The sequence below is a fragment of the Chelonoidis abingdonii genome, chromosome 1 (assembly GCF_003597395.2).
Source record: "Chelonoidis abingdonii isolate Lonesome George chromosome 1, CheloAbing_2.0, whole genome shotgun sequence".
Lineage (NCBI taxonomy): Eukaryota > Metazoa > Chordata > Testudines > Testudinidae > Chelonoidis > Chelonoidis abingdonii.
The window spans coordinates 327310383-327379891 of NC_133769.1; the positions used below are offsets into that span (position 1 = coordinate 327310383).

The 69509-nt window shown below is 43.5% G+C and overlaps 2 protein-coding genes across 2 annotated transcripts; one reads left to right on the plus strand and one right to left on the minus strand.

Annotated features, from left to right (window-relative positions):
* The first annotated feature begins 7919 nt into the window (after nt 1–7919).
* On the plus strand, nt 7920–29825 carry SLC46A3 (solute carrier family 46 member 3). The gene is made up of 5 exons (XM_032765307.2): nt 7920–8111; nt 19483–20356; nt 20808–20891; nt 23020–23176; nt 24768–29825. The coding sequence occupies exons 1-5, from the start codon at nt 7920–7922 to the stop codon at nt 24853–24855; spliced, it is 1395 nt and encodes a 464-aa protein (XP_032621198.1). The 3' UTR covers nt 24856–29825.
* Nucleotides 29826–31438: 1613 nt separating this feature from the next.
* Nucleotides 31439–52171, minus strand: POMP (proteasome maturation protein). The gene is made up of 6 exons (XM_032765311.2): nt 47361–52171; nt 43099–43196; nt 39968–40028; nt 38296–38397; nt 36175–36268; nt 31439–32928 (listed from the first exon to the last, which is right to left on the minus strand). Exons 1-6 carry the CDS (start codon nt 47361–47363, stop codon nt 32861–32863), a joined length of 426 nt encoding a protein of 141 aa, XP_032621202.1. The 5' UTR covers nt 47364–52171; the 3' UTR covers nt 31439–32860.
* Nucleotides 52172–69509: the final 17338 nt, after the last annotated feature.

The following is a 69509-nucleotide window of genomic DNA, read 5'->3' on the forward strand; positions in this document are numbered from 1 at the left end:
ACCAACCTAACAGCTTTCTTTGACAGAGTAACAAGCCTTCTGGATAGGGGATAGTTTTCAAGTACATAAAAGGTTGTTAGAAGGAGGAGGGAGAAAAATTTATTCTCCTTAACCTCCGAGGATAGGACAGGAAGCAATGTCTTAAAATGCAACAAGGGCGGTTTAGGTTGGACATTAGGAAAAACTTCCTAACTGTCAGGGTGATTAAGCACTGGAATAAATTGTCTAGGGAGATTGTGGAATCTCCATCAGTGGAGATTTTGAAGAGCAGGCTAGACAAACACCTGCCAAGGATGGTCTAGATAATACTTACTCCTGCCATGAGTGCAGGGGACTGGACTAAATGACCCCTTGAGGTCCCTTTCAGTCCTATGATTCTATAATTCTAATACAGAGCAATCTAGATTACTTGGTAAACTGGGCACAAGCAAACAATAAATGTTTTAATATGGCTACATGTAAATGTATACATTTAGGAACAAAGAATATAGGCCATACTTACAAGATGGGGCACTGTAGTGTAGAAAGCAGTGACCCTGAAAAGGATTTGGGGAGTCATGGTTGGATAATCAGCTGAACATGAGCCCCCAGTGCGATGCTGTGGCCAAAACAGTTAATCCAATCCTAAAATGCATAAACACAGGAATTCTTCAGTAGGAGTAGAAACATTATTTTACCTCTGTATTGGCAATCACTGATGGAATACTGTGTCCTTTTCTGGTGTTTATAATTCAAGAAGGATGTTGAAAAATTTGAGAGGGTTCAGAGAAGAGCCACGAGAATGATTAAAGGATTAGAAAACATGGTGTATAGTGATAGACTCAAGGAGCTCTATTTAACTTAGCAAAGAGAAGATTAGGGGGTGACCTGATTACAATCTATAAATACCTACATGGGGAACAAACATTTAATAATGGGCTTGTAACAGGGTCGGCACCTGCCTCTCACAAGCACCCCCTTCTGGCCTGGTGTGAGCCTTTCGTTTCTCTGTTTGGAATGGGGGTGGCACCCACTTCTCGTGAGAGCCTCCTTGGCTGATTGTTTCTTTGGCAGGTCTTCAGTAACAGCCCTCTAGCTGAGTCACACACACTGTCTGTAGATGGAACAAACAAACCCCTTCTGGGGTATACAGTCTCTAACATCTTTTTCACAGTCCAGGCATAGGGCCGTACTGCCAAGACTTCCTTTCCGGAGACACTGTCTTCTATAACAGTCCAGCTGGGGCCCATCGTGGTACCCTCAGTTGGTGTGTCCTTCTTGGAAGTCCTCCCTGGGCTCAGACTCTAAGCAGACCAACAGGGCCCATCGTGGTACCCTCACTTGGTCTGGTTAGGTTCTGGGCTCAGTTCTTACTTGGTGTCCACAGTCATCCAGGGGCTCCTTCTTAGCTCCCCCAGTCTTTGGCAGCCCTCCCTGGGCTCAGTCCTGCTCGCACTGAACTATTTGTGTTCCTGCAGTGAACATGAGGCAGAAACTTAGGTGATGCGGGAACTTTTAGCATGAAAACTTAGGTACCAATTGAGTTTGAGTTTTATGGATCACAGTGGAGCCTAAAACAGGGACTTAGTTGCCCAAATCTGGGATTTAGGCACCTATGTACCTTTGTAGATCCCAGCCTTGGAGTCTAGGGTATGTAGAAGCTGTTCTGAAGCCCCTTAAAGTCAGTTGGAAGATTCCGATTGATTTCTTTCAATGGGCTTTGGATCAGCCCCAACAGGCTGTGCCATAAACCTGAAAGGAGGTTTATGGGGGGTGGGACGCAGGGGAACTCCCCACCCCAGCTCACCTCTGCTCCGCCTCCTCCCCGAGCATGCCGTAGCTGCTTCACTTCTCCTGCGTCCCAGGCTTGCGGCGCCTAAGCTGATTGGTGCCGCAAGCCTGGGAGCCGGGAGAAGTGAAGCAGCGATGGTGTGCTCCAGGTGAAGGCAGAGCAGGGGTGAGCTAGGGCGGGGGGGGGAGCTGCCACAGAGGGGCGCTGGCTCGGGGACGGGGAGGGCGAAAGGTCGAAGTTTCACCTAGGGCACGAAACATCCTTGCATCGGCCCTGCTGACTGGAGCCACTAGACACTACCACAGTAAACATCATAAACATCAGATTAAGGCATAGGCACCATAGACATAGGCTTAGGGACCCAACTCCCAGAGCCATGTGACTAGATCAGAATTTCAGGTTTATTATGTTTCTGGACTCATAGATGCAAAGAAAAACTCCACCCAGGTGTGATGTTCGCTTGAGTTTGTAGACAGCATACCCCAGACTAGGTGCAGCAGCCAGCAGAGCCATGGAGAAAGTCATTTGACTCCATCCCCAAAGCAGATCCTGCTGCTCTGTGGGAAACCCCAGCTGCCTATCCCACTTTGGAGAAGGGTTTCCTGCATAATACATGCCGCCATTTGGTGATGTGCCTAGGATCCTGGATTGTCTTTTTGACCTGAGCACCAGCTCCACACTCCTATTGACCGGGAACTGCGGCCAATGGGAGCTGTGGGGACAGTGGCTGTGGGCGAGAGTAGCACCCGGTGCCTTCTGTCCCCCCCCACACCTAGGAGCTGGACCTGTTGGCTGCTTCCAGGGTGCAGTGCGGTGCCAGAACAGGCAGGGAGCCTGCCTTAGCCCTGCAGCACCACTGACCAGGAGTCGCCGGAGCTAAGACCGTGCCCCAACCCAGCCCCACCCGCCCCAATCCCCAGCCCCAGTCCTGAGCTCCCCAAACTCAGAGCCCCCTCTTGCACCCCAAACCCCTCATCTCCATTCCCACCCCAGAACCTGCACCCCCAGCCGGAGTCCTCACCCCCCTGCACCCCAACACCCTGCCCCAGCACAGAGCCCCCTCCTGCACTCCAGACCCCTCATGCCTGCCTCATCCCAGAGCCCACACACCCAGACAGAGCCCTCACCCCCTCCCACACTCCAACTCCCTGTCCCAGCCTGGAGCCCCTTCCTGCACTCTGAATCTCTCATTTCTGGCCCCACCCTGGAGCCCGCACTCAGTTAGAGCCCTCACCCCCTCCCACATCCCAACCCCCTGCCCCAGCCCAGTGAAAGTGAGTGAGGGTGGGGGAGAACAAGCCACTGAGAGAGGGGGAACGTAGTGAGCTGGGGGCAGGGCCTCAGGGAAGGGGCAGGGCTAGGGTGTTTTGTTTTGTGGGATTAACGGGTGGGCAAAATACGGCCTGTGGGGCAGATCCAGTCCGTCTAACATTTCTGTCTGGCCTCCTCTGCTCCCTCGCGATCTCCGAGTGCAGCCCGCTAAAAGTCCTGCAGCGCAGCGAGGCACTCAGGCAGGTTGCATGCCTGTCGTGGCCCCATGCTGCTCCCAGAAGCAGCTGATTGCTGCTGGCACGTCTGTGCGCACCCCTGGCAGGGGAGGGGAGACAGCTCTGCGTGCTGCCCTGCCCCCAGCACCATCCTCACAGCTCTCATTGGCCAGAAACTGGCCAATGGGAGCTGTGGGGATGGTGATTCTGGGTGTGGGCAGCGCACGGAGAACTGCTGTCCTCCTTCCCACAAGGGGTGCGCAGAGATCTGCCAGCAGCAGCTGGCTGCTTCTGGGAGCAGTGTGGGGCCATGGCATGCAGGCAGCCTGCCTGGGCCTCTGCTGCACCTCCGGCCAAGAGCCGCATATGGTAAGTGCTTCCCATCCAGAGCCTACACCTCGCACCCCTTCCACATCCCAACACTCTGCACCAGCCCGGAGCTCCCTCCTGCACCCAAACTCCCTCCCAGACCCTGCACCTCCTCCTGCACCCCAATCCCGTGCCCCAGCCCGGAGCTCCCTCCGGCACCAAACTCCCTCCCAGAACCCACACCTCTTACCCTCTCCTGCACCCCAACACTCTGCACCAGCCCAGAGCTCCCTCCTGCACCCAAACTCCCTCCCAGACCCACACCCCCTCCATTAATATAGTAGAAATGTGCGACCCGTGACCACTTACCAGAATTCATGGAGTGGGCCCCCTGCAAAAATTATTGCCCACCCTTGGATTAGAAAGTTGGCAAACCTAGGGGGAGAGTGAGTGAGGAGGGATGGAGCAAGTGGGGGGAGAAGGGGTGGGGCCTTGGGAAAGGGGAAGGGCAAGGATATTCGGTTTTGTGTGATGAGAAAGTTGGCAACCCTATTACTGAGATTAAGAGATGGGTTGGACCCAGTAGAAACACCAAAATCAGCATCAATTTCTATTGTCCCTAATTATTGCTGTTCCGAAGAGTTTAGGGTTTGATCCTGCCTCACTGAAATCAATTGATTTCTAACTCTAGGGATAAAATTGGACCAATAGGTTTTATAGCTGATGTTAACCTAGCCCATATGTTTACCCAGAGATAAGAAAATCCGTATTGCATTTTTAGATGAACCAAAGTCCATTGCTTCAGATGCAGCAACGCCTATACCTTAGAATCATAGAATTGGAAGGGATGTCAAGCGGTCATCTAGTCCAGGCCCCTGCACTCGTGGCAGGACTAAGTATTGTCTTCTAGACCATCCCTGACAGGTGTTTGTTTAACCTGCTCATAAAAATCCCCAATGATGGAGATTGCACAACTTCCCTAAGCAATTTATTCCAGTGTTTAATCACTCTGACAGTTAGGAAGTTTTTCCTAATGTCAAACCTAAACTGCCCTTGTTGCAATTTAAGTCCCTTGCTTCTCATCCTATCCTCTGAGGTTAAGGAGAACGATTTTTCTCCCTCTTCCTTGTAACAACCTTTTATGCACTTGAAAACTGTTATGTCCCCTCTCAGTCTTCTCTTTTGCAGACTAAACAAACCCAATTTTTTCAATCTTCCCTCATAGGTCATGTTTTCTAGAACTTTAATCATTTTTGTTGCTCTTCTCTGGACTTTCTCCAATTTGTCCACATCTCTCCTGAAATGTGGCACCCAGAACTGGATACAATACTCCTGAGGCCTAATCAGCGAAGAATAGAGTGGAAGAATTACTTCTCGTGTCTTGTTTACAATACTCCTGCAAATACATCCCAGAATGATGTTTCCTTTTTTTGCAACAGCGTTACACTGTTGACTCATGTTTAGCTTCCCCACTTCCCCAGATACCTTTCTGCAGTACTGCTACCTAGGCAGTCGTTTCCCATTTTTGTATGTGTGCAACTGATTGCTCCACTTAGGCAGGAACACTTTGTATTTGTCCTTACTGAATTTCATTCCATTTCCTTCAGATCATTTCTCCAGTTTGTCCAAATAATTCTGAATTTTAATCCTATCCTCCAAAGCACTTGCAACCCCTCCCAACTTGGTATCGTCCACAGACTTTATAAGTGTACTCTCAATACCATTATCTAAATCACTGATGAAGATATTGAACAGAACTGGACCCGGAACCAATCCCTGGCCAGCATGACTGTGAACCACCGATAACTACTCTCTGGGAACGATTTTCCAACCAGTTTTGCACCCACCTTATAGTAGCTCCATCTAGGTTGTATTTCCCTATGTGAGACAGTACCAAAAGCCTTACTAAAGTCAAGATATACCACATCTACTGCTTCTCTAGCCACAAGGCTTGTTACCCTGTCAAAGAAAGCTATCAGGTTGGTTTGACACACTTTGTTCTTGACACATCCATGCTATTATTTATCACCTTATTATTTCCCAGGTGTTTGCAAACTCATTGCTTAATTATTTGCTCGATTACCTTGTTATTGACCGGGAAAAGAAGTCACAAAACGGCCAATTCTAGCGATTTGTTTTCACCCCAGCTCCTTCACTGACAAGTTTCCAAACCCCGTGAGCAGGCGTCTAGATTTCATGGGGTTAAGCCGGGCCTGACGCCCAGAGATTGTCCCTTCCAGGCCAGGTCCCAGTGGGATGGAGCTGGCAGAGAGGAACTGCCTGATCGCCACAGCGGAGAGTGGATCCAGCCAGAGCTCCCTTAGCAGCGTGGCTGCAGCAGAGCCGTAAGGCCGGGGCTGCCCTTGTCCGCTGCGGAACCCCCCCGGGGCAGTTCCGCCGCGCCCAGGGGGCTCCCCTTGGGAGCAGGGGAGGGGCCCGGCGAAGGGAACACGCGACCCCCGAGCCCTGGCTGGATCAGGCGGGAGCGGGAGGGAAAGTGCTGTGTGGCCCGGGGCGCGCTGCGGCGCCAGCAGGTGCTGGACAGGGCAGCCGGAGCTGCTGTCTCATGCCCGCCGGGGGACCGAGCCAAGAGGAGGCAGGGCCAGGGCAACTGGCACTGGGGGTGAGCAATCGCCGCGCTCCGTGAGCCGGGACCCAATCAGCGGGTTCCGGGTTTGACGTATCAATGTTTGGGAGCAGCCTGGCGCAGCTGCTACCGGGGCGCGCTAGTACCTGCTGCTGCCTGCGCCGGAGCTCTGCAGGTGCCAGCCGGGGGGGATTCGCGGCGGCCAGCGGGGGGACTGCAGAGGAGGTGAGGGCGCTGCCGGGGCGTGGGGCGGCGGGGACGACATCTCTCCTATTCCCCCAGCCAGCACACTGCACCCAACACTCACAGCGCGGGCAGGCACACGCTGAGCTGCAGAACCCTCCGAGATCCCCGCGCGTGGGGAGAGCCACTGAGCTGCACCACCACCCTCCAGACCTTGCGCGTGGGGAGACCCACTGAGCTGCACCAACCCCTCCAACCCCCCGCGTGGGGAGACCCACTGAGCCTATCCCCCCCCCCGACTCCGCATGGGGAGACGGGCACTGGGCCTGCAGCACCCCGCAGCCTGTGCAGGGGGAGACGCGCACTGGGCCTGCAGCACCCCGCAGCCTGTGCAGGGGGAGACGCGCACTGGGCCTGCAGCACCCCGCAGCCTGTGCAGGGGGAGACGCGCACTGAGCCTGCAGCACCCCGCAGCCTGTGCATGGGGAGACGCGCACTGAGCCTGCAGCACCCCACAGCCCGTGCAGGGGGAGACACACTGGGACTGGAACACCCCTGGAACCTGCACAGGAACAGGCACCTAGAGGCACACACAACACCCACCCTGCCATTCAGGGACACTGGGTTAAAGCCCATAGGGGAGCTTAAGGTTGAACTGGATCTGCTCATCCCAGTTAAAAGCCCATCTGCCTTGTCTTCACTGCTATTTTAACTTGGGTTAGCTAACGGGAGTAAGAACATACTTTTTTTGCCGTGTAGACCAGAGCACACAGCCACTGAGGCATACTAGAGATAACGACACATGCGTTATCAGACCAGGACGTGCTACACAGACATTCAGATGTACTCTGATACCTGAACGCTTAGATACACACAAACATGAATTTTTGCTAACACTGAAAATAGTTTCGTTTTTGGTGGGGGAAGGAGGTGATGTCACATGACAGAAAGTGATCTCGCTACTGCTGCCTGTAACTTCGGTCATTTTGCACATCTGGACTTTGAATAACTAGGCTTTATCTTGGAGCAGCTGAATAAACACCCCCAAAGAGGGTAGCAAGACCTTACATTTTGTTTGGGAAGGGGAAATGTCTGCCTTTGGATTCTCTAAAACGGTATGATACACGACTTTTAAAATCTTTTACTGATTAACTACTTTTAGAATTTTAAAATACATGTTTTTAAGAAACTACTGAAGGTGGCAAAACATAAACAAGGAGAATAACAGTGAGGAGAGAAAGACATCACCAACTTTAAAACATTCAGTTCTTTTTAATTAGTTAAATTGTTGACTGGCTAAAATAGAAACGAATTACACGTGCAACTCATTTGTGACTCTGTATTTTAGCAATATAAATTACACAATAGCAATCTAAAACCAAGCTTGGTTCAAAACAGAGTGTAAGCTCCTCCCTAACTGGCAGAGAATTACCAGCTGACACTTCCTTTCTCTCTGTAGTGTGCAAAGCCCCTCACCTGAATTTTAGACTATATTGAAACACTAGTATGTGCGTTCCTTTCGTATTGGACAGCTAATGCATGCTCTTTCTTTCTGAACAGAGAACTGAAGGGCAATCCAGACATGAGGAAGGTTTTGTTAGTGGAACCTGTCGTCATCATTTACACTTTTGCCTACTTCTTGACCGCACCGCTGATTCAGCAGTATATTTATCGGAGGCTATGGGAAGAAGGAAGCAACTCCAGTTTAATAGAAAATAACAACACTACTTACTGTGAACTAAACAAAAGTAACCCAACCTATATCAAACAGAAGGTAAGGAGGGGGAAGGGGGAAGTAGGAATAAAAACATATTACAAAGGAAAATTTGCAGTGAGTACTAGATAAATATTTAATTAACAGTGGCTTAATTTTTATAAAATTATGATTTCATTAATATTTATATAGTACCATAGGTGTGTATAGTGTTTACAAAGAATCAGCTCAGCAAGATGCTGAGGACGTTCAGTTCCCTCTGAAGTCATTAGGAGTTGAGGGTGCACATTATCTTAGAGCAGTGGTTCTCAATCTATTTACCGTTGTGGGCTGCATATGCAGGGCTGGTGCAAGGATGTTTCGTGCCCTAGACGAAACGTCCACCTTATGCCCTCCCCCGCGCCTCCGCCCTGAGGTGCCCCCCCACCTCGCAGCAGCTCCCCACCCTCCACCCTGAGGCACCCCTTCACCCCTGCTCCACGCATGAGCACCCCGAGCATGCCGTGGCTGCTTCACTTCTCCCGCCTTCCAGGCTTGCGATGCCTAAGCTGATTGGTGCCGCAAGCCTGAGAGGTGGGAGAAGTGAAGCAGCTCACCTCTGCCCCGCCTCCTCCCCAAGCACACCGTGGCTGCTTCACTTCTCCCGCCTCTCAGGCTTGCAAAGTGGCCATGACGTACTCGGGGAGGAGGCGGGGCAGGGGTGACCTGGGGCAGGGAGTTCCCCTGCATGCCCCCGCCCTTACTTGCTGCAGGTGGCCGTCCCTGCGCTCCCCTGCCCCAGCTCGCTCTGCCTAAATGCCGGTGGTGACCGGAGTAGCCAAAGATCTGGCCGCCACGGTTGCTGCCAAAGAAAATGGCACCCCCCAAATGCCAGTGCCCTAGGCGACTGCCTAGGTCGCCTAAATGGTTGCACCGGCCCTGTGCATGTGCAGCTCTCTGTGTTTTGTGGTTTGCATCTGCACAACATATATACTGCCTGTATGGTCCTGAGGATGTGCCACAGCTGTATGCTGATTGGGCTGCAGGTTGAAAACCACTCCCTTACAGGGTTTGGCCCAAAAAGAAGATATTGCCGTTATGCTGAGAAGTATAGAAACTAGGGCCCCGATCCTGTAAAGATGTATGCATGTGTTTAACTTTACACAGTGCGATTAGTACCTTTGACTTCAGTGGGACTACTCCATGTGTCAAGTTAAACATGTATGTCAGTCTTTGCAGGACCACGGTCTTGGTTAGATAAATATAGCATTATACAGGGAGAGATGACATCAGACAAGGATGGGGAACCAGAAGGAGGAAATTAAAGAGAATTTTAAAATGTGTGTTTAACTGAACTGATCTTTCAACAACTTTGAAGATCTCTGATTTCTCATTCATGCCAATGGTGACATTCATTTCTTGTATTGTCAGAATATAAGGATGGGAACTCTTCATTTGATTGTTAATGATCCTTTAAAAAATATTTAAAGCATATTTTAATATTATTATTTGTATGATTTACTCTTTTTAATTAGATACTGATTAGAATCCCCTGTTACGCCACGGCTTCCTTTACATTTAGGGGAAAGTAGTAGTTGACATGGATTTGGGAGTTATAAAAAAGGCATGTGTTAATAAGAGACCATCGGCTGACATCATTCCGAAACCAGACAAAGGGATTGTTGTAAAACTCTACATAGCACTTGAAGTGAGTGATTTTGCTCAATCCTAGATCTGAATCTCTGGGATGCTACCATAAAATTACTAATTAGGTATTCTGCACTGCCCTTTCTCAAGAGTGGAGCATCCAGTCTACCTAGCCCATTTGCTATATATAACAAGGGCATGCTTGTCAATGTCATATGTGGACTCCATTGAACTTGCTCAGAAGAATAGCTCAGACTTTTTACCATGACAATGAGTTCTTCCTCATTTGTCAGGAGAGTAGTCAGCTAAGGGAAAACTTATAAGAAGGTAAAGTGAATTTTTTTTTTTGTTTGGACTGACAGATCAGCCAAGGTAGACCATTTCTGACTCCCATTAATCCCCTTTAATATTGATTACTTGACTTCTACCTCCCAAATACTATCCTATGGGAGTCAGAGTCCAGTAGAAGCATAAACAGCTTTTCCTGGCTGACCCAAGGTACAGAGTTTTATTTAAATAGCAAGAAAGCAGCTGTGCTTGATCCACAGCTGCAACTGGGAAGAGACTACAGCAGCTTTCTGGCGATTAGGAGTAGGAGGCACCTTTTAGCAATCAATGTCGAGATGCTAGTAGGCACTGATCACACTAGCTCTCCAACATATAATTGAACACAAATAAACTCAAAAAATCTGAGGCTGGGCTGCCGAGAACTTACTCACCTCTCTTCCAGCATCATACAGCAGCAGAGCTAGCTATTGAACTGGAATAACTTTTTGAGCACAGGAGGAGGAGACCACATGATTTCTCCACTCCTCAGTGCTTTAAAACTTCTTTTTGGAGAGAAAGAGAAACTTCCATTGCAAGTCAATTTGACCTTTTATTAGCTTGACCTGAAACAGAACTCATGACCTCCTGAGGTTCTTGTGAAGTGGAAGCCTGTGGATTCTTTTATCTAGATCGAGGTTTTTTGGCCCAGATCGAAAAGGGATTTATGTCCTATTGTGATCCACAATTCACCTGCTCAGCTACAGCCTAACACTATAGGCACCTAATTTCACTCAGCACCTAAATGTTCACTGTAAAAGTGCCCTAGCTGTCAAAGTTTGTGTCTCTGGGCATGTACATTGCTCCTGCAGGTAGGTGACCTGACACCTGTCTCATGCCTAAGCCCCACTGTGATACTCAAACCAGGTGAAAGTAGGTGTTCCCCTGCCTAGCTTGCCTGCTGGGCCCAATTCGGCAAGCATGCCTAACTCTTCACAAAATTCCCAAGAGGAGGAGACCTCCCTTTATAATCTTTAGCTCAGTGATTAGGATATTCACCCCAGATACAGGACACCCTGTTTCAGTTCCTCCCTCTGCCTTGTGAGGAGAAGGGATTTGAATAGGGGTTTCTCACTTCTCTGGGGAAAGCTCTAACCCCTGGGCAACAGAATAGACTGAGGTGGGTCTCTCTTGCTGAAGCCATTCCACTTTGTATTAAACAATTAAATATTAATGAGGCTAGGCAAAGAGTGAGAATGTGCTGGCTTTTATGGATCCTATTCTCAGGTGCCTACCACTCCTCATAAATTGTGTAGGGAACCTAGACACTTAGCTCAAGGTTTATGAATTCCAGTGATTTTTCCAAGGCACCTAAAAGTTGGGTTTGTGAATCTAGGCTTTTTCTCTTAATAGTCTTTGTACATCACCCACAACAGGTAATTTCATCCAGTGTTAGCTCTTACTGCATCCTGTCTTATAGATACTTTCTCAGGGTGTCCAGAACCAGAGTTCACCGTGTTACCCCCCCTGCCTCAGTAAGAGACAGATTTGCTGTTTTTCAGTTCTCTGGCACTCATGGTCAGTTAGCCATCCAAACAAACTCCTCATAACTTTTCCAGCCTTTACTTTGCCTGCAAGTTTAAGTCTTGATGTATCCCAGTCCCTGAACCTCCCACAAGCATCCCTCCTCCCCCTGCCCCGCCCCCATAGTGTCCAGCCAGTGTCACTGGACACTCAGTAATTACCAGGTAAGCTGCCCCTAAAGAGTGTACACACAGCTGGGTGGTTACAACTCAGGATCAGGTCCTTTACAGCAACACAGTACTGTAAATGTTTATTAACAAAGAACAGAGAATCATAGATTCAAATGAGTATTGAGAGACTAAGGGAAACAAAAATGGTTACAAATAAAACAAAACTATAACACACTTTCCAGAGATAAAAACTTAACAGGCTACAACCCTTGTCTAAAGCAGTTTCTCACCCTCAGAAGTCTTTCTGCAGAGCTTGCTGGTTTTCAGTCAATCTAGGATCTATTCCTTCACAAATCACCCCCTCACTAAGAGTGTTCCTCAGTGAAATGGATAACAGGAGTTGTTCTTGCATCCCTATTATAGCCCAGTACACCTTTGAAAGCATTCCTGCTGGCTGTTCTCCACTGTGCTGGTGCCATATTGTGTACATATCCCTCCTTCCTCCTGTCAACCTGTCTTTCCCATTGACTTTACGTGCAAATATAGCTTCCGTTGTTTTATGACAGTGATAACTGTCTGTCTTCCTGGAAGAAACTTCTTTCTCCCTTTGTTTGGGTACAGACTTTAAAGCATATTATCAGTACATATACACAGTTCATCGTACAGTATTAATACATACACATCACAATGATATTAATGGCCAGTGTGTCATTAGTATTCATTTCATACCTCACACAACATTCTTATGGATAACTACTGTCACAGCAATGTGTTAGGTGCAGTGAGTTTGTCAGGCCTGATTGGAGTTGCTGACAGAACAGTGAGCCCTTTGCCAGTTGGCATTGAGGGGTTCTTAGTGTCACGCGTAGGCTATGTTTACACTGCAGACCTTACAGTGGCACAGGTGTATGCTGCTGCTGTGCCGCTGTAAAATCTTCCATTTAGCAGCTCTGTGCCAATGGGAGAGAGCTCTCCCATTGGCATAATTAAACCACCCCCAACGAGTGGCAGTATCTGTGTCAGCGGGGGAGCATTTCCTGCTGACACAGTGCTTTCTGCAGTGGCGCTTCTGTTGGTGAAATTTATGTCAGATAGGGGTGTAGTTTTTTTTCACATTCCTGAATGACAAAAGTTTTACCAACAAAAATACTAGTGTAGACATATCCATATGCTGTCATGTTGTTTTCATTATAGCAACTACAAAACCCATAAATGATGAAAAATCTGCCAGCTGCAGATTTCTGTTCTGGAAATTTAGTTAAACTTCATAAAAACTTAGTGGGTTTTTTTGTAGTTGACATTTGCTGGAAAGCCCTGAAATTCAAGCTTTTTTCAAAACATGACAGTACATGCTTAGAAAAATAAAACTTTTCCACTACAAGCAAAGCATTGAAAAAAGCGCTTCTTAGCCATGAGTCAACTGAATTTCAAATGGCTTCTTGCAACAAAATCATTGTGAATTTACTTTTTCACACAGTTGCTCACTGTAATTATTTGACCTAAAGGATGCATAATAAATAACTAGTTTTACATTCAAAGTGTTTGGATAACTCCTTTCAGGGCAATGGGTCTCCAGTAAGCAGGATCTTGTCCTGCAGAACTTTGCTGTTGCCCATGCCAATTTCCAGTTCCCATTATTTCATCACTACAGGCCTCAGGTAGCTGTAAGCTCTGAAATACTCACAAATTTGTCTGTCTGCTTGGGTTTTACACCACACATGTCACCATAGCATATGAGCATGAAATTCTTGCCCCACTCATATAAATGGCAAGATCCCCATTAGCTTCAATGGGGCCAGGATTCCACACTGAGAAAGAATTCTATCTGCAAGTGGGTGAAAACAGTAGGCTGAGAAATTTAAACTCCAGACACTTTGAGATTATATTTGCACCAGGTATTCTGGATTTTCCTGGGAGTCCAAGAAACTCATGACTTTTATACATAGATGCCCTACATTTTGCTGTGGTGTTCCTCAAAATTCTGTTTCTATCAGCCTCTCAGGAAGAGACAAATTATCCTCTCTGTTCATCTTGTATAGTTCCTATGTTTGTAGAGTTGGGAGGGGCTTTTCAATCTCAACAGTGTCAGGGCAAAATGAGAAAATAAATTTAAGACAATAGGAGAACATTTGGGGGTCTAAAATTATATAATATTCAGTCAAAGATAGATAAGGCCTTTGCGGCACTTGGATTCATTATCTCATAGGCTTTGGGGAAATGTATTCATTTTATAATTAATTAAAAAGAGGTTCAGAATTCACTGGAATGAAAGCTGGTGCTTTCTGATTGCTGGATTGAACAAAATCTCTTTTAACTGAGCTCAGAGGAGTTATATTGAAACATTATTTATCATACAGTGCATGCAGTATCCTTTGCTAGTAAGTAACATTCTTTAATTAAAGCAGCCGCTATCAATTTGTCCTGCCTGGTCATTGTTCAGCCTCAGGCACAACATTCCTCACTTAACTTAATCCTTATTTAAATCAAGGGATTCTTCATTTTCATCCATTTAATTTTGTATTCTAGGATGTTTTGTTCTGTATAATCAGAGTGTTGTGGATGCAGATTAAGAAAATAGGGCCAGATTCTCTGCTGCTCTAAATCTGTGTAGCTCCATTGATTTCAATGGAGTTGTGTTGGTTTGAACGAGCAGAAGAGTTGGCCCATAGTTTTTTATGTTCATTTTCATTTACTTTATAAATGCCTGAACTGTTCATTGATAGTGTTCATGCATTCTAAATGTGGCATGTGTCCCCCACCACCCCCTTGAATTAGATCAGATGGTGCAAGCCAGGGTAATTCCAGTGAAATTAATGGAGATGGGTGATTTACAGGAGTTGAGCATCTCGCCTCCTTTTTTGCGTGTGTTGGACTTTCTCCTCCCAACTCTCTCACATATGCCATTTTCTCTTCTTGTTTAATGTTATGAAGGGTGTTGGGTTTTTAGCTATCATATCTGTATGAGTTTTAGACTGTTTTATGATATGGGTTATTCAGCACCCTGAGCATTCCTGTGTGGGATGGGGTGGGACAATATGGTAAAGTAGAGTTTTTTATTACCAATGTATTGGCATTTCTCGGATGCTCATCACTGTAGTGTGCCAGCTATAGTATTGGAGTGCCAGCTTTATTAAAGAAACATTGAATACAACATGGAACATCCTACAGTTCTGTTTGCTTCTTAACTGTACAAAAAGTGCTACCCATGAATCAGGGCCGACTCTAGCAATTTCGCTGCCCCAAGCAAGGTGACACACCACGGGGGGCGCTCTGCCGCTCGCTGGTCCCGTGGCTCCGGTGGACCTCCTGCAAGCGTCCCTGCGGATGCTCCACTGGAGCCGCGGGACCAGCGGACCCTCCGCAGGCATGCCTGCGGGAGGTCCACCGGAGCTGCCTGCCGCCCTCCCGGCAACCGGCAGAGCGCCCTCGTGCCGCCCCAAGCACGCGCTTGGCGCGCTGTGGTCTGGAGCCGGCCCAGCCATGAATCAATTTTTTTGCTGTCTTCCCAACTGCAATTAATCCTTGTCTCACTGCTTTGTTCGTTATGCCTATTTGTCTGCAGGCTATTGCTTCCCTTCATGTTGCTCCTGTTTCTGCAGAGCAAGTAGTTTCCCTTCGCAAGCCCCCCGCCCTCCCCTGGGATAAATTACTTCCTTTCCTGACACTACTCTCCTTTCATGATGCTTGTCTTTCCTTTGCACCGCTGCACTCTGTAGACAGGGCCCTTCCCTCTTTTTGTGTTGATCAGGTTGCTTCCTTTCTCACTCTCTAGGCCAGGGGTTCTCACAAGAAATTTTTTGGTGGCCACTCTGACAGTTTTTCCTAAAATACTTAATTAACTTTAGGAAAAAACAATAAATATGCACACATCCATGTCCAGCTCATTGTAATTTATTTATGTAGGGAGGTTTTCAGACTCAATAATAAAAATAATGTACAGTTCTTTACTGGACCTAAATAGAATACAAACAATATAAGGTGCTCTGCACGTCCTTGTCTTTTTTCGTTGTTGTTTCTTTTGTTTTTTTGGTTGCTGGTTTTGTTTTTTTTTGAGTTTTTTTTGACTTGGTAGCTAGTAAGTCTGCTCCTGTGAACACTGATATTTGTAGGTTTGTCAATATCGCTTTTTATAGCAGACTTACGCAGCCTGGGCAAGCTGGGAGTCAAATTAAGATGTGAATGGAGAGTTGGGTAGGGAAGCAGTGGGGACTGGGGGCGATGGAGGGCTAGGGGAGGCAGTGTGGGCCATGGGCGATGAGGGAGAGTGTGATCGGGGGGCCGAAGCCCCGTGGTCGATGGATGGAGCCCAAAGCCCTGCAGCCAGAACCTGAAGCCCCATGACTGGAGCCTGCAGCCCAATGTCCCAGCACTGAAGCTGGAAACCTGAGCCCCACTGCCCCTGGGAAATGGGGGAACTCAGACTGGCTGCCTGCTTTTCTGGTGTTTGTGGCTCCAGAGGAGGGCGATGCCCAACCCCTACTGGTGGTCCTGGAGAAGGGGTGAATGCTTTCCCCCGCCATTCACTGCCCAGGAGGCTGTGGCTGCAAGAAAAACCCTGGGTGGCCACATGTGCCCACACTGGCCACATCTGAAAAACACTGCTATGCCGTACCTTGTTCCCTGTTCACAAATAGAAACTGGATAAAAGCAGAAGAAAACTCACTTATCTTGTCCAAAACCTATCAGGGGGAGTTGTTAGGGACCAAGGATCATCCTCTATTTTGACTTGATACCAGCTTCAGGCTGTCAGATCCCCAGGGTGGCAGTAGTGCAGGCAGGAAGGCCATGACAATATGACTTCTGAGGCAGCTGTGCTGCCATAAGGGTATGGGATAAGGGAGACAAGAGAATAGTGTAAGGGGACTTGCCCTTCATGTGAACATCTCAGCCTTCCATGGTTGCCTCAAGGTCTATTCAATTTTCTTTAGGATCTTAGAACATCCTGGGTGGGCGTGGAGGGCTATGCCTCCTGCCCACTCTGCAAGTAAATAAAGTCCAGCACCACCACTTCATGATACCTCAAAAGCTCCAAGTGAACTTTGAGAGTGACTTTAGTCTTTTTACCTTAGTTTTGGTTCTGCTTGATAGCATGATATGGGGATTTGTGCACAGAGAACCACTTTCCTTCCTACCACTGCTCTCTAGGCTGATCGAGTTACTTCCTTTTCAGCTGCTGGAGTGGCTGCCCTTTGGTAATGCCCGTGTAACTAAACACAAACCAAGATCTGAATTTGCTAGCAACCAGCGTCAAATGCAAAATAATCATCAAATCAACTTTGATTTATATTGTTACTCTTTTTTCTTTAACTTTTCTTTAATTCTTTTCACTTACTACCATTAGTCGCAAATGTGCCATTAGTTTATGTCCATCAAGTGTGTTTTTATTTTTCAACTTTTTTATTAAATTGAATAAAAAGAACTCAGAAGTTCTTCCTCTATTCTTGCATATATTTCAGGGGTCAGCAACCTTTCAGAAGTGATGTGCCGAATCATCATTTTTTCACTCTAATTTAAGGTTTCGCATGCCAGTAATACATGTTAACGGTTTTAGAAAGTCTCTTTCTATAAATCTATAATACATAACAAAACTATTATTGTATGTAAAGTAAATAATGTTTTTAAAATGTTTAAGAAGCTTCATTTAAAATTAAATTAAAATGCAGAGCCCCCAGAAGTGGTGGCCAGGACCCGGGCAGTGTGAGTGCCACTGAAAATCAGCGCATGTGCCGCCTTAGGCGCTTGTGCCACAGGTTGCCTAGCCCTGATCTATTTACTGCTGTAATGCAGCTACTGTATCTTACCCTATACACGCACAGCCTGATTCCTCTCTTACTAGAGGTTAGTGATTCTGAGATATTCTGAGCCTGAGAACTCCTTTCCAATGATTTTAAATGTATTTGGACCTGTTAGGTAAATTATCCAGGTACTTCACACTGAGGCTCTGCAGGAAGACTTCACAGACCTGTTGACGGTCATAGAATCAGAGAAGTGTAGGACTCTAAGGGATTTCAGTAGGTCATCTAGTCCAGTCCCCTGTACTCAAAGCAAGGCTATTCATAACTAGACCATTCCTGACTGGTGTTTGTCTAACTGTTCTTAAAAACCTCCAATGACTGAGATTTCACAACCTCCCTAGGCTATTTGTTCCAGTGCTTAACCACCATGACAGAAAGTTTTTCCTTATGTCCAAATGTAACCGTCCTTGCTGCAGTTTAAGTCCATTGCTTCATGTCCTATCCTCAGAGATTAAGGAGAACAATTTTTCACCCTCCTCCTTGTAACAATCTTTTATGTACTGGCAGTGGTGCTGGAACACTTTTTGTAGTGGGGTGCTGGAAGCCAGCTAGGGAAACTGTAAAGCAGTGGTCCCCAAACTTTTTACCATATGCCCCCCTTACACCTGTCTGTGCCCACACACACACCTTCCAGAGCTGGGGCTCTGGGAGGGGGGACACGGGTAGGGGTAAGGGGGCCAGGAGCTGGGGCTGGGAGCAAAGTCTCTGAATGTGGGGCTGGCAGCTGGGACCCTGTGTGGGGCCAGGAGCAGAGCCCTGGGCATGAGTTGGGGGTGCTGCAGCACCCCTTGTACTCCTAGTTCCCATACATATGTGTACCAGAAAACTATTATCATGTTCCCCCTCAGTCTTCTCTTCTCCAAACTAAACAAGCCCAGCTTTTTCAGCCTTCCCTCATAGGTCATGTTTTCTAGACCTTTAATCGTTTTTGTTGCTCTCCTCTGGAGTTTCTCCCATTTGTCCACATCTTTCCTGAAATGTGGTGCCCAGACCTGGACTCAATACTTCAACTGAGGCCTTATCAGTGTGGAGTAGAGTGGAATAATTACTTCTTCTGTCTTGCTTCTCATGTCATGGGATACTATGTGGTAATATAAAGTAAAGATGTGTCAGTATGATTAGTTTTTATGCAATACACTAGAACCTCGGAGTTACGAACTGACCAGTCAACCGTACATCTCATTTGGAACTGGAAGTAAGCAATCAGGCAGCAGCAGAAACAAAATAAAATTAAAAAAGAAGCAAATACAGTACAGTACTGTGTTAAATATAAACTACTAAAAAATAAAGGGGAAGTTTAATAAAAAGATTTGACAAGGTAAGGAAACTTTCTGTGCTTGTTTCATTTAAAGTAAAAGGGTTAAAAGTTGCATTTTTTCTTCTGCATACTAAAGTTTCAAACTGTATTAAGTCAGTGTTCAGTTGTCAGCTTTTGAAAGAACCACCATAAATTTTGTTCAGAGTTATGAACATTTCAGAGTTATGAACAACCTCCATTCCTGAGGTGTTGGTAACTCTGAGGTTCTACTGCATTTCCTTTATGTGCATTATTATTTATTGATGTAGCGCTGTCAATATGCAAGACACTTTACAGATAAGTAAAATATCATGGGCTCTGTAATAATCCCATTCAGGACCAGATTCTGATCCCCTTATCTGCATTAAATTGCATGTTTCAGTATGATTATGTGTGGAGTAAGGTGCTACTCCCTGTAAGTGGGAACCAGCATCTGGCCATAAAGTAGTCGTAGTTTTTTTCACCGACTTCAGTGAGAGCAGAAGCAGGCCAATGCCCCTTTGCTGAAGGGCTCACAGGATAGAGGCCTGAACTTACAAATGCGTGCTCACAACAGTAGTCTTGCTGACTCCATTGCGACTACTCATCAAGTAAAGACTGCTTGCCTGAATGAGAGTGTTCAGGATCATGTCCTAAGTTAAAATACAACAAGAAAGAGTGACAATATTGAGGGAAGGGAGAGGAAGGATAAAGGTTACATCAGTAGAATTTTTTGGATATGTAACTGCTTCATGTTTTTTTCCCCCCCTTTGCAGGAAGTCCAAGAAAAGGCCTCTCTTTTTCTCATGCAGTTGGACTTAACTGGCGCAGTTCCCAGCATTTTGGTTGCCATTATCCTTGTAGCTGATGGAGATCGTCATGGACGCAAAAAATCTTTAGTTCTGCCTTCAGTGGGAGCTTTTATATCAAATGTTTTTCTCAGTGCACTGTCATATTTCTCCCTGTCCCTCTCTATTTTATTTCCAGTTGCATTTTTTGGTTCACTGTTTGGAAGCATTGCAACTTTCCTCGGAGGAGCCTTTGCTTTTGTAGCTGACCTCTGTAATGAAGAGAAGCAAAAAACGATACGTATAGCTCTGGTTGATTTGATTTTTGGACTTGTATCTGGATTAGCAGGGCTGACTTCCGGCTACTTCATAAGAGGATTAGGCTTTCCATGGACATTTGTGGTTGCTTCTCTGCTTCACTTTATTAATATTTTCTATATTACATTTTGTCTGGCGGATACAGTACGTGTACCTGAATTCCAGCAGCATGCATCAGTATCTTATACTGAAGACCTTAAAGAAACATTTTCTGGAGTGTACATGCTTTTTAAAACTTCCACTTGTAAAAAACGAACTTTAATCATTGTATTGCTTTTTACGTTCATGACCTATTTTTTTACCTGGATGGGTGGGAGTTCTCTTTTTACGTTGTATGAACTGGATGAACCTCTCTGCTGGAATGAACTCTACATAGGATATGGAGCAGCTGCATTCACTTCTATTTCTCTGACCAGTTTTTTAGGAGTATACGTGTTTTCACATTGTCTCAGGGATATCTATATCGTCTTCATCGGGATATTTTCTTGCATTGGAGGAATGGTCATGGCTGCCTTTGCCAAAACTACACTGCTCATGTTTTTAGGTGAGTTCAAAAGCAGGCCCTTTAGCTTCATGAAATATGTGAAAATTGTTATATTCTATATAATCAAGCCAGCTGATCCCTTAAAAAAACCTAAAGATATGTTAAAAACAACAACAACAAAGTAATGTTCAATCAAGTTCATACTGGATTTTAAATGTAAATTCAAAAATGAAAAGTTTGACAAGTGAATGAAAGCACTTCCTTATGGCTTTCTCTTTTTAATATCATGTATATACACTGCGTTTGTGACTGTTTCTCTGTGCTAAGATAATTTAAGATAATTGTATCCCAATACATTAATAGTTATGGTTTGAATCTTCTATCACTTTTACTATTTGGAGCCTTCAGTACATAAACTGCAGTTAGGTAATTTAAAAAAAATTTCAGTTCACCTTTAAATTCTAAAGTGCTGTGATTTGAGTGACTCATGACTAATTATATTGTTTTGCAGTGAGAGTGCCCTCTCTTCTGTGTTTTATGCCCGTTCCAGTCCTACGGTCCATGTTGTCAAAAGTGGTTCTGGCTAGTGAACAAGGTGAGTTGAATTTATTAAAGTAACAGTCATCAGGCTTCTTAAAATAAATAGGCTTTAAATTATAAAATGTTTAGAACATACTTGTGTGAAGGGTTTCCATTTTTTTGCTTGAACTAGCTTTTTAAAATAATTTCTTTAATTTCAGGTTATATCTATTATTACACTACTTTATTTCAGTAAAATCCTTGTGACTTTTGTTTCCAAGTTAATATAAACAAGATTAGATGTTAACACCTGGCCAAAATCTCTCCTTTGGGGAAAAAAACCCAAAAAGATTGGTTGGCATTTTGGTTAAAAATAGTGATTCCCCTGAAAACTTGAAGTGGCGTTAAAAGTAAAGATCTGTTATACAGTTGTAACTTGATATGTGCTTTTAACATTCAGCAAGTTGTCACATTCAGAGAAAGAAATACATCTCATGTTTAGTTAGCCATTACAAATTATATTTAGAATGGTAAAGGGTGAATGGTCAACCCTTGAAACACCTGAAAGGGTGGAAAAAAAAAAAGAAAAGGACTCTGATAGTGAGTTGTACACCACTGCCTCATGGCTATAGTAAATTTCCCAAAGGACATAACATTAATTCTTGCCTATTTAAAACCACGGATGTTTAGATTTAAAACTAAAAACACTTTGTATAGTGTAGTGCAGAAATGAAGCCTGTTATTCTGCAATCTTTTCACTGATGTTTAATTTAAAGATGGTAAAGAATGGCTTATTGTTTGAAATATGTATGTACCATATTTTGGTACCTCTACCGTCGAATGCTCGCACAGAATTTTGAGTAGCCAAATTGATACTTTGTGAAAGTGCCAACTCATTTATTGCAAAAGAGTTCTCTTGAGCTATTCATATTTATAATATATTTAGCAAAACAAAGATGTTTTTATCTGTACTGGTCTCTAATCATTCACATTGCCAAGAAACTACAAATGTGGAAATATCTTTCTTTAGAATTGCCTATTGTTGAGTGGCTTGATGCAGGAGACAGTTTGCCTTATTGTGATTTACTCAAAGAGCTCATTCTGTTTAACTTGACAAAGAGACGATTAAGAGGTGACTTGATTACTGTCTATTTGGATCTACATGGGGAACAAATATTTAATAATGGGCTCTTCAGTCTAACAGAGAAAGGTATAACAGAATCCAGGGGCTGGAAGTTGAAGCTACACAAATTCAGACCAGAAATAAAGCATAATTTTTTAATGTTATTTGTGATTAACTATTGGAATAATTTACCAAGGGTCATGGTGGCTTCTCCATCATTGGCTATTTTTAAATCAAGATTGGATGTTTTCTAAAAGATCTGCCCTAGGAATTATTTGTGGAAGTTCTATGGCCTTTGTTATACAGGAGGTCAGACTAGTTAATCACAATGGTCCTTTCTGGCCTGGGAAACTATGAATATGTGAATTTGTGTCCTCTTTATGCTTAATTATTATAGTTATTTTATCTGTATAGCACCATGAGCATATATAATGCTGTGCCATGGGCAGGCATGCCAAAAGAAGACATTCTTTCCTAAAGAGTATACAGTCTAAAAGGGTAATCCGGATGGAGTATAATACAAAAAATGCAGATTGAGGTAATGCAGAATTTTTTTATTTCTGTAAATGGAGGAAGATGATAGAGGCACTGATGTCTTGCTGGATTAGACCCTTGTTGAACATTGGCTGGAAGCTGTTCAGCGTATAAGGGATAGCATGAAAGAAACAACAAAGTGTGGAAAAGATGGACATAGAGGAAAAAGCAGAAGAGGAGAGCAGGAAAAGGGAAGATAGTAGGTGGAATTGCCCAGAACTTTGCAAGTGAGAATGAGTCGTTTTGATTTGGAAGAACAGCAGGTGTTACTGAAAAGATTCAAGAAAGGAGATACAAGGGCAGAGTGGTTGTAAAGATAATCTCCACTGGCAACACGCTCTTGTCACTTAACAATAATAATTGTGAAGGCTGTCCGCCGGTAAAGCATTCTAACAGCGATGCTGTACAGAAATCGTACGATGTGGAATTGTAACTGTAGTGGATCTTTTGTATTTTTATTAATCCTCTTCTCTGACCAAAGTGAATGACTTTCATTTCCATACTTGCAGAGCACTGTATTGTTATCCAGATATTTTTATTTTAACAGGTGCTGTGTTTGCTTGCATTGCCTGCTTGGAAGTTGTGACTAGTGCCATTTCAGTCGCAGTTTTTAATAGTCTCTATGCTGCCACTGTAGCTTGGTTTCCAGGCTTTAGTTTCCTCTTATCAGCTGGTCTTTGTATAATTCCCCTGGGCATCATGTGGTAAGTATATATCATAAGGATTTTTTACTAGAGTAGAAATATATTTATGTATGAAATGAAGCCGGGTGGTTTAGTGGATAAATGTTGCCTTTCATCTGTTGGCTCCATATTTAAGTCTAACTTGAGTTTCCTAATGTGGGGCTAAATTCTACCCTGGCTTCCATTGGTGTGAGTGAGAGCCCTGTTTGAGTGTGTGCATCTGAGGGGAAAATTCAGCACAAAATGAGGGTAATCAAGGTGTATGAAAGCAGAGAGCTCAGTTTGGTTGTATATTCTTGCCAATGGGAGTTACGGGCCTGATCCAAAGCCCACTGAAGTCAATGGGAGTGTTTCCATCCAGGCCCCTTCGTCTTGATCCTGCAGCATTAAAATTAATAGAATCTTTGATATTGACATTTACTTCACTGAGCATGGGCTCAAGCCCTGTGTGAATAAATCTCCATGCATATCAGAAAAGCCAGGGAAGGACAAACTTATGTAATATTTACCCACACTGTATTTCGATAATATTCAGGACAAATTACACCTTTCCTTGGTGTTCATGTTATCTAAATTCACTTGCATTCTCTCTAATGTAAACTGTGCATTGAGACTTTGAAACATGAATGGAAATGACCAAAAAAAAGAGCCATTCTCCCAGTTCATGTATACTCTTAGATTTATAGAAAGTTAAATATTTACTAAGAGGGATAGTATTATCCTTCCTGAAGTCTTGTACCTTTTCACCTTTGTGCCTAAACTTCACCTGCCTTTTGTTCTGGACTAGCTGAGTTTTAAGATCAGGGTAGTGAGACATGAAGAACACTTCAGACTTGAGTACCTTTCAACATTTCAAAACTTGGACCTGATTCACTACTGCATCACTCCAACTTTAGGCCACTCTAATTCCATTGAATTATCCTGGCTTTACATTGAAGTAATATAACTGTGATTCTGACCCCGTAGGTTTAATGGAGTTGGAAGATAAAGGATCTCATCCTGGAAGTGGAGAGTATTTTAGAAAACAAAGATATTGAGGTGCTCAGATACTCTGTTAATGGGGGGCATATGAGTACCTTAGATATAGAGAGATATAACTTAATCTATAATTTCTGGCATAACTGGGAAAGCACCTTTCAAAAAGGCAGTGTTTTCTGTACAAAGGGTTATAGACACATACCAATAAATTAATTCATCTTGGATCCAGGACTATAAAATAGCATGATAGTTATTTCTGAAGGTCCTCTCTTCCCTCTCCACTCCAGATTAGTGCCTTATCATCTGTGATATACTGCCCTTAGCATAGCCTCACTCTAACCCTGAGAAACTATCCTTTCTGAGGGTGTCATGCAATAGTATTATCTCAAAGCAGAAATTGCACCTTGTTCCAATTTGTGCTAAATCAGGCATGGTGACTTAGTGCTTTTCACAGAGAACCGAAATGAGATTGTCTAACTCATGTTACATAGGGCAAGTATTATCATTGCTTTATTTATTAAGCCACATGGACCTTTCTGTGCAGAAAGCCACTGGGTGTGTTGTTGGTGCTGATTCAGCATACTGTACATTACTATTTTGCTAAAAATGTTTCTGTCTTATCTCTCTCTTCCAGCTGGCTTATGTGCACCAATTGGCATGAAGAGGACCTGGCATTGCCTGCATATGAAGAAGTATCCAGTGAAGAGAGTATTGACAGTTGAACAAAGAATTTACCTACCTTGGTTTTCTAGTCTGATGTGCCTGGCACCGCCTGTTACATACACACTGATAGGGGAGAGAGTGTGACAGTTGTAGATGAAATCTGGACAGTAGCCCCACAATTACCATAAAACTGCTAGAATTTCCAGTCTTCCTATTTTATACTAGAATGAGTTTAATCCTTATACTTAACTATGCAAATACGGTGAGAGTGGTGGGTCTTTATCAGTTTTTTTAAAGTATAGCAAAAATGATTGATATTATATATTTATGAATAAGAATTTAGAATTACATATTTTTTTTTTCATCCTGTGTGCTTGGATTTACAAATAATACCTCTTTCAGAATTAAGAGAAAATACGTGAGAGCCATATTTTGTTGTCTCTCACGTCTGAAAATGATTTAAATTAGGGCTGTTGATTAGTTACAGTTATCTCACGCGATTAATTAAAAAAATTAATTGCAATTAATCACACTGTTAAACAATAGAATACCAACTGAAAGTTATTAAATATTTTGGATGGTTTTTCTACATTTTCAAAAATACGGATTTCAATTACAACACAAAATACGAAGTGTACAGTGCTAACTTAATATTGTTTATTACAAATATTTGCACCATAAAAATGATAAATAGTATTTTCAGTTCACCTCATACAAGTACTGTAGTGCAACTTACAAATGTAGGGTTTGGGTTTTTTGTTACATAACTGCACTCAAAAACAAAACAATATGAAACTTTAGAGCCTACAAGTCCACTCAGTCCTACTTGTTGTTCAGCCAGTCGCTAAGAGAAACAAGTTTGTTTACATTTACAGGAGATAATGCTTCCCACTTCTTAATTACAATGTCACCTGAAAGTGAGAACAGGCATTCATATGGCACTGTTATAACTGGCGTTGCCAGATATTTATGGGCCAGATGCACTAAAAATTCATGTCCCTTCATGTTTCAACCATCATTCCAGAGGACACGCTTCCATGCTGATGTTGCTCGTTTAAAAAAAAATAATGCATTCATTAAATTTGTGACTGAACTCCATGGGAGAGAAATGCATGTCTGCTGCTCTGTTTTACCTGCATTCTGCCATATAGTTCATGTTATAGCAGTCTTGGATGATGACCCAGCACATGTTGTTCGTTTTAAGAACACTTTCACTGCTAATTTGACAAAATGCAAAGACGCACCGATCTGAGGTTTCTAAAGATAGCTACAGCACTCAACCCAAGATTTAGGGATCTGAAGTGCCTTCCAAAATCTGGGAGGAACGAGGTGTGGAGCATGCTTTCAGAAGTCTTAAAAGAGTGACACTCTGATGTGGAAACTACAGACCCCAAATCACCAAAAAAGAAAAACCAACCTTCTGCTGGCGGCATCTGACTCAGATGATGAAAATGAACATGCGTCAGTCCACAATGCTTTGGATCATTATCGAGCAGGACCCATCATCAGCATGGACGCATGTCTTCTGGAATGGAGGTTGAAGTAGCAAGGAACATATGAATCTTTAGCGCATCTGGCATGTAAATATTTTGCGACACCAGCGACAACAGTGCCATGCAAATGCCTGTTCTCACTTTCAGGTGACATTGTAAGCAAGAAGCAGGCAGCATTACCTTCTGCACATGTAAACAAACTTGTTCGTCTGAGCGATTGGCTGAACAGGAAATAGGACTGAGTGGAATTGTAGGCGCTAAAGTTTTACATTGTTTTGTTTTTGAGTGCAGGTTTTTTGGTACATATTTCTACATTTGTAAGTTCAACTTTCATGATAAAGAGATTGCACTACAGTACTTCTATTACGTGAATTGTAAAATACTAGTTTTTTACAGTGCAAATATTTTTAATCAAAAATAAATATGAAGTGAGCACTGTACACTTTGTATTCTGTGATGTAATTGAAATCAATATATTTGAAAATGTAGAAAACATCCAAAATATTTAAATAAATGGTATTCTTGTATTGTTTAACAGCGTGATTAATTGTGAGTAAATTAGGGCTATCAAGCGATTAAAAAATTAAAGTGAGGCATATGATGCAGCTGTGTCATCTAAACTTGTGTGACAATGATAGTTTGTCTGATCATCAGCTTGTATAAATCTCTGTAGTTCTTTTGAAGCCAATGGAACTATGCCAGTTTGCACCAGCTCAGGATCTGGCCTGTAGAGTGCATCTCAAAGGACTTCTGTGTTACTGTGTGGCCCATAGGACAGTCTAAAATGAGCAAACTATATGTGTTCTCTTCCAAAAGGGAAAAAAACTAGGGAAAATTCTGGCATGTACTGTAAGTTAAACCATTTTTCTGCAGATTGAATTTATATGTGAAACATTTGCAAGTGTGGAACTCACCTGTAACCTTGTTCTCAAGATGAGTTTTCCCTCTAATGTTGTAATGAGAATAACCTGTGGCAATGAGAAGCCAGCATGGACTCTTTCCAATGCATTCCTTCTCATGGCAGGTAGATGTGTTCATTCCATTGGTGGGATCTGTGATATGGACATTTGGTCAGTTGGAACTAGGTTGAGGCAAACTCAGTTCATACACAACGTCAACCAGCTGCAATATTGTGATAACTTCTGCCTATTGCCTTCAATTTACACTCTAATCTCGAGTCGTATTCCTACAGTCTGTTGATGGACATGGACACAGTCTCGCTCATAAGTTATTAATTTTTACATAGAAACTGTTGTGCCAGAACAGACTTACAGTCTATCTACTCCCTGTCCTGCATGTGGCAGTTACCACAGTGAGCAAGGGATATCTGTTCCTGACCCTAGCTAGTGATTGGTCTATGCTGTGTAGTGTAAGGGACTTTTTTGCTAGTTATTTTAACTGCAGATGTATTCTAAGAGGCAGATCCTGGTCCATTTAAGTAACTGGGAGTTTTGCCATTGATTTTCAATGGGCCCAAGTTCTGGCTCTAAATGTTTAAGCCTTTTTAATAATCTGCTAAATCATTTGTTTCAATAATATTATAGGCTAATTATAGAGGCTCCGATTCTGCAAAGACTTAAGCACATGCATTTTATGCACTGAGTAGTCTTACTGACGTCAGATATTACTTGCATTATGTAAACTTAAGTATGTACATAAGCCAGATTGTGTAAAAGTTTTTTTTTAAAATCAGTTCTAAATCTACTGCCTTTTAATTTCATTGTGTCCTTTTTTCTTCCTCTCATGGGGCAAGATATATATATATCATTCATTTACATCATAGTGCCACTTAAATCATTGTAGCCTCTTTTAAGAGCTCCTCTCTTGAAAGGTCATAAGATCTTTCTCTTCTGTGGATCTTTATTTTTTTTAATAACCTTGATGAAGTGACTAAATATGATCCACACATCTAATTGTTTTGCACTGAATGCACTCTAACTGTAATTAGAACTTATAGCACTTTTCATCTTCAAGGCACTTTACCATTATTTAAGTAATTAATTCTCACCCTTTGAGGTAGATATTATCATCTCTGAGATGAGGAAACAGAGAGGTATGTGACTTATCCAGGGTCACGGAGCAAGTTAGCACTAGAACGGGAATTCAGAATAAATTCCTGGCTCCTTGGTCTTGCACTATGATACCTTTTTGCACAAATCAGGCAGGCAATTGTATTATATAATGCAGAACTCTGCCCTTCCTTCCTGTTTTTTTTAAAAAACCATAGATCATTTTTAGAGCTAAGGTTGCCCTAATCCATCAGCAAGCAAAGAGAGGCTCCATAGTGCTGTATTTATTAAGCAGAGATTTGGTGCGGTAATTAGAACAAAGTAAATTGGTTGGAGTTCACTTTAGCCTCTCTATTAGGAAGGATGTTATGTTAGGAAATGAACTGTGAAATGTGAACTAACTGTATATGCACATACGCTTTAAACAGGAAAAGCACAGAATTCTGGTAAGCTAAAAATCTCTTAGCATCTAGGCGAGACAGACCACAAATCTGCACATGCAACTGAAATGACCTTCCTCTCTTCATTCAAATTCACTTTAAGAACACCACCCTACTTAGCTTTAGGAAAGCCTTTCAGAAGTAACCCACCAAAAATATTGGCACCATATCAAGATTGGTGCTATAAAAGGGTGTATATTATGTGTATGATCTAGACTGCAAACTCTTCAGGACAAGGACTTTGTCGTCCTTTACATTTGTACAACACCAGGTACACTGGTGATGCTCACTAAGTAGAAAGCGTACGTTCAAATGCGAGTCTAAGGGCTCTTAAACACAAACTTTGAAAAAAGCTCTTGAGTTATAAATAACTTTTTGCTTCAGGGATGTACATGCTTTTAACAAAAGAAAGGACATTTTTTCATAAGAGTGCTGTGAAGATGTGTTTAGGCCCTTCATCTAGACCACACACAATTCTGATCTGGCTACTCTGCTCACACCGGTTATATAATAGTTAATGCCAGAAACTATGTAGAGTGAAGCAGCCGTGTCCAAGTTAATAACTCCTGGGAAATGTAGTGATTCAGAAAAGAGGATCACTATCTTAATTCATTTCCCATTCTTTATGGAGGTTCTGTCATTGTCCCTGGCACTCCCTGTTGGTAATCTGGAAAACCTAGTTGTGCAATGGGACATTCCATTGGTCCAAATGAGAATTTTCACACATGATCATATTACATGGGTGGGAGAATGGAACATTTTATGTCAGTCTTGCAGCACACAAAATGTATAAAATCATGTTTTGTGGACTTGTCTCTATATGGAGATGCAAAATGTTTCTGGTGAATATAGCATTTAGATTGAAATAAATAGGAAATTATGCCAACATTTATGTAAAATCATTTCTCATATTTATTCAGTGTATAGCATGAGACAGGCTGAGACCTCCAGGCACTACTGTATATACATTAATAAAACTTTAAATTTTGTAGCAATTGAGTGATTTGACAAGTGAAATATTTTTGTATAAATGCAAGTACCTTTTTGCTGTAAGATAATAAAGCAGAGATCTGTCTAGTCTTCTAAACGTTTGGATCTTGTTCCTTTGACAGACAAGCATGCACAAAGCAATACAATTGCTGGAGTAATATTTAGAAGCAGCTCAGGCCACCAACATATCATTTAATTTCTTTTGCAGCTAGTGATACAAAATAGTATGTACTCGACACAAGTTAAATGACTGGAGATCACATATGCAAACACCCTTATCTAAGCAAAACAACATTTTGGAATAACATTTTTATTGTCCATTTAAGGAACTGTGAAAGGCTAACCAATCTTAGAGGATACAGAACTAGTTTAGCTTGTCTGCCAGGCAGAAAGCTTACTCTAGCAAATGTGATTTGATTGTAAGATAAAATATAAAGAGGGAAGTAGTTGAGTCAGCCATACATTCTAGCTCTTTAGCCCACAATACTGCTGTCAGTTTTGATGCCTCTCTCCTCCTAGCTTTGTCACTTCTTTCTCTAGACTGTATTGAAAAATCAAATCCTGTCACTGGGGCCAAAACCTTTGTCCCTATCTGGTCGCCTTCCACATTAAACTCTTCCTTTGACCTCTTTTACCAACTTGACTCCCCCTCTACCCTGTCCAAAACACAGCTGCTAAAATTATGATGTTCCTCAGAGCTAGATCTGACAATGCTGCTCCTCTCTTCAAAACTCTTCCCTGGTTCCCCCTTGCCCAAAGTCACAAGTTTACACTTCTTGTCCTTACCTTCAAGGCTATTCACCTCAACCTACACCTTGAATTTATTAGCTTAACCTGTGCCCTCCCTTTACCTTTTCACTGCTCCCACACCACTGGTCTCACCCCTCCATTTATTTTCTTTTACTCTTCTCTCTATGCCAAGGCCTCACCATGAAATCTAGTCACTTAATAGCTGGGCCAGATATTTGTAGCAAATATCCTAATCATGGCTGCCCACAGTGAAGATCAGAAAACCACCCTAAAGAGCAAGGAAAAAAAAACAGGCCTATTTTTGTTCACTCATTTGTCCAATTTAACTTCACTTAAGTGAAGACAACGTACATGCAAGGCCCTACATACTCTACAGCAAACTTGATGTAAATTTGCTTTTATATCAAGACTCCCTGACTTCCGCAGATCTCCAGTGAAGCAGACTGGAAATTCCACGACCACCTTAGGTAATTTAGAAATTGGAGGGTTTTTTTCTTTTTACTAAGTTAAATATGAAAACAAACAATGCAGTCAGGGAAGTATCCCTTCTTGAGTGTAACATACTGCCTCCACGTTCTTCAATTTGCTGCAAGATTTTGTATTAAAAATGCATAACTGCATTGTAGAACTGGCAGGAAGTGAAGCTGGTTGTTTTGGCCCACAGGAGCAGGGAACAGTTGGGGCTTTTGGCACATGGACAGGCATAGGAGACACTTTGGGGCTGTGAAAAACTTGTACCTGCACTCTTCTGTGGAAGTATTCAGCAGTGCTAGAGTAGAGAACAAAGCTGACGTTTAAGTTCTCAACAGTATGCTTGAGTTAACATGCAAATCTGCTGAATGGATGCAGTTCTCATATCTCAGAATTACTGTTTCAGGCCATTTACAGACTTGGGGAGACTTAATTGCATTAAGCTTATTTTTGGAAGGTTTTCTTTGAATTATTGGGTCTTGAAATGGATGTTTTTTGTTTTTTTTTAAGAAGAAAGTTCAGATTCTGGAGCATAATTCTTGCAGTAGGACCCTGCTTCTAAAAGATGCAGTAATCTGTAACATTTAGGCTGGTTACATTCTCAAAATGTACATTACACACTTTGACTATCGTATGGGAAGAGAATTAACAGGAGAACTGTCCTAAACTTCTTGCAAGGATTTATAATACGTTATGCATACAAGCTATTCAAAGTTAACTATAACATAGCCTGTGTAATTTAAATAAAAATACACCCTTTAAACTTACAGAAAACAGCTTTTATCTGGCTATTCATTTATAAAAGACGCATTTGTGTAGCTTTTAATTTTAGAATCTCCCTTTGGTTATCCCCAGATAAGATTGTTTACTTACAACCAAGTCAGTTCAGTTTTAATTTTATGTTCTGCCATTATGTAAAATAAAAATTCATGTTCTTACTGTAACACTTCTGTGATGCAGTCTGTCAGATGTGCCTTTGTTTCATACAAACATTTTGAACTTTACATTTTTTCTCTCCACAGTGGTATTTTTCCCTTAACTGTTAAATGTTGCTAAGTGGTTATTTTAAGTTTCCTGTAGGCTGGAACACAGTCAGCCCAAAATAGGGCTACAGGAGCTCTAATTCCACAGAGCAATAGTGCCCAGTGAGGCTGTTGTGAAATCCAAAGGAGGGGTTCCCCCCTCAAAAGTAGCTGGGTAAAGCCAAATTCAGCTCCCAACTCTTCCTAGGGAGCACTGTCTAATTCTATCCCAAGGAGCAACTGTGCTCCAGTGAATGAGCATCTCTGACATCTTAGCTGGGGCAGACAAATGTGTGTGGCAGGGTTCTTTTCTACCAGTGAGCTACTGAGGTTCCTTAAAGGGGCTGCAAGTGACGAGAGTAACATTGCTTGGGTTGGAGGTCAGGGACTTGAGTTATTAAATATATTTTGGAAACCACAGCATTTATAGCAATTTTTTATTCGATGTTTAAAAGATTTCAAGAATAAAATGTCATTCAGTGGAAAATGCCTGTTTTATATTCAAAAAGTTCTTCTGCAAGAACACACATTCCCTGCATTTACCTACAGTAATCAATTTTAAAATGCACATGCATTTTTGGACTTCTTGTAGAATATGCATATTTCAAAAACTAAGCGGCTATTGTCCTGAGCAATATATGAAGAGTCATCTTCTTGTACAGTTTTAAAATACCCAGTTGTAGGACATTTATATTGACAATAAGCAGAAAATAAATCATAATAGACTTTAAACATTTAATGTGCCTATTCAGCAAGAGCTCTCCTGTGGGTAAGTTAACAAAAACATTGTGTCAATGTAATATTAATATTGTACACTGAACCTATAGTATAGTATAAAGACACATACAAGAAATGCTTTCATGAACAATAGGTTCGGACTACATTTGTGTTACAATAAACCAAGCTTGTATTCCACCATCACATGTGGTTCTCCCATAACTTCACTCTGCGATGGGTCTAGAAAATAGACAGTAAAATATTTACAAAGTTAGTAACACTTTGAAACAGAAACAATCCTAAGACAAGATGACTATATTTCCTCTAGATGTATTTGTTTATAGCAGAGATTCTCAAACCAGGAGTTGAAATCCCTCAGGTCACAAGGTGGATACATATTGGTCGTGAGGTGTCAGCTCTGTGGGGTTGACAGCTCTGAGCCCCCATTACATTAAATTACCCCCTCCCCCATTTTTAAATTTATAAGGAGGGGGGTCATGCTCAGAAGCTTGCTGTGTGAAAGGAGTCACCGGTACAAAAAGTTTGAAAACGGCTGGTTTATACAAATGTGCACATCTTGATTACTGAGAAAAGTTCTGCAGTTAAATATCTGTTCTAAGCAACAACCGGGGGAAGGAAACCAGGCAAGGGTTTCCTTTCTAGGGAAAAGGAGGAGAGGCAGGGGGAAGCTATGCTATGTTCAAGCACCAGAGAGTTACACATCATACAAGACCTAGGACAATAAATTAAGTACAGACAGACAAGTTTTAAACTTTGTTTTAAGTTGCAATGGCATATCAGCAACGTGTGGCAAAAGAAAGTTTTATAAAGTGATGATCAAAGCCCAGTATTTAGTTTAAAAAAACAACACTAAAAAGCAACAGTGAATATTAGTTTCAAGTGGGTTCATGTGTGTAGAATGAGACAGAGCCCAAGTCTAATAGGTAAGATAGTATTATCGAAAGAATGAGAACTTCAAATGGAATACACTAAAAAAACAGCAATCATACTGAAGTGTAACCCAAACACTACATGTGGTGCTTCATTTCAACAAGGCTTCAAGGAGCAAGATTATGCAAGGGGGGGGCAGACTGACTCCCCCTTCATATCAACCATTGGAATGGGGGCAATGGACATTGGGGAGCAATATACCTTGCCCTAATGTAGGGGTCAGCAACCTTTCAGAAGTGGTGTGCTGAGTCTCCATTTATTCACTCTAATTTAAGGTTTCGCGGGCCAGTAATACATTTTAATGTTTTTTAGAAACTCTCTCTCTGTAAGTCTATATATTATATAACTAAACTATTGTCGTATGTAAAGTAAACAAGATTTTCAAAATGTTTAAGAAGCTTCATTTAAAAATTAAATTAAAATACTGATCTTACGCCACCAGCCCACTGCCGGCCTGGGGTTCCATTCACCTAGGCCAGCAGCGGGCTGAGCGGGGCCTGCGGCCGGGACCCCGGCTGGGAAGGGGCCGGAAGCCAGAACCCCAGACCAGCAGCCGAAACCCCAGACCAGCAGCTCAGCCCACTGCCGGTCTGGGGTTCCATTCACTGGTTCCTGCCAGCCAGGGTCCCGGTTGCTGGCCCCGCTCAGCCTGCTGCTGGTCTGGGGTCCTGGCCCTGCCCACATAGAGTGAGTACCTACCTGTCATAAATAGATAGTAGGAGTTAATAGAACAGAAGTACTTTATATCTCTTTTGACTGTAAAGGGTTAACAAGTTCAGTAAGCCTGGCTGTCACCTGACCAGAGGACCAATTAGGGGACAGGATACTTTCAAATCTTGAGGGAGGGAAGTTACTGTGTGTGATGTTAGAATTTGGTGGTGGTTCTCTCTAGGTTCTGAGAGTGACCAGACGTGCAACCAGGTTTCTCTCCAATCTCTCTGATACAGGCTCTTATAAGTTTAAAATAGTAAGTACTAGGTAGATAAAGAAAACAAACATAAGCCTAACTTGCCTTATTTGCAAATGTGCATTTGGCTGGAAGGAGTTCAAATTTGTATTTTGCTGAAAGGATTTTAATTTGTACTGTATACTTAGGCTGGGAGGGTATTCCCAGTGTCTATAGCTGAAAGATCCTGTAACATATTTCACCTTAAATTTACAAAGATAATTTTTACTGTTTTTTCCTTCTTTAATTAAAAGCTTTTCTTGTTTAGGAACCTGATTGTTTTTTTCATTCTGGTGAGACCCCAGGGGACTGGGTCTGGATCCACCAGGGAATTGGTGGGGAGAAAGGAGGGAAGGAGGAGAGAAAGGTTAATTTTTCTCTCTGTGTTAGGATTACTTTCTCTCTCAGGGAGAGTCTGGGAGCGGGAAAGAGAAGGAGGGAGGAAGGTGAATTGTCTTCTCTGTTTTGTGATTCAAGGAGTTTGAATCAGAGTAATCATCCTGGGTAACCCAGGGAGGGGAAGCCTCGGAGAAGTAACAGTGGGAGAAAGGGTTTACTTTCCTTGTGTTAAGATCCAGAGGATCTGGGTCTTGGGGTTCCCCGGGGCAAGGTTTTGGGGGGACCAGAGTGTACCAGGTACTGGAATTCCTGGTTGGTGGCAGCGCTATAGGTACTAAGCTGGTAATTGAGCTTAGAGGAATTCTTGCTGGCACCCCATCTTTTGGACGCTAAGGTTCAGAGTGGGGAATTATACCATGACACTACCTTCTCCCTGGTTTTAGCCTGTTCTCTTCCTCTCTCTCTGCACTGAGCTGAGGGTGGGAGCGTGCTGAGCACAGGGCTGGGGGTGAAGGAGCAGACTGGGGGTTGGAGTGCAGGGTCTGACCAGGAGCTAGAAGAGGGAGGGAGCTCAGGGTTGGGGCAGGAGGTTTGGGTGCGAAGCGCTTACCTGGGCAGCTCCCATTTGGTGTGAGGGGTGCAGGTGGGAATGTGGGAGGGAGGGTGCAGGAGTTTCCGTTTGGTGCTCAAGGTGGGGGTGGAGATGTGGGGGGTGCAAGAGTCAGGGCATGGAGTGTGGGGAGGGCTGGGTATGTGTGGGGGGTGCAGAAGTCAGGGCAGAGGACTGGGGCGTGCCGTCTTTGGCACGTGTGCCATAGGTTGCCGACCCCTGCCCTAATGGATAGTGCAGACAGTGCTCCTTTTATGCACAGTACAAATTGGGCCCCTCTGAGGCACATTCCCTTCAGCACTCCTTCAGGAATACTAAGGCTCCATAATTTAGCCCCAGATGATAAAATCCACTTCTCCAATAAATTTTTATTGGCATTTATTCTCTTTCACTACTATTAAAACATGGGTTAGGGGATATGTTACACATCCAAATACAAGACACAATTTTGCTTCACATTTCAGGATAACCCCAGGAGAACAAGCAGCTTCACCATATTTATTTTTTTCCTGATATATCCCTTTTCTAACCTCTAAATTTAAATTAATAAAAAAACTTGACAGCTCCCAAATCTCACCTTTCTGATAGCCCTGTGAAAGTTTTAAGAGCTTACAAAATCTTTGAAAGAAAACATATTTACCATTAAGAATATCCTCAAAACCAATGCATTCATCATTTCCTCTCAGTGTATCCAGCGCTATATTTGAGCTATGCAGAAATGGAAGACGTTGGATCTGTGAAAACACAGCAAGAGTCAGAAAGAAACACAAGTTTCTCCATATTCAGGCTTCCCAAATCCAGACTGTAATTGAAAGTGACAGGCAAAGTAATTTGTTCTTTGGGAAGTGACAGAATGACAACACGGACTCGAGTGTAGACATATTCTAGACTCCACACATGTCTCAAGACCTGTCTGGCATCTCATCCTATAGTCAAGGCATGGGAGCAAAACATCAGAATGCACTATCATGAAAAACAGTTTTCCGTAGAAAAATATGCCCCATTTTCTGCCGAATATCTGTGAATGGTCACTACAAAGTATCTTTATCTTGAGTGACAGCTTGAGAGTTACAAGATTAGTAAATATAAATTAGCTAACTATATTACTGAAATGTATTTTCAATTTTATTTTTTCAATCCATATATCAAAAGAGAATAAAAAGCACATTAACAGGCTATACCACTATTTTAATGAACTTATATGGCCCTCCCTAAGAGTCATTTAGGTTAAATTTAGATTATGAACATTATTTCTCCAATCTCCTCTAGAAGCATCCTTAATGAGGTCTTGGTCCATGATTAGGGCTCCTAGGCACTACAATAATACAAATCAACAACAACAAAACTTGAGATTGGCTCTTGCTCAAAAGGACAGGTTTATGTCATATGCACCATCAGACCACCATATGATTGTGGAGGAAGGAAGGCTTTGTGCATGTCACTGAGTATGTACTAAGGCAACTGACTAAGATGACAAGTAAAAAGCTCAGATCACAAGATGCACATCAGACCCAGCAGCATATTTGTATTCACAACTGCCTTTAACTTACCGTAAAGTTTTTCTATGTCATTGTGAGTACTTGGTTTTTATATGTAACAAAGCATAGCTGTCTCTTGCTTTTGAATATACTGGATTTGTAATTATCCATATTTGCTGGTACAGCTGCACTTTAATCAGTTCCAGTATAATACTATTCCAACTAAAATGCTGTAAAAAGGTAAAGTCAAGGTACATATCACATACACACAGGCACATATCAGTGGTGAGAGTTCATGTCTTCTAAGAATATTAAAGATAACAAGCAAAGGCCAACAAGTATCCTAAGGTCACAAGAATTTCTTCTCTCCTGCATAACTAAGGCAATCCACATGTAGGGAGGAAAATGTCTCATTGCTCTCATTACTCTCCCCTCCTGCCAGATATGCAAGAAGCTGTGGGAGAAAGGCTCTCCTCCAACAGATCTCAGATCTGCAGGGAGGAGTGACTGGGTGAGAGCCGGAAAAATTCCAGCATTTCTTCTAGGTCTTCTGATGTCTGCAGGACAGGAAACCCACAGCAAATCTTGTGAGGGTTGTTGTGGGCCAACACCTAACCATTAGGATGGGGTAGCTCCCTATTACCTCAACACACATCTGTAGTAGGTGCCTTAGCTGCAAACAAGCCCAAACGTGCTTGTCAGTCTTTAATTACCTCAAATACATTCACTGGCCCCCAATGAACTTCTCACATCTTACAAAGAAGGGCTGATGGGGGTGGGTGGGGGGCACACAGGGTTTTACTGCCCTGATCTCTCCCCCATCTCCTTGTACGCACCAGCCCTCCAAACTCCTTTAGTCTGCAGGAGCAGAGTTCCCTTCCTGTGAACCCTCAAGAGGTTTGCCAGAAACAACATTGGTCTTGGGGAAGGAAATCAGGGATATAACTTCCATTCCTATAGTCCTCCTCCCAAGGCCTGCAGGATGGGAGAATCTCATGCAAGTTCAGCTTTACTTCACCTGGAATTTGCTGGGATAACAGAACTCTGAATCTGTTATCAAATTCTGTTATCTGTTCTGAATCTGTTATCAAATAAGCAGCATTAGTTTTATCATAAGAAATAAAGCCAGCTCTGCTTGGAGTTTGCTTGAAAAAATGTATAAAAGATGAACAGCTGTTATCTAATGTATTTTGAAACAAAAGCTTTTTAAAAAGCATGTTTGCAGATATGTCTATAACTTAACTAAGGCAATTCATATTACTAGAATAGTTAAAAACGCCTACCTGCTTTGCTGCTTTGAATTCCATTTGCAGCTTTAGCGGTGCATGGAGTCCTTGAATATTTCTCAGAGTCGATAAGTTCATTTTATCTTGGTTTAGCTGAAACTATCAAAAGATTTTTTTTTAAAAGCTGCATTTAATTATAGCTATAGAAAATATATTTGTAAAATTATACTTCAATGAACATGCATATGGAAGTCGTCATCAGTAAAAAACAAAAAAACAAAAAAACAGTAAATAGGTTACTAGATTTATAAACCTCAGTATGTTAGAAAACTGCCAACATATTAATTCATTTGTTTTAAGCAACTGAAAAGAAAATCTAATTTTAAAATAATGCATTACATGCTGCTTGCTACTGGCTAAAGCTGTATTTTGTTATTTTTGGCAAGCAGAATACATTGGACTCCACCAAGTGGTGTAGTTGTGCATTACTCTGAAGCATCACTAAGCAATTTCAAGAAATTATTAAAATATTAGTAGCCCAGAAAGGGGAAAGCAAAACATCTTGGCCTAAAAGAATCCATGGCAGGCCTTATAAACTGAAAAGAAGAGTAACTTTTTTTTTTTTAAATCATTAAAAAAGAAGCCGCCTATATTTGGCAAACTTTTCCTATTTCCAGTATAATGAAATTACTTTATATAAGATCTCAGCAGATATTTATTTTTGTTAAATATCTCATACATGAGTCCCAGTGTTTTAAATCATTTACAAAAGCAAGTGTTGAGTCTTGACTCCTTACTGAGTCCTCTGGCACTAATCAATAACAAGAAATATAGTGTATGGATACCTACTTAATAGGCACTGTTTTCTGATAACAAAAGATGTTTCGACTGGCCAAATAACCTTTTGAAGTATAAACTAAAAATCATTCTGCATGTATTTGCAGTATTTAATGGGGGTTTTGGCTCCAGGTTTTGCACTGATGCTACTGATAGCAGCAGCATATTCAGTGACAGAAGATTGTGATTTTTCCTGATTTGGTTTCTTAATATGCAGAAGTTATACTTGTAATGTTTATGATAACAATATATTGGTGTAAGAGCAATTGATGTTCCTAAAGAAGATATTCAGCACAAACAAACAGAAGTATAAGTTACAGGACAGGATATCATCTCTAGGCAAAACATCAAAGGTCTAGTTGGTTTCTGTAATTTTCATCAGAAGTCCAGAAGAAAAATATTAACTATACCTCCCCCAGCTTTACTTCTTTAGCTTACTACATTAGCCTTGCCAATGTCTTTTACTATTTAAAAGTGGGGCTTATGACATACCAAGCAAAGATATTTAGTTTCTTTGCTATTAATGCTATTTGTATAATTTATAAACGTCTACAGCAATAAGAACAACCATATTCATTTCAGCATAATACAGGAGTAATATTTTGGTATATTAATAAAATGAACCCAAAAGTACATCTCCTGAAATGTTTAGTTCTACTGCATCAAATCTCCTGTGCTGATAAACCCTAGCACTTCTTTCAGCTATTACCCCTACCTGTCAAAATTCATAATTATATTAAAGCAATCCTGCTGTTAGGCTACTTTATTCCTGACTGAGATGCACTGAAATTACACCTGTCAAGAAGTTAACAGTAACAGTGGCCCTTAAACTTTGTAACTAGCTGATCGTAGGAAAGCATTAAAAGGTTATCAAATTCAGCATTGCACTTACATTTTTTTCTGACAGTTCCAAAGGATGGTTGGGCAAAAGTTCATTTTTTACACTTGTAAATCTAGAAATGTAAACAAAAGGGTTTGTTGGTTTTTTGTTTTTTTTTGAAGCCACACAAGAATCAAAAATCAATGCACCAATTTCTAGTCTGACATTAATTCCAGATACAAACATCAAGCTGCTATAATTAGTGCTCATTTAGAACAAGAAAAAACCCTGTACAAGAACTTCAGTCTTTTTCTGCTTCATCTTCATGCTTAACATAAAAGCGGTCATGTTTTTTCTTCCCCCAGCTCCAGCTAACAAACAGAAGACAAATTTAACTTGAATACATCCTGCTACTATTGGTTAACTTATGGATAATCTACATGTGTGACCCTAAAAGCATCCTTGTGTCAAAAGACAAGAGTCTGCCTGGTACCCAGCAATGAATTTCAGCTGCCCTGATCAATTCAGTGTACCCCAACTCACTAATATTACAATCTGTAGCTAAAAGCTGTAATGTAATATGTCACTGGAAAACTACTAACTCACTGATCATTAATATTCTTGTGTGATGTATGTACGGTCAACCCTTGAAGAACTTTACAGATAGCCTAGAAATATATGACTAAAAGCTGTGTCTCAAACGCCCTGATGTGCCTGGTTTAAACAGGTTTTCCCCAAACCAGGGCTTTGGAGCTGTGCTCTGTCTCTGCTCCAGCTCCAGACAAAAACCTGCAGCTCCACTGCTCTGTGCTCTGCTCCAAACAAAGGAAAAAGGCCAGGTGCGGCCAAATTCAATGGCCTATTCATTTGTATGAGAAGCTGCAAGCAGACATCATTTACACTGTAGAAGTCACCGGTGGGGGAGAAGACAGCATACAGTTTGCAGGAGGCACCATGGCATTCACATGCAGCAGGAAAAAGGAAATGTATCTAGGAATACATTTCAGAAGAATACATTTCAAAAGTTTACCAGACTATAGCGGGGGAGTGAACCCCTAAATTACCCTTCACCTGAGGCAGCAAAGGAATTAAGTACTTTAAGCTCTGTGAAGAGTCCTCACGAGAAAGTCTGGTTAGCCATACTGGTAATATAGACATACTTGATGTCTGTTTTCAACGTAAGCCCGGAATTAGAAGAACTCAAGTTAGCAGACTCTGGGTTTGTTAACCTAAGGCTTGAGCATCTACACTCATTTGTAATCACAGGTTAGGAATTGGTGAACCCTGGGTTTTAACCTGGGGTTCCAGTGTTTACACTGCATTATGCAGGCCCGAGTTTAACCACTTATATCCAAGTCTTCCAAGCACCCTCCCAAAATGTGGCCACTTTAGTCCTTTGTTCATAGTGCAGCATGGGAAAACTTGACTGTCCACCCAATTGGTTCAGAGTATAAAAAAAGTCAGCCTGTGGGATACTTTTGGCAGACTCCCAGAGCGCAAGTCTACTGGGGCTATGTCTACGCTACAAAGCAATAGGGCTTGAACATGTGGTCATAGTTTGACTGAGGCTTGGACCCGCCACCCTGTGGGGTCTTGGGACCCAGGATCCGAGCCCTGGGTTAGCACAATTTGTGTGTATACAGGTAGGATTAGGTTTGAGCCTGAGTTTGAACCCTGATCTTACATTGCAGTGTAAACATTCCCTTGGTGAGAAACACTTCTTTGAACAAGAGACTTAAACTGGGTTTTAGTCTTAGAAGCGTGTTTTCACTTTTATTTCCTTGTAATCCTTTCCATCTTTATCCCTTATACTTGGTATCACTTAAACCAATGATGTTTTGTTTAATGACCTTGTTTTACTTTTACCATAAATCAATTCAGTGCTGTGACTGAAATAAGAGCATTTGTAACCCGCCTCCCCACCATAAATTAATGAGTTGCAGTGAATTGTCTTTTTAAAGGAGCAGCAAACGATTACTCTGTGAATGTTCAGGAGGGCTGGACACGGCACAGCGATGGCTCTGGGAAACTTGGGAGTTCACCGATTGTTTCCTGCAAAGCAAGGTTTGGATAAGAGTCCTAAAGAGTCTGATGGCAAGGCGGACAAGCTGGTGTGTCAGGGAGTTGTCACACAGCTTAGCAGTAGCAACACACTGTCCTGCTGAGGCTGAAAGGGGTAACTTGCAATTCTGGGAACCTCAGCAGATTGTGGTAATGGTAGATGGTTCTGTGGAAATTCAGGACTGGGAAGGCACTGGGGTCACTCTGCAAAAAAATAACTGGATGGTGGAAGCCAGGGTGTGACCTGCATGCTTGCAAGGCTGGCTGTAGATATCAGGGCAGTGGGCCATAGCAACACAGCATTTAAGGCACTCACAGTTGTAGAGCAGTTGGTGACACAACCCTTACCAGTCTAGGTTGAACGTCACAACTTAATTCCCTGACTATACTGTACATGCAAGCCTTGGATTTTCTTTCTGAATCAGTCTGATAAGTATTTTAAATTTCAACAGAAGTATTTACACTTCTATTCTAGATGTATATTTTATATACATGTGTGTATACAGATATGGTTCTGATCACCAACCATCTGAACCGTTATCATGTAGTGTAAAAATATTAGGCCATTTTCCACATTGTTAATTCTATTTCATGTGTCACTACTAGCTAAAGTCAATCATTTTGGCCAACATTAAAAGAGCACGTGCAACTACTTTCTTCAAAAACAGTTCATATATGAGCAGGGATGGAAATTAAACTTTTTCTATCAGTTGTTTAAAGGTGCATCCTTATATAGATCACTAATTACACAACTGTTTGTATTTATTACTTGCTTCTAAGAGCAAGGTTTCATAGGAAACAAGCTCTTGACACATAATGCTCCTACTGTAATTATACGTAAAGTGACTACACCAGTGGTTCTTAACCAGCACCCCAATCAGCACACAGCTGCAGCCCATGTAGATATACAGGTAGTATATATATTGTGTGGATGTGGTCCACATAACACATAGAGAGCTGCATATGCAGCCCACAATGGTAAATAGGTTGAGGACCACTGGACTAGACATACCTTTTGATATAAAGTATATGGCCAAGAAGCATATGTTCTAAAACAGGTGCATAATACATATACACTTTCTTCCTACATAGAATTTCAATTTGGTTATGGTACACTATATTAGCAGGAAGACAAGGCATACCCTCTGCGTAAAATATCATGACCTCCAAATGCTCCACTAGCTGAAAATTCGGCAATTGGGATGCTATCCTTAAGCTGAGATCCAACTCCTCTGGAATTCTGAAACAAAAAGCAAGGATTACTTTTACAGAATTAGGCCTCATTCAGCACTTCTGTTAACTCTGGCAAATGAACATTTAGATTTTACTCTTTTTTGGTCCTTATACCAAAAAAGAGTTATCCACTGAGCTGTTTGATGTCTCTTTAAAACTACATATGCCCAAGCCTTAGTCTTCAGGGTGACTGATTTTTAAGTGAGACTATAAATGCCATTTAATTAGGACACCTTGAAGTGATTCAGCAGTGCTTAGATCTCTTGGAATAGGGTAATATCATGCTGTTTGCTCCTCAAAACTTGCTAAGGCAGAACAAAAAGAACTTAACGCTCTTTTACTATGTGTATGACAGCACCTACCTAAACTGGGTCCCAATCCTGACTGGGGCTTTTGGGTACTACTATAACACAAATATGAAAGTGACTGTGCCATCAACTAGGGTTTAGGAAGAAACTTCTATGAGATTACTCCGTAAATGTCCACTACAATTGCACTCTTCTCTGAAGCATCTGTATCTAGCCTCTATCAGGTAGAGAATATTGAACCAATGATCAGAAATGGCAATTGCTATTTTTCTTTATGCAAAGGGTAATAAAGAAGGTAGATGACAGTTAGACTTTATAGGGCTTGACTGGTGTAGTTGTCTGGGGAATTTTGTATTTAATTCAGTTTAAACATCTTGTTACCCCAGAAACGTAGTAACAAATTAAAGGGAACTCAGGGAAGATCAACAAAATGCATGTATGTATGTATGTATGTATGCATTTATTGGGGGGAGGGATTGAAGGCATTGACTTTCAAGGAGACATAAAACAGTTAAATAAATGCAGTGTCATCTAGCAATTAGAAAACTGGACTGGTACTCAGGAGATCTGGGCTCTATTCCCAGCTCTGCCATTCAGGTACTGAGACCTTGGACAAGCCACCTCACCTATCTGTGCCTCAGTTTCCCCCCTCACACTGCCTGACTTGTCTATTTAAACAGTAAGCTCTTTGGACAGGGACTGTTTCCTACTATGTGAACGTACAGTGTTTAGCACAATGGAGCCTCCTTGCACTATCACTACACATTTGGAATATGAATATACAGAAGGAATTATTATTGTATTAAAAGAGGGAATAATAAGAACGGCCATACCGGGTCAGACCAAAGGTCCATCTAGCCCAGTATCTGTCTACCGACAGTGGCCAATGCCAGTTGTCCCAGAGGGAGTGAAGCTAACAGGCAATGATTAAGTGATCTCTCTCCTGCCATCCATCTCCATCCTCTGATGAACAGAGGCTAGGGACACGATTCTTTACCCTTCCTAGCTAACAGCCATTATGGACTTAACCACTATGAATTTATCCAGTTCCCTTTTACACATTGTTATAGTCCCAGCCTTCACAACCTCCTCAGGTAAGGAGTTCCACAAGTTGACTGTGCGCTGTGTGAAGAAGAACTTCCTTTTATTTGTTTTAAACCTGCTACCTATTAATTTCATTTGGTGACCCCTAGTTCTTGTATTATGGGAATAAGTAAATAACTTTTCCTTATCCACTTTCTCAACATCACTCATGATTTTATATACCTCTATCATATCCCCCCTTAGTCTCCTCTTTTCCAAGCTGAAGAGGCCTAGCCTCTTTAATCTTTCCTCATATGGGACCCTCTCCAAACCCCTAATCATTTTAGTTGCCCCTTTTCTGAACCTTTTCTGGTACTAGAATATCTATTTTGAGGTGAGGAGACTAACTAGAAAACAATAGGATGAAGTAAAGTAAATAAAGGTCGAAGAGCCAGAAATATTCCCAAGAGTGAAACACATCAAGTACTGCTATTGCTTCATAGCCTTCCACTTTAAGGCCAGGAGCGATCATCCTGACCATCTAGTCCAGTGTTTTTCAACCTGAGGGTCGCGACTCACAAGAGGGTCCCTAGGACAGGTTTAGGGGGATAGCAAGCAGAGTAACTACAGGGGACCTGCGAAGTTACATGCTTCAGCCTCAGGTGGTGGGGCTCAGGCTTCGACTTCACCCACGCTGCCCTGGGCCGAAGCATGAGCTTAACGTAGGAGGTCACAATTTTTTCAAGTGTGGGTGTGGTGGGAAGGACAGGGCACGCTTTTTTTTAAAACATATAAAGGTGGTCACCAGCACAAAAATATTGAGAAACACTGAGCTAGTCTGACCTCCAACATACTGCAGGCCACAGAACCTCATCCACTCACTTCTCTATAGGCCCATAACCTCTGGCTGAGTTACTAACATCTTCAAATCTTGATTTAAAGAATTCAAGTTACATAGAATCCAGCAGAAACCTGGGAAAGAATTCTCTGTAGTAACTCAGAGCTCTCCCACTTTAGTGCTCACCTTGCGTCACTGGAAATATTTGGTAACAGCCACTGCGTGGAGAGGCCATTATGTCATTGTAGGCAATCTCATCATACCATCCCCTCTGCGAACAGTCTTAAGTCAAGTAGAAGCAACAAAGAGTCCTGTGGCACCTTATAGACTAACAGACGTATTGGAGCATGAGCTTTCGTGGGTGAATATCCACTTCGTCGGACACATGTAGTGGAAATTTCCAGAGGCAGGTCCAAATATGCAATAATAAATAAATACCTCTGGAAATTTCCACTACATGCGTCCGACGAAGTGAGTATTCACCCACGAAAGCTCATGCTCCAATACGTCTGTTAGTCTATAAGGTGCCACAGGACTCTCTGGTGCTTTTACAAATCCAGACTAACATGGCTACCCCTCTGAGTCTTAAATCAAGTTAGGTTATTTGCCCACACTACTTCCCTTGGAAAACCGCTCCAGAACTTCACTCCTCACATAGTTGGAAACCTTTATCTAATTTCAAGCCTAAATGTATCGATAACCAGTCTACATCCATTTGTTCTTTTGCCAGCATTGGCCCTTAACTTATCTAACTTCTCCCTCCCCCTCCCTGGTATTTATCCCTCCGATGTATTTATAGAGAGCAATCATGTCTCCCCTCATCCTTCATTATGTTAGTCTAAACAAGCCAAGATCCTTAAGTCTTCTCTTGTAAGGCAGGTTCTCCATTCCTCTGATCATCCTAGTAGCCATTCTCTGCACCAGTTCCAGTTTGAATTCCTCCTTCTTAAACATGGGAGACCAGAATTACGCACACTATTCCAGATGAGGCCTCAGCAGTGCTTTGTACAATGGTAATAACACTCCCCTATCTCTACTGGAAATATCTTGCCTGATGCATCCTAGAATTGCATATGCCTTTTTCACAGCCACATCATGTTTGCAGCTCAAAGTCATCTTGTGATTAATCAATATAATCATCTTTCTTTTCTGTCACCTCTAACTGATATGATCCCAATTTATAGCAAAAATTCTTCTTGTTAGTCCTTAAATGCATGACCTTGTACCAAAAGCAGGGGTGGATACCTAAACATTAATCATTGCAAACTCATGGGAAAGGAATAGTAGGAGGCATTGCCAACTCTTGCCACTCTATCACAAGTCTTGCAATATTTGTTCTTCTTAAAGCCCCAACTCCTAGAGCCAAATAATTCTGTAAAAACTTCAGCTTTCATTGCTTGGAAGTAATCGTCCAGCCCTCATGGCTGCCGAGCCAAGCTTTAACACGCCTTCAAATGCGCCTTAAAAGCTCAGAAACCAGACGGCAAATAAAAAAAACTTAATTCCACCTCACCAGCCTAGTGACATTAAATCAGACTCTCATATTCTGGAGCCGGGGTTAGCGATGCGGAGTAGGAAACCATCCCAGTGGGGGAAGGGGAAAAATCTAACAGATATTCTCCTCCCTGAGATACTGATCGCACAGTGTTTGGGGGGGGGGGGGTCTGGTGCCACGGCGGCCGTGACACTGCAGGAAGGGGTCGGGGAAGCTGCCGGGCGGGAACGAGCTGCTGCTGGCGGGGGCGATTCGCGCTTCCGATTCACCCCGACTCGCTGCTGCTGCTCCCAGGCACAGAGCCGCAGAGCATGAGCCGCCTCCCCGCCACTATTAACGCGGGCCCCAGCCACCCCTATGACTCAGCACAGCCCCGCCGCCCCTCGCGGCCAGCCCCGCACTGGGGCGACAGGGCCCCGGCGGTACGCGGGGCCCCACACAGCACAGACACCGCCTCGCCCCGCGGCAGCGGCCGAAGAGTCCCAGGGCCCTGCACCCAGAACTCACCATCTCGTCCCCCTCACACCCAAACCGTCACTGCTTCCGCCTGCGCTGATGACCTCACTTCCGCTCCCAGCGCAGCGTATTACGTCACACGCAAGAAACGCAGTGAGACAGAGCAGGGCGGGCGGGGTGAGGCCGTGAGCGCGCGCAGGTTGTGGCGCTTCCGCAGGTGTTCGGGCTTGGGGAGGTTGCGTGGGGCCGGGGCGGAGCCTGCAGGGTTTCCGACCGCGGGGAGCGCCGAGCCGCGCCAGGGGGTGGACACAGGGTGCGGACTCTGGACCCAGGGCTACGCCGCTGACTCATGCACAGCCGCAGCTTTGCGTGGGGAGGCTGCTGGGGACGGTTGGCCCCCGCCCCTGTTTCCACGCGTAGGCCAGAGGGGATCTCCAAGGGGGGATGAGTCAACGGCGGCGCGAGGCGGTTGCAGAAAAGGCCGGTGTGTTTATGTCGTTACACTGGCCTGGCGCTGGGGTGTGTTAGCAGGGCCGGGCTCTGCAGGACGTCACGCGGCAGGTAACTGGCCTTCATGCCGCTGAGCCCGGAGCTGCAGCCCCGCATGCAGTGCTGAGGCCCAGGCGTGACAGGAAAGATGTGGCCAGATTGGAGAGTCCTGAGGTAGTGGCGTGGAAACGGGCCCTGGCCCTCACTTTTTTTACCCGCTGTATGGGCGAGCGACATGAGGCAGGGCCTCCGGAACAAGGGGGAACAGGGCCGCGGTTTGGGTACTGGTGCCCCCACCCACCCACACACACACAATAAGGGACCTTCTGCCACTCCCGTCGAGAGGAGAGTAACAACAATGATAAAAGGGTTAGAAAACCTGCCCTATGTGAACATGTTAAAAAAAGAAAAAAAACAAACCTCGGCATGTTTAGTCCTGAGAAAAGAAGACGGGAGGGCGTGGAACCTGATAACAGTCTTCTAATATGTTAAGGGCTATTATGAAGAGTTTGGGGCTCAGTTGTTGTCCATGTCCACTGAATGTAGGCGAAGTAGTAATGGGCTCAATCTGCAGCAAGGGAGGTTTATGTTGCATATTAGGAAAAGTTTTCTAACTATAAGGGTAGTTAAGCTCTGGAATAGGTTTTTGAGAATAGGTTGGAGAAATCTAGACTTGCCCAACCAGATGTTTTAGTGGTCTCATATTAGTGGAGCTGGATTTGATGACTTCTCAAGGTCCCTTTCAGCTCCATATTTCTGTTATTATATTCTTGAGTGGAGGAGGAAACTTGTTAGAAATGCCAGCCAGGCAAGAGGCTCTGGCAGCAGTATCCTTGGTATTTATAATCAATTTATAATTTATGGTTCTCTGTAGCGACCTCTGTCAAATGTGTTTGATTTTTACCTGCTTTAGAAGACATAAATAACTTATGAAGACTTTCTGAAATCCATCAGCTCTTTGGAAGGTTAATGAAGTGTGCATTCATTTGTTCCTCCACAACTGCAGACATAAATATCCAACACCAATATTACTGATTTTTTTTCTAACTGAAGTTTAGAAATCTGTCCACTTCACCTCACATTTTGCCAAAAATTTCTCTTTTGCTACAGACTTCATATGTGAAATCTGATGTGCACGGAGTGTAGCTTGAAGGAGGTCAGGTGTATGTGCAAAATCAATTTTATGCTGGGAACATTATTTTTATATTTTGTTGTTGTACAGTACACAAAAATAAAGACTTTGCTACAGCCTTAATTACTGAGAGACTCATGCCAGACTTGGCATAGGTGCTGATTCCATGGGTGCTCTGGGGCTGGAGCACCCCTGGGAATAAATGGTGGGTGCTGAGCACCCCCTATCAGCTTCCCCCAGTGCCTCTCACCTGCTGGTGGGCCTTGCATATCAGCACCTCCCCTTGCCTCCTGCCCACTGCAGTCGGCTGTTTTGTGGTGTTCTGGGGGAGAGGAGAAAGGATGCAGTGTGCTGGNGAAACTGGGCAGGAAGAGGCAGGGTGGGGCCTTGGGGGAAGGCAGGACCTGGGGGTTGAGCACCCCCCCTGGCACTTTGGAAAGTCAGCGCCTGTGTTTCACAGTTTTCTTCCAGCAGTAGAAGATCACCACTCAGAAAATTTTACCAAATCAAAGTTTTGGCCTTTTCTACACTTGTATCAATAAGACTTGCAGTTAAATCACAGACTTCAAAAGGATGAGAATGGAAGACACTATCTTTTATTTTCTTTTATGGAAAGCAAGTTCTGCCTTGTAAGTTTAAGTGGTGCTCAAATGCCCTGGTGTTGGGGCAGTATCGTAGACTAGATGTGAATACATGCAAAACCAAGTCAAGTTCCTGTTTAACTGTAGCTTACAGAGAGACCATTTTTTTTCACTGAATGTATTTATTTATTGACTCTTTGAGTTTGTTGATCAGGATATGACTGTCAAGATGAAACATCTAACTTTCAAAGTCATTCTTGCAGGACACAGACAGGATACAATCACTCCATGTACATTATTGACATCATTGCAATGCATAGTTTAGGCTGCATAACAAAAGAATGTAGATTGCAAGAAAGATCTGGTTTTCCTTTAAAGACAGGCTTTCACACTAGGGGAAACTTCCAGACATCAACATAAATCACAGATATTTTTCTCATATAACCAAGTGTGAATCTGAACAAGGATTGCTTTTCTCACAGCCTATCTTTCTTCCCAGTTGATCCTATAGAAAAAGTTATAATGCTATGTGATTGTGATATCTCTTCCAGTTCTATGGCAAGAGTCTGATTATCCCAATAGGTGCATAAATGCAGCTCCATTTGAAGTCAGTGGGAGTTGCACATGTGCAACTGACAGGATGATCAGGCCTCTGGATCAGGCATGAGAAGCCAAGTTGAATGGTGAAAGCTCTTATTACTTAGACACAGTGAGATAAATACAAAGCTAGTGTGACTCCAGTAGCTTTAATGAAGTTACAGTAGAGTTGAATTTGGCACCTTGCTTTTAAAAGTGGCATCTAAATAATTTTTTAAGAATAAAAGTTTGCCCATTTTTCCTTCTTCGTATATGAAGAAGGCCTGAAATGTTGTTCAAATAGCATTGTTTCCATCCCTCCACCATTTTTTTTAAAGAAATACCAGGAATGCCAAGTCTTGTCTCCCTGATTTTGCTGAAGAACTTCTTTGGGATTTCAGAGATGTACAGTAGAACCTTAGAGTTATGGACACATCAGGAATGGAGGTTGTCTGTAAATGAACAAAGCACAGTTCAGGCTCCAGATCTAGCAGCTGATATTCCAGGCCAGGTTTCAGCAGCAGCTGAGCTCCCTACTCAGCGCTGGCTTGAGTTTGCAAGCTTGTCCCCCTGTGGGAATGGAGGGGGAAGGGGAGATGAGTGTGAAAGAGAGAGCGACAGAGAGAGAAAATAGCATGTCCCCAAACGGCATAAACCCCAGTGCTGCTCCTACTGTGCTGGCTCCAGCTGCCTTGAGCTGGCAACCCCAGTGTCTTGCTGTAAGTGGCTGCCCCATGCGTGGGGGTGAGTGGGAACAGCCTAGATGTGCCTACCTTTTAAGATGCAATAGAGGCAGAGTATTTTATTTTATTTTTGTCTCTGCTGCTGCCTGATTGGTTACTTCTGGTTTCACATGGTGTTCGGTTGACCAGTCAGTCTGTAACTCTCGTGTTCATATCTTTGAGGTTCTACTGTACATCATGAGCTTTCATACCTTATTTTAATGGTGAGGGTGTTGAATCTTAAAAAGACCTACTGTACTTTGTCTCAAATACGCATTAGGCATTGGGGTTAAATAGATGTTAACAAAAATAAAATCCCAATAAACAAAAAGTTTTGAATTGCCCAACTAAAAATTAATTCTGAATTGTGCAGCTTTCACTCTCTTGGCTCTTATGTCATCATTTCTCTAGTGGCCTGTGCATTTCCCATTGAAGTCAACAGGAGTCTTTATGCAGACTTCTGGGAGATGGATTAGTTCCTAGTCACAGTAGACTTTTCTAAGGTAGACAAGACCTGAATTTCTGATGTAAAAAATAAACAGAAAAACACGTTGCTCCAGATCCTCAACTTGGGTCAGTAAGTCAGACTAGCTCCATTAACTTAAATGGCACTATACCATTGAAATTTTTACCTCTCCCTTTTTCAGGCCTTTTTTATGCATCATAGGGCAGGGGAGGGAGGGTAAGGCACACCATTTTAATAATCATAAAGGTCCGATTTAATAATAGTAATAAGAACAGAGAAAAATACTGGCCAAGAAAACTTTCTTTTGTATCAACATTCTCTGATTTTCATAATGAACATCCCTCTTTAAAAATGTCATATCATTGTAATGCCAGTGAGCAGTCTGTTCTGAGTACATGAACCTCTAAAGGAAAAACCTTTATTCTGTTGGGGAAAAAACTCTCTTCCACTAGTCTCTGTCAACAGCCAGTTAGAACCTGCTAAAGTGAAAGTACTTTTTATTTGTCTTAAGTAAAATAAACACTTTTTCTTTGATCTTTAAGAAGTCCTTTCTTGTTAACTTGCTTTAGACTTTTATGTTTCAGTATTCATTGTAAATTTAATTATTTAAGAAGTTATTTTGTTTTAAATTATTAAACCTTTTCTGAATTTAAGATAAACATGTACATGTTTTGATAAAGATTAAAAATAAATTTCACACACAACTGCAAAATGTAACAAAGATAATGTGTAGGCGTCAGTATGTTCCAAAACAAGACTCTCTCTAGGGGCTCTTCTAAACACACTGCTATGTTAAAACCATGTTCTGAAAAGGCTCAGGAAACCCCTGACTCTAACCCACCCTTTCCTGAAACTGGTGAAAGTATTTTAAAAAAAGTTACTGCTTCAGTGAAAAAAAAAATAATTGAATCTCAACATATTGCCAAAGCAGGATTTTTTTCCTGTTTATTAGCAAATGTTACAGTTTTTGGTATTTTCTCCATGCTAAATTCACTGATAGTTCAAATGCAGTGAGGAATTTGATGAATGACAAAAATAACCCATCTCAGTGAGATGTGAAATGTTATTAATGAGCACAACTAATTGGAACAAACACCAAACATTTCCTAGTTTTTTAGTGTATAGCCACTATCTGGTTTCATGTGAAAAGATAACCCCTTCTGTTAAAACACTCTTATTTTCTGTTTTGGTGGTGATAGTCAGACAAGGACTCTCCATTGTCTAATATGCCAGGTAAGGTGCATAAGAAGGATTCCCTCACCCCCGTGAGGTAGTGACTCATTCTGTAGCCTGTCGGTGTCTTTGTAATTCTAGGAAGATTTGCTGCTGTGTCCTGGAAGGTTGTCCTTAACCTATATAATCCCTCATTCCTTCTCTTCTTTCCAGCAAGCTAGACTTCTGTTTCCTGTTCTGCTGTGAAGGCAAAAACTGGTGGCAGTAACATTTGCAGCCAGTCACTAGGGGTTGCTCAGTAGTCAAACATGCTGAATCTTTATCATCCTCCATCATGCTTGCCAGTATTAGCTGTTTGTTCTATATAGGTACAGGTTAGTTGAACATGAGGTATTTTAAGTAACTTGGTCAATTATTACCAACATTATGTGAATGTATAAAAAGTTGTAGGTCAGAGATAGATAAAACCAGTAGAATGTGTGCAAAGGACAAAAGTACAGAAAGTAAGAAGGGAGACGTAGGTGCAGTATGTCCTTTTAAAGGAGTCATCCTAAGTAGGTTGTATTGCACTATTGAAGCAACATAAATCTTACTGGAACAAAGTCCCATGCTTTGCACATCCAGTTTTCACCTATAAGAGACAAAAATACTTCACTAGCTCAGTATTTACAAGCCGTTGCACAAACTCAGTGTTTCTCAAACTGGGATCACCGCTTGTGTAGGGAAAGCCCCTGGTGGGCCGGCTGGTTTGTTTATCTGCCCCATCCACAGGTCTGGCCGATCGCCACGCCAGGCCAATGGGAGCTGCTGGAAGCAGCGGCCAATAAGTCCCTTGGCCTGCACCGCTTCCAGCAGCTCCCATTGGCCTGGCGCAGCAAATCGCGGCCACTGGGAGCCACGATCTGCCAGACCTGTGAACTGGGCAAGTAACCAAACCGGCCCAGCCTGCCAGGGGCTTTCCCTACACAAGTGGCGACCCTAGTTTGAGAAACACTGCACTAACTCATAATGGCAACAAAATCAAAGCCTCTCTGTGAGCTCATAAAAAGATGTTTATATCCTCTCTCTAATTCAGGGCTGGTCTATAGGCCTCCCAGAGATGGAGCCATGCCCAACTATAGGTGAGCCTGAAAAGGGAGTTTCCTGTGAGTGCATCTTCCTAAAGGAAGCCTGAAAGTAATTTATAGTAATTCCAGCTCCAGTGTTTGCATGTAAATTACTTCCCATTCCTCCTACTGTGCAGGAAAAGTCCCCAAAGAGTCTGCCAAAATACCTAGCAATAATAGGGGAGTCTGAGGTTGCTCTGACTCACAATCATATCCACATAAACAGGGTGGTAATTAAAGGCTATCTCTAACTTCTAGTTACAGCTGGTGGGAAAATGTTTTTTTTTTTCTCCCATGGAAAACTTTTATTTTTGATGAAAAATGAAAATTTGGAAATGAAAAATGAAAAGTTTTCATAGCCAGAAACAAAAAAAGTATTGGTTTGGGGATTTTCAGTTTTTCAACAAAATGTCTGCATTATCCAGGGGAAAGCAGATACTTTCCGACAAATGTTTAGTGGGAAACTCATTTTTCTACCCAAAAATAGTGTCAAGAGACAAAATTCTAACTTTTTATGTTATCTTTTAAAGAAGAACTAGAGGCGTAGCTGGTTATTCAGCCATAATCCATGTCTTAATGTTTTACCATTATAATCTGTCTCTAGATGGCATAATGACCCAGGGCTGGTGCTTCCATTTAGGTGACCTAGGCAGTGGCCTAGGGTGCCAGGATTTGGGGGGGTGGCATTTTGCCGGCAGGGGGTCCTTCTGCACTCCGGGTCTTCGGCAGCAATTCTATGGTAGGTCCTTCACTCTGGGACCCACCGCCGAAGTGCCCCGAAGACCGGAAGTGCGGAAGGACCCCCTCCTAGGGCACCAAAAACCCTGGCGCCGCTCCTGTAATGACCAGCACTGTACAAGTAACTAAGCGCCTACTTGTATTCACTGAAACTAGAGGTGAGCTTGAAGTTCCAGACCCATAGGTCTAGGTACCCCTGACCTTTGGGCAACTTTGGATCTGGATCTGAACTTTACAATGAAGACCCATATCTAATTGGAAACTACAGTTCATATTTACTGGATGAAACCAGACAGAATCTCAGAATGTAATTAAATTAGCTCTACAGTCTACAATATGCTGCGGGTAGGCAGGGCCCAGTACCTGTATGGAGCCTTGTTGAAGTTAATGGTACACTGCACATGAGCAGCAGTCCATCTGCATGGATCCCTTTGCTGAATCAAAACTGCAGTATAATAGCTACAGTATTTGTAGAACAAAATTGTTGCAATATTTTTAATGAAGGATTTGTGGTGAATTTGACTATAAAGAGTGCTGGAAGATGATAAAATGTTTCTGTTTATGAACAGATTCATTAGTATTCTAGTTGTGTTATATTTCCTGGAAATTATGACTATACATTTTCCAAGGCTGGTTTTATTCAGACTTCCTTATTAGTCATCCGCACTTTTATTGTAACTTTATTACCCTTTATACTGTGCCTCCTAATTTTTAATATCTAGATTTACCTGTATTATGAAATGAAGTTATTATTTTTGTTATATCGACATCTTAAATCAGGCTTCCATCTTCAAGTAATTGGTTGAAAGAGAGTCACTGAATATGTACAGTTAGAATGTCATTTTTACAATGCACATTTCCTATTCAGTTTATGTTGTATTATTGGGAAAATCTTGAGACAAAGATTGTCAGATAATAACAGCATTTCTAGGACAAAGCTGTAAACAGCTTCAGCCCCATGTTTTTTAGAAATATTACTGAATAATGCAGTAAATCATCAATATAAGTTGGCTTGCACAAAGTTAACTGAGCACATATTAATATAACATTGCAAGGCTACTGTTGTATGACAGGATCAAAATTATTTAAAAAGAAATGGAGCAAAATCAACAGTTTATCATTAGACAGATCCTCTAAGTGATAGCTAGTGTTTTAAAAAATCCCAGTATTCAAATAGTGAGAGGCAGGACGAATAGTTTAGGGGAATTTATTGCCTTCTAATAAATTACCTTTATCTTGTCAATAATTCATATTTGATATAGAATAGAGAAAAGCCCCTTTCATTTTAAAGGAAAACAGAGAATAGGATTCAAACTGACAGATCCAGCTGTAAAAATTAACACCTATAAGCACTATGGTTAGGCTGGAACAAAGATGATGCAAATGTGAGCTGGGAGATCTATTGTGTGGATCCTCCTTCAAAACAACTTTTTTAATTGTAAAAGGACACAGGAAAAACATAAACTCAAAACTGTTTGTCTGAAGCAGCAAATATAGCACTGAAAGGGTTGGAAAATATACAGGGGACATTTCATGAGAGATTGTCATCTCCTCCTCTGAGAGTACATTTGTGAGAATACCTTTGTGGTGGAGGATCACAGTGGGCAGATCAAAGTAACCTAGAGACTCAAAGGAGACAAAAAGAGAGTGAGGTTTACATGAGACACCTTATACGAGATGGGAATGACGCCTATATAGGGCTTCATCCAAAACCCATAGAAGTCAGTGGAAAGACGCAAGATGACTTCAAAGGGGTTCAAATTAGACACCTTGAGTTCAGAGTCTGTGTCTCAGACATGCTGCTGGTGAAGGAGTTGGGGAGAATGAAACAAGCTGAACAGAGTGGATGGAGAAGTAAGAGTTTTGCTTTTGCACTGTAACTACCCCCAGATGGTAACTAGAGTATTGTTGCAAAGTTTAAGACTAGATATGTTACTCGTGCCATTTTTATTTTTTCAAATCTGATTTTCTCTCTTAACTCTTAATAAACCTTGTTTTACTGCAACCCACTTGGTTTTAGAACGTTGTTTGGGAATTTCATGCAGACCATTCTGAAAAGATGAAAAGACTTCTGAAGGAGTAGGGAAGGAAGAGTGTCGGGAGCATATTCCACTGGGTATTCTCTGTCTAAAGGTCACAAAATAAGGAATTCTCTCCTATAAAGTGTCCTGTCTTCTGGCCTCACTGCACAGGAAGTGCCTAATGAGATGAGAACTAAGTTTAAACTCCACCTCATGAACTTTTCTCCCTGATTTTGACTCCTGGCTCTCTCTCTTCCTCTCCTCACAATCTCCCACACTTGTCCTTGGTAATCAACCTCCATGTTGATGACCTATCTGACTCCAGAGCTTCATGTTTCCTCACCCTGACCTCTTCACTCAACCTACAGCTCTGGTTCAACTCTCCCACTCACTAAAAGAGCTGATACCTTGACTTGGTCTTCCAAGAGCTCTGCTATCCCCAATCTCTCTGTTGCTGAGTTTCCCCTCTCTGACCGCTGTGATGTTGCACTCCATATGTTTTATGGAAATATGCTTATGAGTGTGAATATGATATAACTGGAATATGCTTTATGCAAAAGGTCTCTTGTAAGATATCATAACAAAGGTTATAACCTACTGAATATATTCCTCCTATTTGTATGTATGTATCATTCTTGTATCTGAAGCTAGAAATATGAAGTATAACTCTGAGGTCCTATTGTAATTATGCAAAGTGTGGACTATTAATGGTGGCTTAGAATCTTGATGGCTCCCTGTACTGAGGTGGATAGGCCTCCCTCCTCCAGGGTGAGTAAGGGAGTATTACACTCCCCTTGGAGAGCGGAGCCTAGGCTGTCCTGCCTCTGTGCCGGAAGGACGGGCTTGACCAGCAGTATAAAAAACCAGACCCGCAGCCCATCCAGGTGGAAGCCTGCAGAGGGGAAGGACGTCCTGCCGGTTCTGGAGCAGCATGGAGCAGATCCCCCGCCTGAGTTTGCCCATGCCCTGGACACGGACGACAACTGGCCAGGAGTGCCAGCTGCTGCTTACCCGGAGGATCCAGACAACGACTGGACGTCGTAGGTACTCACCCCAGAGGAGGCAGGGTGTGGCCCAGGGGCAGCCCCCAGATGACTGGCTGCAAAGCACTGAGCCCCCACGTCGGTGTATTGCAGTTGGATCCCCGCCGACCCCAGAGCATCTGAGTCAGCCCCTGCCAGGGCCCTGGGCTGGAATGTGGGGGAGTAGGGAGGGCCCACATCCCGGGGGGGCTGACCCTCGTGCCTCTGCAAGGAGCTCTTGCTCTGAAAACGAGTGGCCCCAGCCCCCTTAAGACTGTTGTTTGCTGGCTGCCTGAGCCCTGCAAGCCCAGGCCCCACCCTGCCTTTGAGACTGTGTTTGCTGGCTGCCTGAGCCCCACCCAGGCTATAGCCAGCTCCCTTAAGACTGTTGTTCGCCAGCTGCCGGAATCCAGATGGGTTCTGCCCCTAGTTTAGCTGCGACAAGCTTGGTGGCCGGCTATAGCCATCCCTTCAGTGACCTCCCTCCTCCAGGGTGAATGAAGGAGCGTTACACTCTCATTAATTAGGACAATTGGTTGTGAATGAGTTTATTTACCTGCAAGCCTTCCTGTGTATGTGTGGGCAGACTCCTGGCACATACTGTCTTCCTTGCCTCACAGTCTCCCACACTCATCCTTGGTGAGTCCAATCTCCATGTCGATGATGTCAAAGTTAGAATAAGGACTCACAATTTGTCAGACCACTCTGTTTTATTAGCACAGCGCTCTGCCAATAACACCCAGATAATGTGAGTGGCCATGCAAGACCCAAACAGTCTTATTAAAACAGATAAAAGAGCGGGAATTAGACAAAGGGACAAAGAAAGCAAAACAGTAAAATTCACCTGGGGCACAGCAAGCATATCCTACTTCCTTACTAACTCTTATCGATCTAAGGCAAATACTTCACCAATTGCCCTTAAAGGGTGCAATTGTTCTATGTTAATGTCTGTATTCCTGACACCTGGATTGCAGCATTCCCACAATTTGCTTAAAGGTACAGACAGCATTTCTTAATCCTTTCTATTTTCACAATATAATTCATTCTACTTTCACAATCCCTCCTTTTGGTCACGCTCACGCCATGACCAAAAATTACTGGGTTCCACAAATCAATCGTTCGTCTCTTTGTTCCTCAGCGATATTCAAAATCATCATATTAGCACTCCGTTTTGGGGCAGTCACCTGGGTGACACAATTCTGGATACAACAGGAGATTAACTGAAAGCATACAAAAATCACTAGGGTTCCAAACAGGGTAGTCAGGGCTCCCTGAAACAATCCGTTTCCTATGCCAGAGAAATTGAACAGGTTACTTAGCCACTTCCATAAAGAACTCGGCTCTTCATGGGGAAGAGATGCGATTTGTTCTAAGTGGCTAGCACGATCTATTACCTCATTGGTATTGTCAGGTATAAACACACAACATTCTTTTCCAGTGAGAGCACAGGTCCCACCTTTGGCCACCAGCACTATGTCCAATGCCTGATGATTTTGGAGAGCCACCTGTCGGATCGCCCCTGTTTCTTTGGCCAGGGTTTTTAAACTTTCTCTGGTTTCATTTGCCATTATTTCAACTACTGTTTGTAACCACAGGAGTCTTTTTGCTTGGTGTATTACTCCCCCAAGTGGGATAAGGGAACCGCCAATGACCTCTTCCCCAGGTTAAGGGACTTATGTTATTTATATACCATTGGGCATCTGGTAAGTCCCTTCTTTTTTGCCTGAAATTACGGAGGCGTTCTCGTGGGAGGGACCCTAGTACTCGGAATTGTGGAAAGAGTCGGGCAGGATAACAGATACCTGACCAGTTAGCTGGTAATGCAGTATAAGCTTTGGTTCCACAAACCCAGTGATGGCCTATTAAGGCTGGGAAGGATCGATTGCATCCATTTGTTACATAGGTATCTGCAAATGAGGAGTAATATCCTCCAAAGGGAACAGGGTAATTCTCCTTACAAGGAGTGGTAGTGTTTGTATGGCATTGGAAGATTATATTATTTTTACTAAGATTACTGTAGGGGGAACATGAGATTGATTTTTCTGTTTGATTCCAGGTTGAAAAAAATTTCATATCCCAATACCCGGCCCGCCACTCTTTAGTTTTGTTTGAATAATCCCATACAGCATTGGCCACAATATGCTGAAGGCAGTGGCTTTTTCCCAGATCCAGCCCTGTCCCATTACACACCCAACACCAATGACCTTTTCCCTCCACCACACTTATCCATTTAGATACATTTATTCCCACTGCTTCCCAAGTGTCATTGCTGTTCCATGTTTTGTTAAATGCACGAGGTCCTCCAGTGAGGTCTGGGGAATTGAGTGGGATAGCCAGGACAGGAACACCAGCTTGAGAGTGGGCTGGGATGTGGCTGCAGACCCAGCATTTAGAAATATTAAGGGTCTGAGCTATCCACACTTGCTGCTGAATAAAAGAATTGTCGTTGTGGGCTCCCCAGACCTCAAGACACCAGCAGTCGAGGAACAGGCGCCACCAGAGGCGCATGTTGGAGGCAAGGCCCTTCTGGTTCTGACAACCTCAACTGAGGGAACCGCAGTCACAGTTTTATGTCCACCAGGCAGCAGGCGCTGGGCTCACTACTGCTTCTTTTGGTGGGCCTTGCTTTAGGTTGTCGTCTGCTTCTTGCACCTTACCAGAGTAGATTGTAAGGTATTGCAGGCTGTTCCTCTATGTCTTCTGGAGTCAAAATGACTCTGCGCAGTTTGAGGTGATGTTTGGTTCGCCAGGGAGGGGTCTTCCTTACACTGTGAAAGCATGTATCCATGCTGGATGCCAGATAGTTTGACAGCTGTCTGGGTAGTAAGCAGTACCTGATGAGGGCCTTCCACCGAGGTTCCAAGGCATGTTTTAAGATGGTGGTGCCATACGTAGACCCAGTCACCTGACTCAAGTGTGGCAAGATGTCGGAGGTGGGTTCCGTCGGCCAGGCGGCTCGAACCTGTGAATGGAAGTGACTTACAGCTTGCATTGATCGCCTTGCAATATTGAAGGACATCGTGAGTCAAGTTTAAGTCTGGGACTGAGTAATGGTAGCCACAGCTCACATAGGGTGACCTAAACAATTCAAAAGGACTCAAGTTTATGCCTTTGGGATGGAGTGGATCGCATTTCCATAAGGGCTAGGTGGTAAAGCTGCTGGCCAGCTTAACCCTGTGGAGTCACAAATCTTAGCAAGCTTATTCTTAAGTACACCATTTCACCTTTCCACAGCACCTGCACTTTGTGGTGGTAGGGCAGTGCAGCAGGTGTGTGACATGTAATACGATCCAGGTGTTGGACAATTTGTCCAGTAAAATGTGTGTACCCCGGTCACTGGACAGGTGGCAGGATTCCCTTGGCAGGCATAATATGATTTAACCAAACATTTAGCAATGGACATGTGAGTCAGCCTTGCGACAAGGAAAGGCTTTAATCCAACCAGAAAATAAACAATACCATAGCCAAATAAATTCATATCGTTGAACATTTAGCATTTGTACAAAATCAAGTTGCTAATGCAAGAAGGGTCTTGGGGCAAGCCCAAGAATCCCTGAGCCACTTTACAGGTTACCAATATTGTGGCTTTGGCAAGGGGTACAGGCAGCACAGTGCGCGGGCTGCAAAGAGCTGAAATGGGGGCCACCCCGCCTTAGTACAGCAGGACATCTCTCCTTTCCAAATGCGAAACACCGTGTAGCAGGGGGCCAGTGATGGGTAGAATGAAAGGGGGGCACAAGGCACCAGTGGGCAAATGCCAAAGGAATCAGGATGTTAGAGAGCAACCCTGGGCAACCCAGGAGTCTTTTTGGTTTCTGGAGCAAGAGTCCTGGAGAGGGTGAGGTCAGTGAGGACGGCGGTTGGTATAGAAGACGAGAGGGACCTAGAAATGCATCTGGGGAAGGTTCTATGGCAGCAGCATGTTTAGCAGAAGGCATCAGCAAATGCGTTACCTTAGCAAACTCAGTATCTGCCGTCGAGTGGCCAGGGCACTTAACAATAGCTAGGGCAGAGGGAAGTAAAACTGCATTAGGAGGCTAGCGATATAAGGCCATTTTTAATAGGGGTACCGGAAACCCCGAGCTTGCCAGAGGGTGCCAAAGTCATGTACAACCCCCAAAAAACATTAGCGGAGTCAGTGTAAATGGTGGCCGGAGGTCCTCCCAAAAAGCAGGCCACAGGTAGGCAACTAATTCAGCAACTGCGCTGAGGTTACAGAAGGTAAAGGCGCAGTTTCTAGGGTTTCAGAGAGTGATACTACAGCGTATCCTGCAAGGAGACGACCTTTGGTTGTCTCGAAAACAGGAACCATCAGTAACAAACAGGATCAAGTTAGGGAGAGGGACATCAGAAAGGTCAGCGCGCGGACGGTGATAGCAGAGACAGTTGCAAGGCAGTTGTGAGGATCACCGTCATTAGCAGGGAGGAGAGTGGCAGGATTTAACTGAGAACAACGCTTTATGGTGATATACGAAGCCAACAGCAGTAGAAGTTCTACTTGGTAAGGCGAGCGGAGGAGAGGTTGCTTGTATTGCGTTGTAACAGCAGAGTTTCCCAGAGTGAGGACCGATGAAGAGTAAGGGGGAGCGAAGGACAAGGATTCAGACATTTCAACTAGGCGTGCTGCGGCAGCCCACAGCAGCGCAGGCAGGTGGGTAGGCCGTTGGCGACAGGGTCCAAAGTGGCAGAGAAATACCACTGGTGGTTCTTGCCTCGTGCACTGAGTGAGAACTCCAAGTGGCAATCCAGATTGTTCATGGCAGAAAGGGTAAAAGGCTTAGAATAGTCTGGCAGCCCTAAAGCAGGGCAGAAGCCAAACCTTGTTTGAGGGAACAAAGGCCAGAGTCTGCTTCAGGTGGCCATGGCATGGGATTAGGCACAGAGAGTCGATGAGTTCCTGGAGAGGATTTTTGCAAGGGAGCCATATTGGGGAATCCATTGCCTGCAAAATCCAGCCATGCCCCAAAATTTTCGAAGGTTTTTAAGGCTTATATTAGATAGCTCGCGCCCTAAAGCTTAGGGAGGGCAGAAGCCAAACCTGTATTGAGGGGGAACAAAGGCCCAGAGTATGCTTCGAGTGGTGACTGGGCCAGGCTTGGATTAGGACAGAGGCGGATTTGAGTTCTGGGAGTAATGGAGAGTTTTTTCTCCGGGAACAAGGAGAGCCTTATTAGGGATCCATTGGCCTGCAAATCAGCCAAGATCATGCCCCAAATTCGACTGGCGTGACCTGGCGTGGAGATGTGCGGTAGGAGAAAGCTAAGGATTTACTACCTGAGAAGGATGGGGAGAAGTGTCCTAGGGAACCCTGAGGGAGGAGAGAAAACAAGGACTTGACGGAGGTCTGACAGCAGCTGTAGTTAGAGCAAAAGCCTTGTGACCTTTGTTGTGCTGAGGCGTAAAAGTGAGCACTAAGAATCAGTTTTGAGGCAGATAACAAGGCGGCGGCAAGGCGAGCAAGCAGGAGTAGATCATTACTATTGGAACTAGGGGTAATCCGATGGGAAACAAGTTCCATATGGTCTCGGGGCTCATGCCATGGGAAAAATAATGGATTTCTTATTACCTGGCAGCTAGGGCCCCTTTAGGCCTTCCACATATCCCCAATCGGACTGCTGCACTAGAGGCCCTGTTGCCCGTGAGAATTCTTCTCTGGCTAGAGGCACCTTTTAATTTTTATCCTGCGCGCTTCTGGGTTTTCCGTGGCACTTCAGCGACGGTATTCGCTTGACATGGATCTCGTGTGGCACCTTTGGCTGCCGTGTTTCATGCGCAAAAGACGTAGCTAGTGAAGGACCTGCCCTGAAGATTGGTGCAGAGCACCCGACCGCTGTTTTGTGATACAAACCCCATGTGGTTTTTTTTTACACTTTTTTTTTTACAATTTTTTTTTCAAGTATTCCGAGGACTCGCCGAACTATTCGAATTATCCTCCGCATTCAGCCGGCCCTTTGCCCTGGGGAGGCGCATGTCCTGTATATTGCTGTCCTGAGGAAAGGCAAAGGGGAGTACTGGGGTCGAGTGTGAACCGGAACAGAAGAAAAAAGCAGAACACAATTCACAACATAAAATGATTCAGCGCTGGTGGGAATGAGAGCGCAGGATCGTTGCTGGGTTTTTGGAAAAATCTCTTCTTTTTATTTTAAGATAGCTTTGTCACGGTATGCAACAAATGGAGCTATCAATTTGATGAATAGGGAGGTGGCAAAAATTGACTGACGGCAGAAAATGATTTAGTCAGTTAAGACTTGAAAAGACTGAGAACCTACCGAAGGATTTGGCCAAGCTAAGTGACTAAGGAGCATTTTGGCAGATGACTAGTCAGTATAAATAATTGCAAGGTGATGCAAATTGGAAGGGACAATCTGAACTACTCTTACACCTGTATGGGTTCCAGATTACAGTAACTAGATGAACATATCATTATGGGACGCTCAACAGCTACCCACTGCTCAGGGATCTCAAAGCTACGTCTATACTACTCAAAACTGCCGGTTTCAGGCAGGTTTGTACTTGGCACACTTAAGTCATGCTCCTCTGCAGCTACCTGTGTCACTGTGGCTACCCTGCTAATTATACTCACACTAGATTGATGAGAGATGGTATGTAAGCAAGGGAATCAGATCCTTAACTCTCAATATAGATGTAGCCAAAAAGGCAGACAAGATGTTAATTATGTTAAGAAAAGGATTTTCCTTTATACTAAAGACCCTTTTATAAACAGTTTATTAAGGCGTAATAAATGATTGGTAGGTATTTTAATAAAGGATTAACTCACTGGCATAGATTGATGTAGAGACCGACACATCAAACATGTTACTTATATTCATCTATAACACCTTCTAGTGATGTGCTTATAATTGTCTATAACATATGCTACTCGTCTCTGTTACATGCTTATAATTTCTCCTCATTATTGATTAATCCTTTATATAAGGAACCTTCACATAAAGTGTGGCCAAGGAAGAAATAGAGACGTAGAAGAAATAACACTGAAAACATGATAACGTTGCTGTGTAAATTAAGGATCAATCCCATCTCAAATACTGTGTTGAATTCTGGTCAAAAAGGACATGCGGAAATGGAGAAGGCTTAGGGAAAGACTAGGACAATGAGTGGAGGCTTGGGATGACTTCAATGTTAGGAGAGAGTTAAAAAATTGGGCTCATTTATTTTAGAGAGGGGATGAATTATAGAGGACATGCTAGAGGGATGTGAGACAGGATGCACTCCTGTATTCACATCCTACTCGCTACTGTAATAATCTGTGTGCAAGGGTTGCCTTGTGAGGGATCATTTGAAAACTCATAACTTGCTGGTCAGTAATATCATGGTAAAATGCATGTAGCAGCGTTATGGGTTATGAACATAAGCTGAACTCATGACTGAGGTGTGTTTCCCAGTTAAATCTAGGGAGTAGCTAAACCAGTTTCTCAGAGACAAAGGACACGCTGACACCCCAGTCAGATGTCAACAAAGCTGATGGGCCACCACCTGTCAAGTGGACATTCTTTGGCAAGAAGTGGAGGCAGGGACAAAGAGATCTGACTATTAGCAAAGAGACAGTATGAGGTTTCTTTCCTCCACCAGAAGAAGGAAGGAATATTCAGAAGAGGGCTGGGCAGCACAAGGCATACGTTTCTGGGGGGAAATCCAGGTCTGCAAAAGTGTTGGGGTCACCTTACAATATAACCAAGGCTGGATGTGACAGGCAGGCTGAAGTTACACAGACACAACTAGGAGTGACCTGAATGCTGGTGGCTGATGGTTAGCTGCACTGGTTTGGAGCTGCAACAGTAAGGCTTTGCAAGGCACCCAGGTTGCAGAGCAAGGGTAACACGGCCCTTGCCCTGTCCCCTCATTGGTCTGGATTGCATCCTGGTATGTCACAGTATGTCAGACAGAGAATAGCATAAAAGGTAAATAGGACTGTAGCGAAGCAATGACCCACTGGCATGGCGCCTCCTGATGGTTATCCTGAGAATTAGCTCGATTTTAGCCCGGAGCACCCTCTGCTGGCCAGTGGCTCACCTGCCTCAGGCCCTGTGTCCCACCCAGACCCCAGTGCCCTTTTCCTTGCAGTTCTGCTCCAGCAGGACACCCACACTCTGAGTCTCCACTCCCAAGGGAACCCTCAACTCTCTCACCCACCTTGCCTCAGTGGCTACTGCCAGTCATCATCTAGCTCCTGCTCGCTAGGGCAGACGGAAGTCTGTAAAGGCCACTCATCACTGGCAAGGGAGTCGGACCAGCAGCCTCTGCCTAAGCCCAGGCTGCACCTCTGCAACTCCAGTACCTGCTTTGGCCTGCAGCTGGGGGTTTGCCAGGCTTGAGCTCCCCAGCTCCTCTCGCCTTTCCCCAGCCCTGCTCTGCTCCCGGTACCCTAAACTCCCAGGCAACCAGGTCCTTCTCTCTCCAGAGCAAGAGAGACTGACTTAGCTCCTGCCTCATAGCCCTGATTAGGGCATGGCCCCAGCTGCACTGCTTCCCCAGTCAGCCTAGCTTGGCTGCTTTTAACCCCTGCTTATCGGAATGAGGCAGCCGCCCTGCTACATGGACACAAATTATTTGGGTTTTTTTCTAAATTTTCTTTTGTGGAGAATGTCGGCATTTGGGGGGGTTATACTGAATCAGAATGAAATCAAATTTCAAAATCTCAAATACTCCTCTGCCCCCAAAACATAATTTCCACTTATGGTCCAGATCTTGTATCTATAACTGGGAACAATCTCCCTTAACTTGTTCAGATCAGCAGCAGCCCCCCAGCCTGAATCTAGCTGCAACAGTGGAGCTGTGAGAAGCTAATGGGAACGTGAGATGCCCTCCAGTCTGTTAAATCAAAGCCGTGCATAAGAGATGTGTCACAATGCCTACTATGCTAAGGATAATATTGGGGGAGCTGTGGATGAACATATTGATTTTCAAAGCTGTGTGGGAAAGAAACATCGTTGCTTAATGCTTAAGTAGGTTTCCTACAATAAATATCCCTTCACGGGAGACAGAACACCCACCATCCGCTTTCCCAGCTCCGCTGTATCACCACACAACCCAGGCAAAGAAGAGGCCATCAAGAAGGGTCTTCTCTGAATTGGTGTTTAAAATCTAATGATAAGTTGCAGCATGTCTGTGCGGGGACTTTCCAACTGAATAAATACGTTTCCACGTTGCAACCAGCCAACTCTGCTCCAGGAAAAAAAAACACAATAAGATCCAATACCTTTTCCTCAGCTCCCCCCATATTTTATTTTTAGTTTCGTTCTTCTTACCCCTCCAGCTACATCATAAATTATTTAGCTGCTGCAGCGCAGACGTCTTCTTCCTCCTTTTTTTTTTTTTTTTACTGCCTAATAAAATCTACGAAATATAAATCTATTGTAGGTCTTTTTTTAAAAAAGTAATTGAGAGCGGTGACATCAAAAACAGGAATTAAAGCAACAATTCAAGCCAGCCTGTTAGCACTTTGTGACTGCACCGGGAGATTGCAAGAGGAAGACCATCAGGAGGCAGTTTGCTTATTTCTGTTTAAAGATGTTCTTATCCCCCTTTTAAATTTAGCAACTTAATTTATCGATTTGTTGCTTGGTTGTGTGGTTTTTGTTGTTGGTTTTTTTTGGTTTTTTTGCTGTTGTTTTTTTGGTTTTGCCTCCTTGCTCCATGCTTCCTATTAAATACATAATTCAGAGGGTTACATTGTTGTACGAGGGGTTGATTACATTTCAGTCAAGCGATGTGGAAAAAGCAAAGACATAACTTGCAGCAGGCTGTGGACTTGTCAGAGATGGGATCGGATCGCCTTCGGAGGGCACTGCTACAGTCTCTTACCAAGATGTGAAAGGAACAGCAATTTCAGGTGTGCGGGGGGAGGATCATTTGTCACTTAGAACTGTCAAACCTCAGTGGAGAAAACCTTGCTCCAGAGGGTGGGGAAGTGAAGGGAAAGATGGAGGCTTTCGCAGACAGTGTGCAAGCCGCAGTCAAGCAATACATGAAGATGTAAAGATTGGATAGATAAATGAATAAGAACCTGCAACTGCAGAAACAGAAAGGGACTAAAAAGGAAAGCATAAGACATGTTCGTAAATATAAGGACCAAGAAGGGACCAGGCAGAGGATAGTAACCCACAGACTCAACGGGAGTTTGAAAGGTCAATGTGTGTAGTGGGGACGGTGGGGGAAGCAGGCCATGCAAAGCACAGAGCCCCTGCATCCTCACACACAATGGGAGAGCCGCACCATGCTGTCTGCATCAACCTGAGTGCATGGAGAGGGGCTCCTGACTTCTGCTGCTCTACCTGGGAGGGAGTTCTGTGTTTCCCAGGGCACTAAGGATGGGGCTGGGGCTGAAGGAGAGGCAGGAACAGATCCTGATGAGGTTTCTCCCCACAGCAAGATGCTGGACTTTCCCTTGGCCTCTCTGATTTACCCCAGCTGGCAATGATGTCAGGATAAGGGGAAAAAAGTCCCCGCACATACCCCAAAGCACAGAGAACTTCCTAGGCTGGGAATATGAGAAACTGCTACCCCTCACCTGCTCCACCCCATGGTGGCACCGCGTGCCATCCACTCACCCCTTCTCCACCCCACCCCTCACCCATCTCCACTCAAATTCTTACATCTTGACACTCACTCATCACCACCAGCCTCTCACAGATCCCTCCTCCTACCCCATGAGCCCCATCGCATCCCTTCCTCTCTCTCCACCTGCTCACCCCCACCCCTACTCTGACCCACATTCACTCCCACACCCACAAACAACTGTGCCATCATGCACACCCTGCTAGCCCCCCACAAAGAGACCCCACACACGTCCTGACCTCCACCCTCCACAAGGGTGCAGTGGGGCTGAAGAGATGCCGGCGTTTCTTGCTGGGTGCCTCTGATGATCTCTCACAGAGTAAATTATAGCCATCTGGGAGAGACATGTATAAACCATGTCAGCACTGTGCTCATGCAACAGAGTTCTAGTAAATTCCAGTGCTAGGGCTGAGTATATATCAGCGATGATCAGCTCCCCAGATCCTCTTCATGCAGATGCACAACTGAGACATCTCCCAGAAGACGAAGTCTTCCTCACGCAGACCTGCTCCAAGATCTGTGTCATGTCAGACAGTCTCCCTCGCCCGGCACTGAACTCCTTTGCTCAGAAGACTATAAAGCATGAGCAGGTTAGCGTTAAACACACACTAATATATATTACCTTATAAAACCAGATTGCCTCCTTCTCCATTGTCTAGCAGAGCAATAAGAAGTAATGGGTCTCAAAGGATGTTCTAGCAGAGGAGATAGCCTGCTGTCTGCCAGGCACCTGTAATGCCACAGCTCTTTGTAAGCAGAAGGGAGAGTAAATGGCGGGCACCTCCGACACACATTTCCAGAAATTTACGGAGTTCGGACCCTTCCTAAAATACAGTTAAATGAGCCGCGCTTTCCTTTTAGGGAAACTGTCCAACTTGAGACGTCTGGTACAGCTACAGAGGACTTACACACCATCACACAAGAAGGAAATTCTGGTGGGGGTTTGGGTCAGGAGCGTGCCTGCCCAGTCAACACCAAGAAGGCGACGGCCACAGACGCCTCAATTGCGCTTGCTCTTCTACGACCGAGAATGTGGTTCTTACCACAAGGTGCTGCGGCTGCGATTGTGCAGATTCAGCACTCAAGATGGCAGGGACAGGACCCCTTGGTTGACCGATCCCCGGACAGAGACGCACCCAACTCAACACTCCACGAAGAGGACGGATAGACACAGGACGGACAGTCCTTCAGGTCCAGACAGAAAAACACAGAAATAATTACTGACCAGATTTCCTATGTGCAGATGCCGGGACCACTAGAAAGAGTGGGAAGCAAACAGATTCATGAGGCGAGACATCACTGTGGTTCATGCACCCGTTCCATTTGAGGTAAGCACAAAATGGCCAGGTGCCAGCTGCCTCGGGTCGTCTTGCACAAACACGGTCGCAGGAACGACACGAGGCCCCGTGAATGTGTGGTTGCCATCTCGGTGGGAAAACGTCAAATTGTCAAGTTAGAATCAGGACTCACAATTTGTCAAGAACTCTTGTATTAGCACAGCGCTCTGCAATAACACCCGAGATAATGTAGGTGGCTGCAATACCCAAACAGTCTTATTGATACGATAAAGAGAAGGGAATTAGACAAAGGCGACAAAGG

Bases quoted from the DNA above. Each gene is read 5' to 3' on its own strand.
- POMP (XM_032765311.2), bottom strand. The intron at 40,029-43,098 runs GTATGCCTTGTC...TTACATTTCTAG, and splicing joins CATGATATTTTACGCAGAGG to ATTTACAAGTGTAAAAAATG. The intron at 32,929-36,174 runs GTAAATATGTTT...TCTATTTTCTAG, and splicing joins TTTTGAGGATATTCTTAATG to ACCCATCGCAGAGTGAAGTT.
- SLC46A3 (XM_032765307.2), top strand. From the start codon at position 7,920: ATGAGGAAGGTTTTGTTAGTGGAACCTGTCGTCATCATTTACACTTTT. The intron at 8,112-19,482 runs GTAAGGAGGGGG...CCCCCTTTGCAG, and splicing joins CAACCTATATCAAACAGAAG to GAAGTCCAAGAAAAGGCCTC. The intron at 23,177-24,767 runs GTAAGTATATAT...TCTCTCTTCCAG, and splicing joins ATTCCCCTGGGCATCATGTG to CTGGCTTATGTGCACCAATT.